At 39.5% G+C, this 63,163-nt stretch overlaps 5 protein-coding genes across 9 annotated transcripts; 1 reads left to right on the top strand and 4 right to left on the bottom strand.

Moving 5' to 3' along the window:
- The first annotated feature begins 2,129 nt into the window (after positions 1–2,129).
- Positions 2,130–11,525, top strand: cnih2 (cornichon family AMPA receptor auxiliary protein 2). The gene is made up of 7 exons (XM_078266759.1): positions 2,130–2,245; positions 3,285–3,381; positions 5,735–5,803; positions 8,972–9,019; positions 10,994–11,106; positions 11,184–11,327; positions 11,498–11,525. The coding sequence occupies exons 1-7, from the start codon at positions 2,130–2,132 to the stop codon at positions 11,523–11,525; spliced, it is 615 nt and encodes a 204-aa protein (XP_078122885.1).
- Positions 11,526–19,363: 7,838 nt separating this feature from the next.
- Positions 19,364–32,839, bottom strand: tm7sf2 (transmembrane 7 superfamily member 2). 3 transcript variants are annotated; one of them, XM_078266263.1, is made up of 12 exons: positions 32,749–32,816; positions 32,398–32,404; positions 31,569–31,647; positions 29,903–30,099; positions 28,546–28,600; positions 27,279–27,473; positions 25,636–25,739; positions 22,924–23,043; positions 22,567–22,735; positions 22,407–22,487; positions 22,113–22,235; positions 19,364–20,027 (listed from the first exon to the last, which is right to left on the bottom strand). In XM_078266263.1, the coding sequence occupies exons 1-12, from the start codon at positions 32,799–32,801 to the stop codon at positions 19,867–19,869; spliced, it is 1,344 nt and encodes a 447-aa protein (XP_078122389.1). In that variant the 5' UTR covers positions 32,802–32,816; the 3' UTR covers positions 19,364–19,866. The 3 variants fall into 3 exon arrangements, with proteins under 3 accessions (XP_078122389.1, XP_078122386.1, XP_078122387.1); XM_078266260.1 differs by lacking the exon at positions 32,398–32,404 and having other exon boundaries at positions 31,569–31,650; positions 32,749–32,839; XM_078266261.1 differs by lacking the exons at positions 32,398–32,404; positions 32,749–32,816 and adding an exon at positions 32,630–32,653 and having other exon boundaries at positions 31,569–31,650.
- An 843-nt stretch (positions 32,840–33,682) lies between these two features.
- Positions 33,683–43,057, bottom strand: vps51 (VPS51 subunit of GARP complex). Of its 2 annotated transcripts, none has more exons than XM_078266860.1 (12): positions 42,966–43,057; positions 39,004–39,205; positions 37,807–37,936; positions 37,564–37,710; positions 37,249–37,468; positions 35,913–36,828; positions 35,599–35,814; positions 35,256–35,339; positions 35,014–35,148; positions 34,782–34,903; positions 34,206–34,293; positions 33,683–34,127 (listed from the first exon to the last, which is right to left on the bottom strand). In XM_078266860.1, the coding sequence occupies exons 1-12, from the start codon at positions 42,998–43,000 to the stop codon at positions 33,867–33,869; spliced, it is 2,556 nt and encodes an 851-aa protein (XP_078122986.1). In that variant the 5' UTR covers positions 43,001–43,057; the 3' UTR covers positions 33,683–33,866. The 2 variants fall into 2 exon arrangements, with proteins under 2 accessions (XP_078122986.1, XP_078122987.1); XM_078266861.1 differs by lacking the exon at positions 42,966–43,057 and adding an exon at positions 39,513–39,527.
- Positions 43,058–43,692: 635 nt separating this feature from the next.
- frmd8 (FERM domain containing 8) lies at positions 43,693–52,852 on the bottom strand. 2 transcript variants are annotated; one of them, XM_078266863.1, is made up of 11 exons: positions 52,535–52,852; positions 51,262–51,354; positions 50,895–51,062; positions 49,923–50,024; positions 48,918–48,976; positions 47,879–48,045; positions 45,405–45,620; positions 45,167–45,290; positions 44,896–45,045; positions 43,950–44,178; positions 43,693–43,809 (listed from the first exon to the last, which is right to left on the bottom strand). In XM_078266863.1, the coding sequence occupies exons 2-11, from the start codon at positions 51,350–51,352 to the stop codon at positions 43,703–43,705; spliced, it is 1,413 nt and encodes a 470-aa protein (XP_078122989.1). In that variant the 5' UTR covers positions 51,353–51,354; positions 52,535–52,852; the 3' UTR covers positions 43,693–43,702. The 2 variants fall into 2 exon arrangements, with proteins under 2 accessions (XP_078122989.1, XP_078122988.1); XM_078266862.1 differs by having other exon boundaries at positions 51,262–51,359; positions 52,535–52,851.
- Positions 52,853–54,743: 1,891 nt separating this feature from the next.
- On the bottom strand, positions 54,744–58,085 carry rom1a (retinal outer segment membrane protein 1a). The gene is made up of 4 exons (XM_078266760.1): positions 57,936–58,085; positions 55,790–56,220; positions 55,413–55,659; positions 54,744–54,950 (listed from the first exon to the last, which is right to left on the bottom strand). The coding sequence occupies exons 1-4, from the start codon at positions 58,083–58,085 to the stop codon at positions 54,744–54,746; spliced, it is 1,035 nt and encodes a 344-aa protein (XP_078122886.1).
- Positions 58,086–63,163: the final 5,078 nt, after the last annotated feature.

Below are 63,163 nucleotides of genomic sequence, written 5' to 3' on the forward strand. Positions count from 1 at the left end.
AAGATTTTTCCTTGCCCTCAAGTAAAGTGAAACAATTTGGACTTGTCATGAAGTTTCTTATCTCCTCCATCTCGTCCTCATTGTGCTGTTGTTTCTTTGATGGCATAGTCTATGAGGTTTGTTGTGTTGGATACACTTGAATCCTAACTTGAGAATAGATGCGACTCGATTGGACAGATAGTCTAGCTAGCTGTCTCAATTTACCCTGCAGAGGGAAGTTTGATTTCACCATCAAATGTTTTTATAACGGTGTCATGAATAATTCCCTTCACCTTGAGTAAAGTGGAACCATTTGGACTTGTCATTAAGATAAAAGTCATAAAAGTTCTAAGACCAGTTTGATGACAATGAATGCAGAACCGAGGTGATTTAACATGAGTTGAACAATACAATAGCTTTAGGCTATTGTTAGTTATTGCTAAAGTGACCGCTAACTGTAGTTAGCTGCCGTTGGCTAGTTAGCTTGGTTAGCTGTACAGCTGTCCAATTAGCCGACTCAGCCCCGGGGTGCAAAGAGCCAAACCCGGAAAGAAAACCATCTCTGTAACGTATCCCTTGTCGTAAAATTGGCCTCCTCTGTAAGTCTTGGAAGATGTTTATTTTGTCAAAATCTAATCTGTGCATCCTTGAGTCAAAGTGGATGTTTGTGCCAAATTTGAATAAATTCCCTTCAGGGATTCCTGAGATATTGCATTCACAAGAATGGGACGTACAGACGGATGGACGGACAACACGAAAACATAATGCCTCCAGCCATGCTGTTGCCGGCCCTGAGGCAAAAAAAATGTGATAATATGTCATTGTTGTGTTCACAGCTTGTTTCTGCTGCCCCCAAGTAGCCACAAAGGAGACGAGAGGTTGTTGCTCTATAGGGGACGCTATGCTTATCAGTGATTGAAAACATGCAATAATTTGGCCAATCTGGGTTATGACAGCATGAATCCAAGTGTCTGCAGCTGGTTGGCTAACAAGCTAGTATTTTGTACTACTGAAGGAGGAGAAATTCCGGAGCTGATAGGATCTAATGATGGTCTGTTTGCTGTCTCCTACAAAGCTGATCAAATGCTTCTCCCTGTCTGGATCAAGCACACTTCCCACTTCTGCAGATTATAATCCATTCATAAGAAAATATTTTGAACATAATGGGTGGTCATCTCAGCTCAGCTGTGGGTGTGTCAGACAAAAAAAGGTTGAGAACTACTGCATTACATCATCACATCGCCCCTGTCCTGACCGTTACATTTAATTAACAGCAGAGAACAATGACTATAATAAGACAGTGATGAAGAACTTTCACAAATGCTGTGTGTTGTTTTTGTGATGTAGGTGATCCTTACCGACTTTGGCATTTGTCAAAGAAATAATGTACATGGTAAAATTGAGAAATTGAATAGATGTTGAGTGAATTGCTAATAGAGCGGAGAATTGAAAGAAATCACAGGTGATCGAGAGCAACACCCTCTAAGAAACAGACTTGCAGTGTATTACATGAAGTGACGGATGAGTGAAGGCTCTGGTGAAAGAGGGAGGAAGAGAAATGGAAAGAGAGAGAGCTGCAGACAAAAGAGAAAACATTTGCAGCCTGCCCTGCCCCCTCATAACTCCCTGGGGAACGAGGGATTATGGAAATGGTTAAATGCAAGAGAGAGGGAGACTGACAGACAGAGAGGAGGAGGAGGAGGAGAGGGAGAGAGAGAGAGAGAGAGAGAGAGAAAACAGAGAGCGCAACAAAGAGAGGGAGGAAGACAGAGCGATGCTATTGGTTGACCGTTATAACATCAAGTGTGATAGAAATATTTCTCTCGCAGTCTAAGAAATAGAGGTAGAGACAGAGACAGTAGACTCAGGAAACACATTCAGGTCAGTTTTCAAAAAGATCAGAAGAAAGAGGACTTTAGAAAGAAAGAAAGCCAAATGAGAAAGGGGGAGATAATAGAAAGGTGGACTAATTAACTTATGACTTCTGAGGGCTGTGGAGATTTTGGCTTAAGAAGAGAAGAGATTTCTAAGTCAGAGTAAATGCGACTCAACATGTAGATTCTGCAGGTTTCTGGTTAAATTCCCCCGAGAATTTATTACCCTGCACGTCAGCAAAGACAAATCTCAATGATTTTGGAGAAATCTGAGGGATGCGTCTGAGAGAAAGATGCAGAGCAGAGAATTGTGACATGGTGCCGACCCAAATTGACAGAGACGAGGACAGATTGGACTGTTCAGTGGCAGACACGTCTCCAACCAGACACAGGTATTCTCTCCTCAATATTAAGATCGGTCAAGATATTTATCCATGCTAACTCAAACTATCTTATTTATTGTACTCTGATCTTGTATTTGTAAGTCCTCTTGGATGTGTGATATTGGCATTGTAATGTTAAATAGCCGTTTCATTTGAAACCTGATTCCAATATTTGCTGCCTCATTGGTTTATACTTATTATTTTATACTATACTATTTTATTGCAAAATCACCTGTAATTTGCTTTGTCAGAATATAACTAACTGTCTAATGTGCAAAGCAATACCTTGTGTATTTAGCAAACGATCAGATTGATGTTGGGATTAATCATTTCCCCAAAATGTAGTAATAAACCAAGAGACTGTCTCTGTAAATTATAACACACAGATAATCTGCAAACTACACTTGTTTACAAGTGCGTTAAATGTGATTTAGATATATGCGTCATTAATGGTGTTCTTGATTTAGAGCAACAGATGAACAGAAAGCCATACGACAAACTACTGAACTATCATAAGCCATAACCATCTTAGTCCATAATCCTCAGTGTTTTTAAAACGTAGAGCTGCGCTTAGTATTGACAAGAATCCTGTGCTTCTGGTGTCAGCGTGTCAGTCAGACACTTTGAGGCTTGCGTTGCTGTAAGGAAAAAAAAAATGTGTAGGCTTGGTCTAAAAAGAAACTACATGGAGGAGGAGAAGGAGGAGACAGACATCTTGCCTGTCAGAGACTAAAAAAGAGCATCAGGCCAACGACAGACAACTGTGGTTGTGAACAGACAAATAAGTACTTCCTAAATCAAAGCAAAACAGTGGTCGTGCTGCTGTCACACAAAAAGAGACAAAGACATGAGTGGAAGATCGGGAAGCCAAGCTGGTTATTGATTGTTACTAAAACTGAGTGTTCTATCTACCCGGACAACACAGACACCTCCTCGCATCAGAGGGGGAAACAGATAACCTCCACTAAAAGGAGGGAGGGTAATCGCCAGATAGAGAAAGAGAGCAGGGGAGAAATCCCCTCTCTCTCTCGACCCATCTCGTCGTCAGGCTGGCGGGCTCTGCCGTGGCATTCACCTTTGCGGCCTTCTGCTACATGCTCACCTTGGTGCTGTGCGCTGCTCTCATCTTTTTTGTCATATGGCAGGTGAGTAGCACTGTGCACACTTGAAGCCACTGCACACACACTGACACTAAATGTAGGGCCTGTGAACGTCCACACTCCGTCCCACGCAGGCAGACAAACACATCCACCTACACACAGCTCTACAACACTGACAGGAACACGGCATATGCACACACCTCTCTCAGGTACTCTCGAGGTAATGGCATGCATAAATGTGTCAGCTGAATCTCAGTGTAATTGCAGGCTACCTAGATGCGACTGACGTTTTGAATTGTCTCTTAAAATCCCAAAAATGACGCTTTGTTCCCTTTAATTTCTAACACCTAGCTGCAAAAACATAATTAGTTGAAACCTATATGGTTGAAACAGACCACAGAGTTGCAAGAGATGCACGAGCCTGAAAAACACACAATGTTAACTTATTACTGTAATTTATTTGTTTGTTTTTTCATCTTATTTCCATATAGTGTCTAAGTGACTTGTTTACATGCTGGTTTATCACTAGAGTAACTCATTTGGCCTTGACACATATAGCAAAAAAGACAGATTCCAAGCAGCTCCATTCCTCCACAGTAAATCAACCTCTGATCCCAGAGAACTGACAATAAACAGTTCCTCAAACAAGGTGATTGGGCTTCAGCAAACTGCACGATATGAGTACAGGGAGGCGGCAAAACACAAGGATCATAAATCTCACTGCCAGGTTGTTGTGAATCTGTCTGCCTGCGGCATTTTGAGTGGAATTTGCACAGACGTCGCCGGACACCGGTGCACTCGGCTTGCTGGTTTATATAAGTGCAGACTCAACAAACACTAAAGCTTTGATCTCTCACCTTTAACATTCGATTCATGGAGGCAGGGAAAATACAATACACATCATTATGAACATAAGACTTGAAATGACTAACGTACCAATTGACTAAGTGGGTGAGACTACATATGAGTCAGTCAGTGTGTCTGTGTGTGTGTAAAAGAGACAGGGAGAAGTGTGTGTCTGGCTAAGCATTCCACCATGAGATGCAAAAGCGTATCAAACTATGATCATGTTCACCCCTTCCCCCAGTCTGCCTCTACCCACGGGTACAGCACCCCCATTCTCTGTGACTCTCAACCAATCACAACGTTTGTTCACTGCTATAGTAACCACAGAGCCCACTGAGGGGCTCACCATGTCGCCATGGAAACTGCATCTGTTTACAACAGAGCTAAGTGTGAAGGAAGACGAGGGAGAGCCGTATAGCCCTCGTATGGGGAAATTACCACCGGGACTGTTTCTATTTCAAACAGATCTGTTTTCATATTATTAGTCATTGTTGAGGATGCAAATCAGATGCTCACTTATCTACAAATAATGTCTGCTTTTTATTGCTTTTCAATGGACCGTCAAAGATAAGCTTCACTGTTAAAAAGATGAACTGATGATAAGCATAGAGCAGGTGGCCTTTACACTGAGAATTATTAGTATTTTTTATAGAGCTATTAATCAGGGGGCTGGTGAGAAAAATTATCTCCCATAACACTCACCTCCCAGGGAGCAGTTAGAGAGTGTACAGCATAGCTTAACCGAACAATGACATTATTTTCTCTACAGTGACCTCAGTCTGATATAGTTTGACGTTTTTTCTAAAAAAGGACAAAGAAACTAAATTGTGATTTTATACAGGCCTCCAGTAGACCATAATCCTCTTAAAACGTATGCTTTGTTGAGATATTTAAGTTTTGCATTTTAAATACAACCAGCTTTTGCCACACATAACTTTAAATGTGAAGTGATTGTTTTAATCCTGCCAGATTAGGAATAAATACATGTTAATTGTCATTACAAAAGGAGTTCCTTTGACAGCTGCCTATGTCTCAATTGATATTCTATAGTTTCTAATGTGAACTTTATTATCAGGATTAATTAAAAGAGGCTGGTGTATCATTTAAGAGGAGATGAAAAACAGGGAAAAAAACAGAGTCAGATCCAAACTAACACTGTGTGACAATACAGGGAGAATTTAAATCAGAATGTTAGCTCTTTAAATAAACTACATAATGACGCATGTCGGAGCTCATACAGTACACAGTGTAAAGAGAAAGAGCAAGGCTGTAAGTAATTATATACACATTCACCATTTGATCACCATGTGCAAAGTGAACAATGTGACTGCAGCTGTACAAGATGTAGAGGGTGTGCATAACAGTAATCCGTTCCATAGTTATAACAGTATTGTACAACAGGCTGAGACTTGAGACAACTTCAAAGAGTGTGGTGTTGAAAGGATAGCAACTATGTCTTGATTCCATAAACAGTTACAGTGTGCGCATTCATTAATGTTCTAAAGGTAACAAGGCTAATTGAAAACAATCTCACATGTCTGTTATTTTTCAGATCATTGCATTTGATGAGCTTCGCACAGACTTCAAAAACCCCATTGATCAGAGCAATCCCACCAGAGCGGTAAGAACCCTGCTGTTTCTCTTCTTTCAAGAATGCTCAAACCCTCGTGTAAAGCCCTTCTCTTCACTTCCAAAAGGGACCTTCAGTGATCTACACATAAATACTGAGAACAAATTGAGGGTTTCACTCCATAAATGTTGCATATGAGAGATATATCAGTCAATATAACAAATTTCAGTTCACTCCTCATAAACAAACTGAGTTTATAAAGAATAGCCTTTCATGAGAAACCCACAGCACACTGTCATGTAATAATATGGGAAAAGCAAGCCATCATTTCATGTAAATGAAGGTTTTTGTGCTTTTAGAATGAACATTTTCAAATGTTTTATTCAGCTGCATTCAGCCAACATCAAATATGTGTACTCCTTTTAAAACCGTTCATACTTATCCAAGCTCGCCAGGTGATTGCAACAGGAGCACCCAGGCAGTGTTTGCATTGAACACTCATTTGTATGCAGTTTGAAGCAATCAACTTTCCATAAATATGGCGGCTTGTTGGCCTAATTAATTAAAGAGATGATGCAAATGAAGCCGGCATTTATACAATGAGATACTGTGCTGTCGCCACAAAAAAAGGTTTACCCTCACTGTATAAGAACAAACTTCACTCAAAAGTCACATTTGAAAGTCTCTGTCTGAATCTTTTGCAAAAAAAAAACAAAAAAAAAAAACATCATCATGAGTCATTAATGACATTATTAATTTAGCAAGTTAACAGCAGCTGTGAATGTCTTTTTCACAAGTTAGCTAATGTTCCAGCAATCATGTGAACCTGCATCTGAACTGCAAAGTGAGAGTGATGAGGAGTGGGAGAGGAAACTGTGAAAGCAGACTGTGGGAGTGTGGAGGCCCGCCAGCTACAGGAGGGCTGGACACAATAACACAATTAAAATATAATGCACCCGAAAACAGTAGCTCTGAAATTATACTGATGTGAATAATCAGTTCAAAGTGGATGTATTATTTGCCCCCCTCAGGAGAGCTAACACATTACACATTACAAGCAGCAGGATCTGTATTAAGGCTGTAAGTAAGTATTGGATTGCATTTCATTGGACAGGTGTTTTTTTTTTTTATCTATAACTAACAACCTATACTTGTCAACATGCCAAATGTGTTCAGAAAGAACATGATCTGCTAGGCTGCGATGCTGCCAGTGTCTCTCAAAGTCAATAAACTGCACAAACTGAAGAACACATACATGGCAACAGCCTTGGAAAATAAACAGCGATTATCTCGGATGTTAGCTGAAAGCAAGGTGTATTCACTCATCTGCTGTTGTTGGCAAAAAAAAGGACAAAAGCTGTACATTTTTGTTAGTGAGAGAGAAATTACAAAAGAACATAATGGAAGAGACATATGTTTCCGAATCAGGTTTATCTGCACAGCCATAAAAACAAAACAAAAAAACACTGTGATTGGCTGGTTGATTAAAAGTGACTGAAATGTAGAATTATTTCCGCTTGAAATACCTTAAAAAGAGCAGCGCCATGTCAAATGGCCGCAGCTCTCTCACCTTGAAATAGCAAATCACAAAAGTGACATTTCCTTCATTCATGCCTTCTTTAACGTTAGTGGCTGCAGTAAAATGACAAGGCTGTTTGCCAGTGAAACCAACTCTTTTATACGTACCTGCTACTTGATAAGTAATCATTATACTACTTGATACTCACTGTTTGCTCTGCATTTCTTTTATTTGTTCTGTATATTGTGAAATGTCCCTACTGCATTTGATTAATGTCTTCAGTTGTGTTTCCCTTGTTGGAACAATTAAAAATTCATAGTGAAGTGGATGACCTGACACTAATTAGGGCATCTCAGGGAGGCTCCAGGCTGTAAAAATCTTAGCAGAGTTACTGCAGGACAACAATTTATGAGTGCAATTAAACCGTAAAATATATAGTAGTTTTAGCTGGCAGGGCAAGCACTAGGCTCGTCACATTTTTAAGCTCAGTGTCGTGGAAGGATGCAGTGCACAAAGCAAGCAAAAAAAAAAGGAAATGTCAAAGACCAAATTAACCAACAACTGCAAATAAACAGTGATGCTGTAGAGCCAGTGTCTGGCTTGGAGGCTGGATGTTGTAGATTCAGGGCAAAATCCACTTTCAGGTCGCCAGGGGAGTTTTGATTTATGTTTACAGATTCATAAAAGGTGCAGCTTGTGGCGCACGCTAAAGGGAACGGACATGACAGGGGCCTTTACAGCTGAGGCTTCATTAAATACAGAAGAAACAAACACCAGTATGGTTTACACATGCTAAACATATATAGCATATCCATGCTGCTTATCAACTCAATATATTTGTGTTTCAATAAATAAATGAAGCAAAATAAATGAACAATTTGTCTGTCTATTGGTACGTTTGTTTACCTGGTCTCTTATGCCTGGCCCTCCCCATGTTGAAAATGGAAGAGTCCCCACACACAACCATATGTAATGATACATTGAACAGTTTTGTTCTTTTAGTGTGTGGAGAGCATTAGCCTGGTGATGGACACATTAATCAAGGTGGATGAACAACAGCAACACATCTCATTTGCCTGGCTTGCTAATCAATGAGAGGCCATTGGCTGCTGGCTTGTAGAAGATGGATGGCTTTCATTTCTAAAAAAAAACTGATCATTAAGCCCTCTCTCATGGCTCACAGGAGACTCAACTCTAAAACCCAAACCTGCACCAAACAGCACTGTGCTTATTGCTTCAAATGTGGCTAATGTCTTTATGTACTGACCAACAGTTTGGTTGCATGTAAAATATATTATTTTAACTATATAATGGAAAACAACTTTAGAGTTTGAGATAGAAAATAAAGTTGGTTAGTCAGTCAATTATTATTCATTAAATGTAGTGATAAGACTATTTTTGTTTTTGTGGATCAGATGGAGTTGTATGGCCTTGTACAGATGCATATTTTACCTTAGCCAAAATATTTAAATTTAAGCTGTAACCTCTTTGTATTTCAAATCACTCACCATGTGCAGTTTTTGCATTTTATTGATGCAGCACTGAAATGTGTCAAAATTTGTCAGCTGCAAACAGAATTCTCTGAAGCTTGAAAGCATGTATTATCTCAGCCTTAAGATTTCTTTTCATAGGTAGACAAAATTGGTGAATAGGCTTCAGAAATACGCACACTGTTAATCAGACTTTCTTGTTATCCACAGAGGGAAAGGATTCTAAACATTGAAAGAATCTGCAACCTTCTTCGCAAAGTGAGTAATCGTTTGTTTTTAACCTACTGCTGGTGGGTGACTGAGGGGCTTCAGACAACCATGATTATTTGGCTTTCTATTGTGAGGACCGTGACGCACACAGATTCATTTCACATGTAGCCCATCCCCACAACCCACCATCACCGCTCTGCAAAAACACAGAGATGGAGAACAGTTATACCGTCAAGAGCAGTAGATGTTGTGATGTTTTTTTCACATTTCAAGGTTTTCAGAAAGAGAGCTGAATATCCCTAAACTAAACGTGACATGCTTTTAAGGCCATTTTGAACATGCATGTGTTGGAAAATGTTTAACAGCATTAGGTACATACAAAGATAGGACTTTAAATAAACTCAAGCTATTACATATATCAATAAATAAATATAATATAACATGAGCTTTAATGTATCAGGGAAGGTGCAAAGCACAATGTTATCTTACAAGGCTAGCTCTGGGATCAAAATGTGGATCATAATGTATTTTACATCTGTGAAAAGATTATTTTATTATCTAGGAGATTTTTATTATCTAGGAGATTTTCTAGGGGAAAATGGTTATAAGATGTTTCCTGTATTTAGCTACTGATTCACAGCTGTTTGCAAATTGACTGATTGATTTATTGATTCATTATGTTCCACAGTGATGCACTGAAGGAATAAAAGTGTTACTGATACATACTCATTCTACCACTAGTTGATAAAGACATAAGATGACACATATTTGTTTAATATCTTTTCTGTAGGGGAAATATAATTTCAAACACCTTTAACTGTTGCAGAGGGAGACAACATGCAGAGAAATTACATCTTCAACAGGAAATTTATTTAGCTAAAACCATGACAAGGCTCACCAGTGCGGCGCATGATGCAGTAAAAAAAAAACTGTTTCCTAATCAATTTACAAATCGAAAGGTGATCAATCTAGCCTGCTAATCAGACTAATTTACTATTTGGCCTTTTTGTTTTCACTTCATTATTCAGTCTGACATCATGTTTATGCCAGCCCAGCCCGGAGGGTTATTTTTGCCCCAACCAATAAGTGGTGACTTATCTGTCCCATCAACAATTTTGTCAGTCAAAGAGAAGCTGTTAACGGTTGATTGGAGCAGTTAAAGGTTGCAGAGTCAACAAAAAATGATGCTGATTTAAAAATAAAAATCTTTAAAGCAGCTATAACTAACAATGTATATGTTAAAGCACCAAACAGCAGAAAGACAAAGTTAGTAACTCTGGAACATAGTGGAGCATTTAGCCGCTGAACAGCCAGATGCTAGGATGGACGGTCAAAACCTGCCCTAATCTGATTGGCTAACCCTGATATTCTTACTCTAACCTTAACCAATCTTACTTTTTATGCCTAACCTAACCAACCCAACCAACGAAGGCAACAAGTAGCCAAACAGAGGCAGGTCATGCCTCTGCACCATCCATTCTAGCATCAACCATATTCCACTCAGGAGAAGGCTAGATGGAGACCAAAACCAGAGCTAAAAGAAGAGTGAATATCTGACTTACACCCATCAGGAGGCCAGATGGCTGACTAAAAATGAATGCTAATATTGCTCTGTATCAGCTGGATGTGCAAATAAGTGACTGTTTGCTACTTCAACTTAACAGGTGATGATATATCACTGTTGTGCTCACAGTTTGTTGATTCAGAGGTCTGGAAGCAAGCTGAGCAACCTGAACCATCTATGTCAAACTACATCAATTTCTACTAACATCTAAAAACCAGTCTACATGTGTATGAAACTATATTTGCACTCATAACAGCAGTGGATCATGAGTAACATTAACACCTTCTGTGTGAAAGTGTTTGCCTCACAGTGCGATTTGAGTTTCGTAGATTGTAGTTATAGCACAACATGCGACCCATGAGTGTTTCAGTGTTTTCCCAGCAGTTATTGAAGTGTGAATACAGATTTCTGTGATGATATGCAGACCTATTACCTAATTTCCTGTCTGTTCTGGTTAGTTGGTGGTACCGGAGTACTCCATCCACGGGCTCTTCTGCCTGATGTTCATGTGTGCTGGAGAGTGGGTCACACTTGGCCTAAATATACCGCTGCTCTTCTACCATCTGTGGAGGTACAGTCCCAAACCAAATGTCTGATAAGCTTGTGTTGATCCAGCGCGAGCGTGAGACAATCTCTCTGCACTTTCAGGTTTCTTCATCGGCCAGCTGACGGGTCAGAGGTCATGTATGATCCCGTCAGTGTGATGAACGCCGACATTCTCAATTACTGCCAGAAGGAGTCCTGGTGTAAGCTGGGCTTTTATCTGCTCTCTTTCTTCTATTATCTCTACAGGTCAGTACAGAACCATAATATTTTCAATACACTGTTGATTGGCTAGGTTTCAGTGATGCCTTTCAGATCTGTTGCAATGTTGTATGAACTTACTTAACTAAAAATAGCAGCACAATTCATATTTTCTGCCTATTTTTCCATCTGTTTCCACGGTCTATTTCCTGCCGAAGTATGGTCTATGCCTTGGTGAGCTTCTAACAGACAGGATGTCAGGAGGAATAAAAGGAAGAATTTGGAATAAATGGAGACATCAACGCTTCCTCTCCTTATGTATCCTTCCCATCACTGGCTTGGGTTTTCAACAACCTAACCCTGGTCAAAACAAGAAGACCAATCTGTGTGATAATGTGAATGTAAAGGCCTCCACTCGATTATATCGCTTCGACCTAGAGACTGCTGTCGGACAACTGGACACAGTTTTGTAGGATTGAAACGAAACAGAAAGAGGACGCAGCAGGTGTGTTGCCTTTGACCCATTACACAAATTAACAATATATTTCTGAAGGGCTGGAGCTTTCCCATGCTGCTCATACTGATCCAGTCGCTCAACTCACTGTGAAGCTCCAAACACTTAGGGGCTGGAATTCAACAAAATATGTCTGTATTCTTCGACTTTGAGGATTATTTTGGTATCATTCCATGTATTTAGGATGATAGACACCTCAAATATCAAACCACTGCTTTGATTGAGGTACAGGTACATACAACAGGAAGAAACAAATTGTACAGGAGGACTTTACACTGTAAGAAATTCAGAAGGCCTGGCAGGGGAATAACAGTTTGTTTTGTGCACTTTTAACCAGGATAGAGATAAAGCGTAGACCAATACAACATCTCCTTGAAGCCAGCCTCTGCCAAAAGTCAAATTCCACACTGTAACAAAAACAAGGAATTAATCATAAGTTTGACTGCAAGGGTCAGTGCTTGTAATGTGTGTTCAAAATAAGTATGTCCATAGCTGTAAGGGCGTATTTCCTGCTAGGTTCATGCTTTCCAAAGAGCATCATGCTCAGACATTTAATGCCAAAAGTTTATATCTGAAAAACATTGTGCCAAATTAAAAGTCAATTAGGACAAGTGAAAAGAAACGTGACGAGGCAGTATCTTCATGTACATGCAAAGGCACTGTCATGTCTTTATCTTCACTTACTGTAACACATTTCATTTTGGTACAATGCTTTTTTTCTTGATCAAAATAGAAAAAACTTAGTTCTGTTGATTTTTAGTGTGCAGGGAACGCCTTATTACTATTTCCAGTTTACTCTTACTCATCTGCATCTATACTATAGTCATTTTAGCACAGAACCTTTTCTCTGATCCAAGGTAGATTATAGAAATGTCATGTACAAAAAGCAATTAAAAACAGCAAACTATCAATGTCATATGATATTCAGTGTATGTATTAGTGAGTGGGACACAAGTGGCAGATGAGACAATAATGACTCTATGACAACGTTTCCGTTATTTCAGAAGTGTAAAAATATCGTTTATTTATTTAATAATAAATAAAAATATGAAAGTCATCTCAATACGTCTACTATCATACAGTTTCAGAAGGGACAGACGTAAGACGTTAATGTTGCTGATGACCAAGATCTGTAACAGCGAAGCCTGTCCTCAGCTGGTGCTGCCTTTGCTATCATGTGTTCATTAGTTTGATCTATTAGTAGATAAGTGATGGTTCAAATGTGTGATTCTAACATCAGTAGAAAAACAGAAAACTCTGGAGCCTGAGAACAAACTGTGATGTTTGTCATACACCGGCTTTACATGTTGTAAATGGTAGTGATGACACATCTGGTATATAAACTGTAGGACTCACTTAGGACATTAAGGTCTTATTGAAGCCTACTGAAGTAGTTTCTAATTATTTCAAAAGATTTACAACTAAAACACGAAGATTTAACACTAGTTGTGTCACTGATATTAAGGATTTCTTTTTCATTCTTAAACAGGCAAAATAACTTCTGGAAACTTAAATAGAGAACACAGAATACTTAAGATTATTGCTATTACTACACAAATAATTTAGCTGTACATTTTGTGTATGTTAGCATATTAATGACTAGCTTTAACTACATTTTAATTGGAAGCAACTATGGATACCAATATGAATCAAATAGTAACAGGCTGGCATTATTCTATTTTTAGTTAGTGTCAATAAATCCCATGAAATGACTAAAACCAACAATGTGTTAATATTTTGGACTTCCATATAGTCTGTGGCACTCAGCTCCAATCTGTTTCTACTAAAGCTTAAAAAACAGGTTACAAATATATTGTGTAATCTTAAAGGTTAAATAATTTCCTCAAACAGCTGGGCACTGTAGTTTTTCAGAAATGTCACTCAAAGAATAGAAGTATTTCTTGGGGACTATTTTCAGCCGTGGACTGATACATGTTTCCGCACTCCGAGTATTTACAGCAGCAGGACGGTAAACAAGGAAAATATAGACTATCACTAGTCTTACCTTTTAAATAAGAGTTTTATTTCCAATCAAGATAATGTTCAAAATTCATCTGTACTGACTGATTCATACAGTACATTACATATGTAAAAAAACTCTCTCACACACACACACACACACACACACACACACACACACACACACACACACACACACACACACACACACACACACACACACTTCTTGTGTCAATCACAGTCGAGTTCATGGCACTAACGATTGAAGGGAGCAACTCAAACCACTTGATTTGAATTTCAAACAAATTGCAACACTTACTTCTGTTAGTGTTCTTGAAGACACACAGTAGACAATACAATACATGATGTGCCAAATGATGTTCCCATAAAAGTAATCACAGGACACTGAGACCTCAGAACTCTGCCAACAATGCGAGTGTGATGAGTGTGGACAATCACTATTAAAGCACAGGAAGACGAGGAAAGGAGGAGAAATACAGCTTGGTTGAATGTCATTATGTAGTTGCTCTAAACAAAGCATTTTAGAAAATTGTATTTGAGTATATCTATTTGTATCTGTCTTTTATACATTTATCATCAATGTATGCTACAGTAAATTTGGTGGATTACTTTATATTTATTAGGTTACACAATGATGTACAGTTAATAAACAGCAATTCTCATGCCATATTCTAATAAAACAGTAATGCCAAAAAGATCATCTCCAAGTTTCTTACTTCCTGTATGTTGAGGGTCAGTATTTTAGCCACCTGTGAGTAGATTTGCAGACGTGATGCACTGCCAACACCAGAGATATACTGAGGAATTAGATAGAGATATACTAATAATTAATAAGTGAGGATACTGAGTAATGCATTAGAGGGAGTATAAGAGACGAACCACCACATCGAAAGCTGTGGTTTCAGAGACATTCACACAAGCTCCTAAAAAGCACCAAAATAACTGAATTCCCCGAAAATGCTTTGCTGATGTGAAAAGAGCTTCCACTGGAGAGGTGGCAAAGAGACGATGATAGCCTGCACCTCCAGAATTGTAGAGCACAGTGATGCCTCTTGGATTGAATAACAAAACAAAGGTGACACACGTACATCTCCACGGCAAGAGATTGCTGATGAAAATGTCACTGCAACAACTGTATTACATTAAACATTTTCTGACATTTTTAAGGCTCAGCAAAAAAAAAATGTTCTCCTGTTTTGAAAAAGAAAAAAGAGACACAGCAGAAAATGCTGAGCATAAAGCAGCCTCGGGGAGTCATTTGTAGGGTCTGTAAGGTTTGCAAGGTTATCACTTGTCTAAATAATGATTCAGACAGAAAACAGAGCAACAACGATGCTTCAAGCTGGCGTTTTCCCTCTGTTTGAAAAGAACACATCATGCCCTGTCCATCCGCTGTCACCATGGAAACTAAATTGTATTACAGATTCCTGTTGACTCACTGTGAGGCTCTCACTCAAAACAGAAAAAATCAAATTCAAGGTGGTACACATGCCTGGCAGCACTGCTTTTCTGCACAATGCATTTTTTTTTTTAAAGTCATATTCCATCCTGGTACACATAAAACAGGTGTATGTATGTAGTCATGACAACCCCAAGACTTCTATGCATGACACCTGCTTATCCCAGGATACACACAGCAACATGTACATACAGGAACGCTCGCTCCCTCACAACACATGCATCTGTTTCTCGTTCTGTCTCATCCCACGGTTCACACTGTTTAACTCTCATCTTTGCGGGCTCTTCCTTTTTCAGCACCCTCCACCACCATAATTGTCCCAACTCCGCTCCCCTCTCTCCTACGTCTGTGCTCTCAGAGCGATGTTACCATGGAAACTGGCTACAACTGATAGGCCTGAAACGCCACGATTGGCATACGCAATTGGCAAGTGCACGCACACGCAGAGGTGCATGCATTCAGACATGTTCACTCATTCATTATTATGCAAGACACTCTGGGATGTTGCATATTTTCATGGCTGTATAGAAATACATACATAGGAAGACCAGAGGGACATACTGTACTTAGGACAAAGACAGTAACAAGAAGACTAGAGAAACTGAAAAGTGAAAGCATAGCAACTCAAAAGTGGGTTATTTCATTAAAAGCAGAGATGTAATTTGTAAATTATATTCCGTTTATTTTCATTTCGTCGTTACAAAATTAAGATGTTGCGTTTGCTTTTTTTGTTCATCCTAAGAATGAAGAAGGAGCGGATGGGCTTTCATAACAGTAGCTGTTGGTGTCCAAGAATGTGTCAAACCTGTTCGCACTTTTGTTTTTATTTGGATTGTGAATCGTCTTGAGCGTGACTCACTCCGACTGTCAGTTGCTAGCTCATCTATAAAAATATCCATCGCTTTCATCTGTAACTAAACTCGATCAGTTTCAATTAATTGCCTTGTTTATAATAATCTATCAGCCAAGTATGTGCAAATTACTCTCTTAAACAAATGTGTTATTGCTAAAAATAAAAACCAAATCAGTGCTGTTTTTTTTTTATAAATGAATAAAACCCCATTTGTCTGTAGCCATGCTGGTGTTTTTGATCAGATACAGGTAGGACATGAAGGTTGTTGATACATGGTCAAATTCCTGAGGCACTTTAAGGCTAATTTAAGCACAGGTCTAATGGTCTTTTTAATCAGACAGGTCTGCTGACAACTAATTTTAAAATTTAACTTTAAGATCAAATCCCAGTATACTTTTTTTAATGAATGAGGCCCTGAGGCTTTTATTTCTCCTTTTGCTCTTAGTAATGATCATGCCAGTGTCTAATTTTACCCCTAATGACAGACTACTGTAATATTGATCGCAACACTTAAAAGATCTTTATAACTTTGGGCAACAGCAAGTAAAAAACTTCTCCACTCAGTCTCTCTGTCACACTGAGCTCAAGTACTTTGAGCTGAAAGAGACTCTTCATCACAACTGGGCCAGAGATTAACAGTCACAAACAGAAAAGCCTCATCACCTCACTGAGGGTAAAAGTTCCTTATGGCGCTTTTCCATTACATGGAACCTGCTCGACTCGCCTCGACTCTACTCTACTCGCCTTTTTTGGGCTTTTTTTTTTTTCCATTACGAAAAAAAGTACCTGGTACCTGCTAACAGGTACTTTTTTTAGTACCACCTCAGTCGAGCTTCCAAGCGAGCTGAGGCGAGCCGAAAAGGTGACGTGAAAGCGACAGACGGGGGTGTCCTGAACAAACCCGCTATTTTTAAATAGTTTAGCCAGCTGTGTTTTTTTTTGCTGCCTCCAGCTTCATTTGAAACTAAATATGTCTTCTGGCTGTGGCAACAACAACACACCTTCCACGTTCTGTGTGTCGCGTTAGGTCACGGCAGTTTACTGCGGCGCCGCTTGTTTTACAGTTCTGCAGAGGCTACAGGCAGAGCTTTGGCCATAGCCTACGTACACACACACATGGTCGGCTCGTATAAACATCAGGCCACTTACATAGTATACAGCGAAAGCTCTGCGTGGAGCCTCCACAGAACTGTAAAACAAGCTCAAGTGTCCCACTCACTAATACTGATTTATACTTGTGCGCTGGTGTTTGCGTCGAGCCGGCATATAACGACCAGCCACGGTGAGGCGGTACTAAAATCTGCAATGGAAAACGGACGCACAGTGTGTCGGGTCGAGTCGAGGCGAGTAGAGTCGAGGCGAGTCGAGCAGGTACCATGTAATGGAAAAACGCCATTAGTGTGCAGCATGCACCTGCTGGGTGTGTTTGATTTGGGACCCTTAGTGTGCTGGCCCGGTGGTGTGTAAAACTGGCGAATAAGGTCAAACTCTGTGTGTGTTGTAATCCAAGTTTCTCTGTTCTTTGTTTTGATAACCGGTCTGGCAGCGTGTGCATGTTAGCAAGTAAAAACTTAGGTATTTCACGTATTGGGGAACACTCTTTGAGAGCCGCGTGGAGACAATCCCACTTTGAGTACAGCACCTTTAAGCAACCTTATTTTTCTTTTCCTCTTTTTTACCTATACAATAATGCTAACCTTAACTCATTAAAACGTAATTATTTATAATAAAGCATTGTTGTACTGTTCACAAATGGCTAGCCCTGGACCAGGTGTGACTGCACCCCCCCACACCCTACACTCAGCCAGTGTCAGGACCTGTGCTCTCCTTCGGCCGTAGACGACCAGTTTTTTATTTTATTTTATTTATTTATTTTTAACTCTGTAACAGATGTGAAACATGCTGGACTCTTCAGAAGAGGTAATTATCTTCACTCGAGTTTCTGCGCGGGAAAGTTACCGGACGCCACAATCTTCTGAACATAGCCATACTGAGAAATACAGAGAGAGAGAGAGAGAGTTGTGTGGAGCTGATAGTCTTAATTAGCTTTGTAGCAACTCATTTGACAATGGCTTGAATGTAACGGACGTTCATTAATATCAAAAAGTTATGCACTAAAGATTTAAATTAAATGTATTTGATTACATTGCCAAGTACCACATACAGTATATAGATATATTAAATATAGAATAAAGTTCAGTTTAGTATAAAACTTTAGTTTGAACTAATTTAACATTCAAATAATCTCATATGAGAATAACAATTTTCTTAATACAATCATAAAGTGGTACAAGAGCAATAAAATGACCAGAATCAGGGGAAAATAAAAACAAATAGTACATATACACACATATATCCAAAAAACTAGGAATATTATGTATTATTCAGCATGAATCCAGCCACCATGTAGACAACCATGGCATTATACAGTACAAGCACATTTCTAATTAGCACTTAGCGTATGAAAAACAACACAGAATAGCTTGAGTGCTGTGTAGGCAAGGCCAGGGGCAGCTGTACTGTAAATAGGCATAAAAGGTAAAAAACAATTGAAGGTGTGAATCAGGAGAGAGCTCTGTCATCTGTATGTGCACACCTCACTGCAATGTGAGAGAAATATTATTTGCAGTGTAAATGCAAAGTGATTTATAAGTGGAAATGTAATTGTTTTTGTCATTGCCTGTTAATAGAATAGAGGCCTACATATGTTTAAAAAGGGCAATAAACAGGCAAACTCCATTTAAAATGCCACGTGAACCAAGTTGCATGGCCATAATAACAGATTATCATGGAAGATGTACTACTTAGTAAGCACCCATTCAAAAAAACTTTCTTCAAGGTAATGCACCAGTCCGTTAACCATACGACCACCTGCCACAGTGAATCAACATGCTCTGATTCAACGCTTCAAGAAAGAGCAATGGTTGAATGATGATTGTGGCTATTTTTCAGGTGCCCCTGAGTCAGACTGACATTTACTTGTACCAATGCAGCCCATGTACTTTTTGTCCCTACAAAGTAATTTGGAATAGAGCGTATTCAAGCTGAAGCCATGAGAGAACAGCCCAGAGACTCAGAGAACTTGTGCTATTGAGGCCTGAAAGCTGGAAAGAAAATCCATTTTAACAGGACAATGATAACAGGTTGGAAAAGGTTATTAAAACTGACACATCTATTAGCTGCCATCTTCACAGGCTTAAAAAGGCACAGATTTAAATTTTCATACAAACATTTGAGCTCCCCCATATCAACACAATATCATTGTGAGATTCACTGTCTGTCTATTTGTTGTGTTTTGTTTATTTTAAATGTATTTCACAGATACATACACTTTAAAAAAGCAGACATTGTAAAAATACAAGCATAATAAAAATACTCATTCTCATTTTTATGAGATAAAGAATCACAAGGCCAAGACTGTTTTCAGACGTACTACAGCTTTAGCCTTTTATGATGGAATGTTTTTAGCTGAACAAGAGACAAGTGTCTGAAGACTGAGTGTACCTATATTAGAATCCTGTGAGGTTTCAAAGTCAAAATTCAATGAATTAGAAATATTGATCCATTATACACCATTTTGTAAGTGAACCACAGCCTGACGAATCAAGGCTGATTACAATTGGGAGCTCCCAGTAGATTCCCAGTAACAGCACCGGATATTATTTGTGGTCTGTTTAACTGAAAATGGATTTCTTTTCAAGTTATTGCCAAGTTTGGACTTGAAGAGTCATACGGATATTGTGAGACAGTTTAGGTCCCATCCACCCATCTGCTTTCCTGTTCAGTAGATATAAGGAAAGATCCTGTAGGGGACACAGCGACAGTAGGTGTCCCACGCCAGTCCGTATTTGGCCCTACACTGTCTCTCGTCACGGGCCTCTCGGTGAATCAGCAAGACGGTGAAATATATGACATAGAAGTAAGGCAGAATATGTGAGAATCCTAAAGAAAAGACAAGCATACATAGATTGTAAGCAGGAGGAAACACAACATTGTGTCAAAGAAAACTAACATATTTATGCTGTCTCAGCCAGTTGTCCCAGGACCGTGTTCAACTGGTCCAGCACTCCGCTGCAAGGCTGATGACCAGGTCCAGCTCCTGTTTTATCCTTGTTACATTGGCTTCCGATCAAGTTCAGGATCCAATTTAAAGTTCTTGTTCTTACATATAAAGCATTGCATGGTCAGGCACCTGTTTATATCTCGGACCTGCTCCATCCGTACACTACTAACAGGTCTCTCAGGTCTTCTAACCAGGGACTACTGGTGGTCCCACGCACTCGTTTGAAAACTAAAGGTGACTGTTCCTTTGAAGTGGTAGCTCCGACTCTGTGGAACGCCCTTCCTATTAACTTCTCTAGACTAACTAGTCTCGGTTGACGCTTTTAACTCGCTTTTAGATCTTACTGTATTTTAAAAAATGTTTATTGTGTGAAGCACTTTGTGACTCTGTCTGTAAAAGGTGCTATATCAAATAAATTATTATTATTATTATTATTATTATTATTATTATTATAATTATGATCATCAAAGCAGAGAAAAACAGACACCTTCTTTTACTATTGATATCATTGTTCATGATGTGAATGACATCAAACAAGCTGTAATCAAGTGTTCATCCACCTCTGCAAATAGCTGTACATGTTTCCTTTTAAATCTGTACTTTACAAGAACCCTGAAGTGAATACCACTTTGATTATGCTTATAACGTTGTTAAGTGTTGATCCGCCTTAATGGTAATTTTTTGAGTGTGCGCTTTGGAGTGCTTTTCAGAAAACATCTCTTAGTCTTTCAGTCGGGGTCTGAATGTGACCACTGTTCCTCTTTGACAGTCTGGAATGTGTTGTCGTGATTTCTTTGTTTTAAGTGCATAATTTAAAAAAAAGTGGGTGACTTTTGCAGCAGCAATTAAGGCAATTACAGTGCATCTCGATTACTAAAGCAGCTACACAACTGAGTCACATAAAGTTTGAATACCAATGAGCAGAATGTGTCTAACAGCCACCATTTTAGGAAATGAGTTTCTAAAGGGAACATAAGGCAGCTGACAGAGGAACAAAGAGAACACATTGTTGCAGCCTTTATGGCTTCCGCATCAGTGGCAAACACGGTATAGCTATCTAATAAGGACAGGAATATAATACAATACTTTTTAGTAGCTACCGAAATGCCTAGATAGCACCGAGAATCAGAAACTGTCAGTTACTGAAAGTAAGCATTGAATGCCTAGTTAGATTTGTAATTTAGTTTGCCTTATTTTGGTCACGCAGTTCCTGATTTAAGGAGCTGTAAAATCAATATTGTATTGTATATGGAAGGGACAAATCTACAGATTGTTATGATCTTCAATTTCTGCTGCCCCCAAGTGGCTTATAAAATCAATTATTGCAGGTTAAAGGTTTTAGATAAGCTGCACAACATGTATCATTTGAGAACTTGAGCCCTTTTGTTTAATAAAACAGGGATTTGTACACAAAGTTTAAGTAGGCAATGTATCAGCAAAAGTATTGATTACTAAAGGCATTCAGCCCTAACAAGGTTCATTGGGAAAGCTGTATTAGTAAAGAAATTGACAAAAAGACAAAATCACTGCATATGTACTTAATGTAAAGCCTTTAAAATGATCATTTAGATGTATCAACACATCTGACAGTCTCAGCAAAAACTGAACATTTTCAGCTTCACCTAGCTTTACTGCAGGGCTACTGGATTGTATTCTAAGTTGTTTCTGTTATTTTGTCCACCCACTGTACAGATGCAGAGTTGTGACAGTAGGATCTACACAGAGCTACACTTTTTTTAAATTGTGTTTTCATGTGTTTTAGATCATGTCATTAAAAACACCAACACATCTTTTTTTGTTTCTAATGATAAATATGGCTGGATACAATTAAACGCTCCGCCGGACACTCTTGTCTATGAGTTCATCCACATGTTCTAACGAAGACTCCCACTCAAAGTGATTGTGTTACATCAGTGTGGCCTGTATGCGAAACAAGCCTCGCAGAGGCTTTTAAGCTGTCTTACCACACGGCAGGGACCACGCCAGGGCCATGAGGAGGTCACCGAAGTAATTGGGATGACGAACGAGACCCCACCAGCCAGACACAAGCAGCCGTTTCCCTGTTGCTGTGGCGATGGTCTCTAGTCCTGCAAGGGAAAAAACATAGATATTTCTGAGTGCAGAAAGTGCAAGCCACTTCAGAGATCAACCCCCACTTCATTGTGATATATACAGCAGGAGTTGAGATACATAATTAGATATAAGATGTCAAGGAGTATTTGTCTTGATTAAGAGAACACACACTAAAAATGACTGACTTGCAACACTTGGGTGTGTAGGGTCTCTTCTGAACTGGTTCTTCTGTGAGTTGGATTTTCTGAAAACATAATATCCGATACCTGATGGCAAAGAGAAAAATGTTAACATCGCCATCTTTACCCATGACTCACAACATATTAAGACCTTGCACATGATTACCATTCAGTGCTATTATAGTTGCTGCTCCGAGTGAACTTAGGGCCTGTGGGTGCACAACCAAGAAGGCAGCCTGCAGGCCGTATGTGAAGGGAACCCAGGCCAGGTCCCCAAAGACCAGCATGAAGCCAAAACCATCATGCACAATGTCCATGGTTGTCAGGACAGCCTCCTGTTATAACACAACAGTGCATGTGATTAAGTAGGGAAAAAAATAAAATAATAATATTTACAAAGATCTCTCGAAGTAGTCTTTTAGTGTGCCACTTTTTAAATGTTTGCAGGACTAAATTATGATGTAAACATTAGGCTCTACAGTCCTTAGCATACTCTTTATCTCTGACTCTGTTGAGCCCTCACCTCATTCCACAGAGCATCTGCCACATACAGCAGCTGGAAACTGTTGACCAGCATCATGGCGAGCGAGGGGGAACCTCGAAGCTCCACTTCCTTCATCAGCATGCCAAGGTTTATGACCACCTGAGGAAAAAAAAAAACATCACTAAGTTAGGCGACATTTTTCACCTGCTGCTCCCAAGTATTGGCTGACGAATTCTGTATGTGATTAATTGGATCAGAACTACAAAAAGTCACTGTCAGGTGAACTCAAACACCCAATAATCAATGAGACTTTCACAGAAACGGAAACCACCGCGGCCAAAACCACAGTGCTTGCATACATTCCACAGACAAAAAACAATCAGTGTTAGGTACATCTACAGTATATAATCTAATGCAATCCAATACAACAGCTCTACCATGAATTGTCTATATTTTATGATGCAATATGATGGAATCACTACTCAACTCACTACATGTCATGGATAGCTTTGACAAGTTGTTCTCTCTATGAGCTTTTGACCACCATACTGTATGAAGAATGTAATGACTAATCTTTCCATCCGTGCTACTGAAGGGGGTCTAATACAGTATTTCACATGCCTAGATAACAAATCTCAGTCCTTCCAGAAAAATGCGGAGTTTTTTTGTGATTGTTGCGGCAAAAATCCTTGATTATGCAGCACGTTTTCTGAAAAAATGCGATGGAAAATGCCGGATATTTATGCAATTTTATCCGATGAAATTGCGGGAACTTGCAAAAACTGCGGTTTCATCATGGCTTCATCGCGGGGTTTGCAGCTTTTCGATGATGTTCACGTTGCGTTATTACGTCACTTCATAACGTTCCCATGGCAACAGGGGAAAATGGCTGCTCGTGTGAAGTAAACGCAACATTTTTCAACTTTCTGCTAAGATATATGTGACTTTTTTGCAACGAAAATACGGGGATTATGAAATCATGCAAGCCCTGCATATTTTGCGCGGAAATCGGCAACCTATGCGGTGAAAGTGCGGCGTATTTGAAAAAATGCGGCCCCTGCATAAATATGCAGACTTTGGCTGATTATGCATTGAATTACGCGATCGCATAATTGTGTTTTTCTGGAGGGGCTGAAATCTAAATGTGGGGAGACTTAACATGTAATGCTCTATTTATAAAGAGGAATGGAACCTTAACTGGGCTCCTAAAGACTATGAACTTTATGTATATCCAAATAAACATTTAAGTATTAAGGAGACTGAGCCCTTTAAATGTCATTATCAGCAATTGCAAGATGTTAAAAGTTAAAAGTACGTAGTTTAAAGATTCAACTGGAAGCATTAATCACCCACACACTGTCTGTAGCCAGTCGGTGGGAGCTGTTTCTGTCCTCTCCTACACACCTGGCTTTTGAACACTGAGATGTGCAAAAGATTTTACGGTTTATACTGTAGGTACAGAGAAAAAAATGTAAATAAGGCACTCATTATATCGACATTTCCAGTATGACTCGCCTGTCTCTACTATCGTCTCTATGTTGTTTTTATGACTGGTGAAAACAAAGAGAACCTTGTTGTAATTTTGTGGAATCTTATTTAAAAATCTCACTGGAATTTCTATATGTTGTCTCATTTGGTCTGATGACTCAGACACAGATGACCATCAAATATCTCACTGTGTCAGGTCATCAGGGAGAAAAGGTTTCTGATTCTGAATGAGTCAAACTCTCAAACAGCAAATGGTTATGGAAGATCTGGGGAGAGCAACATCGCCATCTGTTGGTCTTTTGGGGCTCTCTAACAGAGATCACCATCAGTGTTAAATAATATTAAGTGGGTGCATCTTAAAGTGCTCATATTATGCTTTTTCCCTTTCCTTTGTGTTATATATCTTTTTTGTGCATGTTATAGGTTTACAAAGTGAAAAATCCCAAAGTCCACCCCAAAGGGACTTACCATCTCCAACAGAAAACACTGTTCACAAACTGCTCCAAACGGCTCTATTGTAGTCCAGCCTTTACTTCTGTGATGAACGTGCGTTCCTTTGTAACATACGTGATAATACTCGCCTAGCTGCTAGCGTGGCACGCCCTCATACTCTGCTTCTGACTGGCTAGTAGTCCTTACCTAGCTACTGCGCATGTGCGACTCTCAACAAAGATGGAACAGAAGTGAGATGTCTCACTCTGTAGCTAAAACAGAGAGCTCAACACACAGGGTGAAAAGAGGAGCTGCAGCAATGTGCAGTACAAAAAAATATGGTGTTTTTTCAAAATTAAACCATGTAAACCTATTCTGATATAACCTCTAAATATAATTATGAACCTGAAAATGAGCATAATATGAGCACTTTAAATTATTCAGACTTATAAATAAAGAGAAAGATCACAAATGTATTTTGTTTTAAGCAGTACGCTCCACATGTCACAACTTTTCCTTTAAATTAAATTATATTGTTTAACTGAATTACTTGCTCTTTGTATGACAAAATGACAGCTAGGGCTCAATACATGTCCTCAAAGTAAAATGTAAGTTGGAGTAAGATTCTATGAAGCACAATTTACTATAAAACAGCTCTTTGCACTTGGTCAGAGGCAGTTTCCCAATTATTTTACCACAAAATACAGTATATATGTATATATAACAGAACAGAAATGTAACAGACATTTTAATCAATGTCTGGATGTAGACATTTTAAAAATGGGTGGTTTTGAAAGTGAAATTATCGTTTACTCCTGCAGGTTAACTCACCCAGCCAATCAGACCCGGTCTGAGCTCACAGAAATATTTAAGGTCAAACTTTCCAATCCGGGGGTTTAGCTCCCGACCGATGAAGAAGTCATACAGGGGATTTCCTAGACAGGACAGAGGGATGAACGCATTAAAATAATCCACATTATTACAAAAAGTGTGCTTTCAGTGTCTGCAGGTACAGCTGCCCGTCTCGGCTTTCTTTCAGTTATGTCAGCAATTTTCTAAAATTTTCAGAATGCCTTTTAACACCCATAATAGAAGCATGAATGTGTTGCTTTTGTTCGCTTTGGGCTGGTTATAGATACTGTACATGTAGACAGAGGAACAGTAATGGTGGACTGAGAGCTTCAGGTCAACTGAAGCTACCGTGTTTCTATTTTGTTTCATTTGACAAAAACGAAAAAAGAAGAGTCTGCACGGCCATGCTAGCAGCTCTGTGAGGCTGCACTTAGGCACAGTGGGGCTTTGAGCTAAATGCTAACACCAGCATGTTAACGTGGTCACAGTGACAATACTAACATGTTTATGTTTTGCAGATATGTTTAATATGTTCACCACCGGTAGTATAGTGCATTATCATGCTATCTAATTTGGCTAATTGGCACTAACTGAGTACAGCTGAGGCAGTTGAGAATGTTGTTAGTTTTGCAGGAGTTTTTGCAGCTAGCATGGCTAAAAGAGATACATTGCATCTAGTTTTCCATCCATCTCTTTAGCCACTGGCTTACATTTTTGTTGTTGCTTTTTGTAACCTACATTCTGTGTAAATTTAGTCTATACTGACGACGTTTCATTTACAGGATAGTTCGGTGCCATCGGAAGCTGCCGGATGCCCACATTTTCGGCCAGATGTCCTTAACCTTCCGCTTTCTTTGTGTTGGCATTCTAAACTCGGGTGGATTTAACTGCTCCTCAGATCTCTGCAGGGTAAATCCAGACAGCTAGCTAGACTATCTGTCCAAACTGAGTTTTCTGTTGCATGACTAAAACAACCTTTGAACATACATGTTCCACTAAAACAATTTTCTTCCCGAGGCTATTTTGCAGAGGCACCGTTATTGCGTCCTGCGCTTAGCGCCGCCCAAGACGATTTGTGATTAGTTTGCCAACAAATCAGAGCACGTTTTTCTCCTATCCCAGAATGCTGTGTGGACTGGGCAGACCCTCCTCCGCGGCGCTGTGGAGAAAGGTCTGGAAATGCGAGACTATGTTAATCATACATGCGTGTGCCTATTTTACATGTTAACTACATTCATTTCATGTTAACTGAATCCCCAAGACGTTTGACATTATAGCATGGCACTGGAGACAACATGTTGTAGCCGTGCTCCTTTTGTCTTTTCTCAAACTGGGATCAACGTAACCATCGACGAGCAGAAGCTAAATCGCAATACTGGATGCTCTCAGGTGTCTGCCTGCAGATGCAGCTGAGCACATAGCGTAGCCAGTGTAGCAGGGTCAGCTTACTCGAAAGAGTGTTCACTTGATGCCTGCAGGCTCCTGAAGAGCTTGGCTGTTAGATAATTACCCACAGGAATACTAAAACCCCTCCATCAAACAATAAAAGTTGCCTACAAATGCACAGTACTTCACCAGTTACGGTTTTAAAATAGTATTTTGAACGTGATGATGAATCTCACCTGTGTTGCCCCCCAAAGCGAGAGCATGAGAAGGAACCCAAAAGGAGCGGATGTAGAGGTAGACGGAGAACAGGAAGGACACTGCTATTGCACACACTGCCAGAGGCACCAGCAGCTCAAACAGACACCCCAGAGGAGCCCCGAGCCCCAGTAACAACATCAGCAACACACCACTGATGCACAGGCTGTGAAAACCTGAGGGAGAGAAACAAACAAAGCTTTATGTTGTTGTTCCAGGGAAAGAGACAAGCAGACGGACACAGGTTGGAAGTTGGAAGAGATGGAACTTCAGATCGGGTAAATTAAGTAAACTTTAGCTGAAGGTCAGATCAGTCAGAAAGTGTGGAGGTTAAACCAAAAGATACATAAAGAAACATTACTTTTTTTTCCTTCTTAAAATAAATGTCACAGCAGGTGCATTTCACTGCAGTGAAGCATTACAGATGGGGAAAAAGCATTTGCACTCAAAACTTGTATAGAACTTTAGCATAACTTTGAAATATTACAGCTGTCATACTATCACTTTATAGTACTACAGTATTTAGACATTAATGTTATGGAGCACAATTATCCTCTATTACTCAAAGTACAAACAAAGCTAGTCGTTGGTCAACAACATTGAAGAAAATCACACTTAAAATATGACTAAGAGATTAAAACTGAGCCTTTAAAGTGCTCATATTATGCTCATTTTCAGGGTCATAATTGTATTTAGAGGTTGTACCAGAATAGGTTTATGTGGTTTAATTTTCAGAAAACACCATATATTTGTCGTACTACACATTGCTGCAGCTCCTCTTTTCACCCTGTGTGTTGAGCTCTCTGTTTTAGCTACAGAGTGAGACATCTCACTTCTGTTCCATCTTTGTTTCCAACATGTGCAGTAAGTGCTGCTAGCTAGTCAGTAGCAGAGTATGAGGGAGTGCCATGCTAGCAGCTAGGCGAGCATTACAACGTGTGTTACAAAGTGACGCACGTTCATCACAGAAGTAAAGGCTGGACTACAACAGAGCTGTTTGGAGCAGTTTGTGAACAGTGTTTTCTGTTGGAGATGCTAAGTCCCTTTGGGGTGGACTTTGGGCTTTTTCACTTTGTAAACCTATAACGTGCACAAAAAAGATATAGAACACAATAAAGGGAAAAAGCCAAAAAGCATAATATGAGCACTTTAATATATGCATATTAAATCCTCAATAAATAAATAATCATAAAAACAAAACATATGTGTTGCAACTCTCATGTTTTTAATGATCAGTAATATAAATACCATTTATGGGATACTTGAGACGTGTTCCATCCCTCAGCACTAATCCTTCAGACACCTGCAGGTAAATACACACATTTTGAATCTGAACACATGAAACACATTCTGTAACAACAGACTAACATAAGCTCAGTCAAAGCATATAAAATGTTTCCCTATGGGGATCAACAAAGTCTTATCTTATAACTCTGCTAGCAGCGCATATGTGGGTCGAAAGTCAACTAATCAAAATATAGTATATAATAGTGTCATGCTAAGGTTAGGTAGGTAGGTTAAGTTACTACCTTAGTAAGAATATTTTCCCATATCAGTATATATCATGGTTGTGGTAAATATATGCAAAACAAATAACATTATCAATTAATGTGTGTATTTTAGTGTGTGAATTTTCATAGTATGTGTATTTCCTTTTAAAAACTTTGTAAAGTGTCTTTGAGTGTTTAAAAAAGTGCTAAATAAATCATATGCATCATCATAATCATCATCATCAATTGTCTCCCACTTGTAAGCGTTACATAAAAAAAACTTATCATGTGTAAAGACGAAGGAGAAGAAATAACATATCCCTCAATTATATGAAAAGGTAAATGTGTTAACAATTGGATGCACCCTTGCTTAATTCATTTTTGCAGCTATAGTCTCTCTTGGTCTGGTATAGCCTAAAAAATGTAAATCCATGTGGTCTAACTAACATTGCTAAGAAGTTTGTTGACTTTATGAAACGTGTTCTCTTTTTTTAGCTTGTACTCCTGTAACAACACATTTTAGCAGGCCACAGCTAAACATGAGTGTGTCTTTAAAAGAATTGTTCGACATTTTGGGAAATAGGCTTATTTGCTTACTTGCAGTCATGAAGATCAATATCACTCCCACATGGTTTTTAAATATGAAGCTCCAGCCAGCAGCCAGATAGCTTAGTTTAGCATAAATAATAGAAACAGGGGACACAGCTATCCTGGCTTTGTTCAAAGGTAACAAAATCCACCTACAAGCCCCTCAAGTTCACTAATTATCATGTTAATCTGTACAAAAACCTAAGTGTTAAAACAACAATTCGCTGTTTTACATGGGAGTTGTATGCCGGACTATTAATTTGCTGTTCATTTGCTTGGAATCATTCATTTATTGTTCGTTAGTTATCACCAAACCATACCCCATGCATTTATAAATCCATGTTTATCTCTGATTACACATGGGTTACTTTAACACACAAAATGTGCTTCTATGGTTGGTTGTATAATCAAAGTCACCATATGCCCTAAAACATTTTTTCAGACGCATCTTATTGGTGTTCATCATCACCACAGCGGGTTTTAATGTAAGTTTATCCTTATGCCAGGCTGAAATGAACGTGTCATACCTTTCCTAATGGCATCACATAGAGGAGGGCATGCAGAGCGATCCAGCCCAGCAGAAGCACGAGGGCCAGAGGGTCCCACAGCTGCTCAGTAGAGGGGAGGGGAGGGGGAAACTGGAGCACACTGGCCTCAGGGGATCGACTCACACAGATCAGGAACAGCACCGTCAGCGGAAGAAAGATGGGTATGCATAAGGCACCTGAGAGATATTACAGATAAAAGTGAGATGATGACTTGGCTGACGTTACAGAGCCGTAGTCAAAAGCAATGAAGATACAAAAAAGTCAAGCAGCATCACAGGGAAAACTTAATAATGGAGCACAGTGAAACTATCTAATGTACTAGATTATACAGCAAATGTGTTATAACTGTGAATAATTAAACATGATGAAAAACTGCGTAGTAGCAAAAACAATTAGATTAGCTAGACAGTGTGGGTGTAGTCTCGCTTTGCCAGACCATCCACATGCTGCGGAGCAGTGGAGGGTCTGGCTACTCCCCACAGCATTCCGGGTTGGGAGGAAAAACGTGCTCTGGTTTATTGGCATTTCTTTAAACCAATCACCAATCACAATCGTAAGCTCCGTACGGAGCCGCTGTAAAATAGTTGTGCGAGAGAAAACTCAGACTGGACAGTAAGTCTAGCTAGCTGTCTGGATTTACCCTGCAGAGATCTGAGGAGCAGTTAACCATAGTCCTCAGAAATCCACCGGAGTTTAAAATTTCAACACAAAGAAGGTAATGGACATCAGCACCGGAGCAATCCGGGAAGTGGAACGTCATGGATATAGACTAGTGTGGGTGCAACTAAAAATGCGGTTCACCCAGTATTGTCTTCTGTCTACATCTGTAGTCTGCAGAGAGCTCAACTGCCATGGTCAAAACAGGATTTCACTTCAAAAACCACTGAAGACAAATTGGATGTGATGCGCAAATGGAGGAATGCAGCAGGAGATGAAGCGCGCGCGCACACACAGTGATACATATTGATATATGATATGGTATATATAATATATGATACAAATACGAGATTTGTCAACTGAGGTTGTAATGATTCTTAATCAGAGCTGTAATGAACAGTCCTGATGATGGAGTTCTTGCTCTGATCTTAGAGATCTTTAATGCAGCGCGTTTTGTCATCTTATTGTCAGCTATTGTGGCAGCAGTTTTTTGATTTTATGAAACAACAAATATCATGACAGTGTCTCTATATCACAAATAGTAAATTAGTATTAATGTTCTTTTGTATGCCGGCTGTCAACTTCACTGACGTTTATTTCTTCCTTTAATAAAATCTGTTTTTCTTCACTAGGAAATACATGCAGCTCTTTAACGTGTTTCACTTGAGGTTCACCTTCGATGTAGGCTACAAAAGTTTGTTTTTCAGAAAAGCAGCTTTTACCTGTGAGCAGCACAGGGTTATGTAATGAAAATGTAATTCAGCATTCACAATTTGCAAACAGAATAAGTGTGAACAAGTGACGAGTGCATGAATAGAATGAAGAAAATGTTGTTTTTTTTTTCTTTAGCTGCAACAAATGTAATAGCAAAATGTCTATACAGTGTGGAGTTCATTGGTTATATAAAGGTAAGAATGTCTTAAACAAAATATAGGTGCTTGTATCACGATGGCGCCTGGGTAAGGCGGTCGGGCCTGCTGTGACTCACCCAGGGTTCCTCCAAATTCTCTCTCGGTGTCATGTGAGGATCTGTTTTTGAGCGCTTGACTGTTTGGCTTCATTATGGTCTCCTGTGAAAATATACATTTCAGTCAAAAAGACAAAGACATTTGAGGAACAAATAAATAGTAATCAGATGGTAATGGAAATTAGTAAAATGAGTAACAGAGCCTTCTGATGATGGTGAACTTGTATTTGTACCATAAGCTAAACATCCTTGATAATAGCAGTGGTAACTGAGCACATCTACTCAAGTTCTGTACTTAAGTACAACCTGGAGGTATTTGTACTCAGGTATTTCCAATGTATGATACTTTGTACTTTTTAACTCCACTGCGTTTATCTAACAGCTACAGTTACCAGTGACTTTGATTTAACATACAAAACATATGATAAACTGCACACAGTATAATATGATGCATTTTTACAGATTAAAGGCCATGCGTATTCACACAGGTGTTTTAATCACTCTGGCTAATTAGACTTGCTCAGTGTGGAGTGCAAAACTATGCTGGAATTTACATGAAGTTACAAAACTGTACGAACAAGAAAGTGTTACAGGTTATAAAATAATTCAAAGTAGTTAGCTACATCCAAATGCTGCCTACCGTTTAATGCATTAATAATTACACGCTTATGGGGCCATTCTGCCTCTTTCAGTTGTTTTTTTAAGTAGGCTACATTTGCTGCAATTGCTGGTCATACTTCTTTGAAATTTTGAATAGAGAACTTTAACTTTTGGCATAGTATGTTTATGTACTTTTACTTACTAAAAGTCTAAGTACATCTTCACAATTATTCCCTCAGACTTCTCGCACAGGGCGCCTTTGAGCAGACACTTGCTGCCTTCAAGGGAATTCTAAATCCAGTTGATCACAAATGGACAAATTAAGCAGTTTTTCCCATTCTGGAACATAGCCTACTTTAAATTAGATGTTATTACTATATTATTGCGACTGCTGTCATAACCACCGAGGCAAAGTTCAGGTTAGTACCGGTGTTCATGCAGCTAACGTGAGACAAAAGGGCGTTGAGTTGCTGTCCCATTACCTGCCGATGCTAAAGTGATCTGAGCGCGAGAGAAACAACGGCTTTGCAGAAAGAAAATGACGCGTATGTAAAGATCAACAGGCTGTTTCTCTTATAACACAGTAAACGCAGTGTCTTACCGGTGTAAAGCATGGAGGTGTAGCTGGGACTGTAATGATATTCTAATATGCATCCATCCAGCAGTCGCAGATGGAAACACCCCTGAAACACGTTGAAAAGCACGAAAGTGTCTCTCAGCCAATCAGATCGCTCCACTGTCATCAGAAGAGGGTGGAGAGAAAAGGGCTTAGCCAATGAAATGAGCTCGTAAGGTGGCGACAGTGCATACCAACAGTGAGGATTGGAACGGCTGAAGTCGTTGTGAAATACACCTGAATTACATTATTATCTTGTTACATTGTTGTGTTACACCACTTCTAAAATCTGTCCGTCAACACTGAGGCTGCAACTGCAAATATTAGTGTGACTACACACATTATATATATATCTTTTTTAATGTGCCTGTTTCTGGTTTTGTAAAGGAAAAACACAATTTGAATCTTACATTAATGCACTTTTATTAGTATACTGACACAACCATTCCTAGACATAGTGTTTATCTGTGGAAGATATACACCGAAAACAGAATCAACTAACCTTCAAGATACACAGTTAATCTGCTGTAGTTACTTTAGTGTTAGACACAGGTTACATAATCAGATAACAGTCAGATTGCAAATTATTAAGCAAAAGAGCCCTAAAAGAATGTATTAATACATGCGGGACACAACTTTTACTCTTTCGTCATTCATATTTTGTATTCACATGAAACACATTACCTTCAAGGGGAACATGTGCTAAAAGGTTTTTCTTGTATCATGGATAATTTAATTTTTTCTATCTTTGCCGATAGTGGACATGAAAGGGGTTGTCTCTACTCATATTCTATGGTTTGTAAATGGCTATTGTAATATTAAACCCAAGTACTAGAGGCTCATGTGCACTTTGTGCATGGAATGTAATGTAGATCTGTCCCAAATTCACTGTCAGTCAATCTTCTCAACAACATAACAGAGTGTTGAAAGATTTATTAATATTCTTACAGTATTAAAAGTGCTATGCCTATGCCATTTTTTTCGTGTAATGTAACTCTGGAGCATTAAATCTAACATTAACAGTAATTATGTAAAAGAGAGGATTACATTTAGATGCACAATTCAATGTTTGAAGACTAGCTGGCTGTGCTGCACTTTGAGCTTCAACCCCGTTCACAGATGACTTCGATCACACTCTGCTCCATCGGGGCGGGATCCAGGCAGCGGTGAGCGGAGCTCCCCACTATCTCATCCAGCAGGAAGTGTACAAGGTTCTCATCGGAGACGAACCGCCACAGGTACATCTGCAGGTAGTGGCAGTCAACTTGGATCTGCTGCAGCCCGTAACGGCCAAAGGTGCGCAGACGGACACACTCCAGGAAAGTCTTTAAACTGATTTTGATAATTCCTGTTATCACGGAGACCTGGGACAGTGGATGAGGTGTGTGAGAGATGTTTTTCACTAAAGACAACACTACAGCTGAACGAAGACCTGCACCCACCTTGTTGAACTCCACTGAGCTGAAGATGTCAATCCTCTCAGAAAACAGCTTGTGTATGTTGCTCAGTAGATTAGTATCCATGGGCGCACTGCAGGCAGACACAAGACAAACCACTCAAGTAAATCCACAATTAGAACAATGAAGTCATTCTGATGATTAAAGGCAACTCAGTAACAAGGGAAAGAGAAGGAGGTAATACAGATTAGCTGCCTGTGTCTGTTTGTATGTCTGCCACACACAGTATCTTACCAAGCCACTCATTAAAAAGGACAGAACAATGCACAATAATTAATTAGTAGAGATGTATAATTGGTTACAAAGGTGAGTCGTGATGGATCTTGGCTTTAGATTTAGGCAAGAGCTTTCATGATATGGCTTAGATTTATTTATTTTCTAAATTATACTTGCATATCAGACAATACATGAAGTGCAAGACTTCATTCGTTCATCCTCTCCCTGACAGAGTGTGATATGTTGTGAATATATGAGAATGCTGCCAAAGGGAAGAAAAAAAAAAACCTCTAGAGGACTGAACTTTGTTCCATCACGTCACCAGTCTATGTGCAGCTTGTTTACCTTGGAGTGTAGCTGGCAGCATAGCGGGCTTGCTGCCTCGAGCTGCTGTAGACGGAGAAAGTCCTTTTGCTGGAGTCACTGCTGTGTGCTTTCCTCACACCTTCTTCATACAAAAGACCAACCTGTGGTAGAGCAGAGACGGTTCATGAGACAATCTGCTCATACATGGGGATGAAAGCATAATGAGAGAACTTGAGGACATAATGCGGATGTTCATATTGTAGACTGTGACCTGCACGTCAATCGAGGTGGTGTCCTCTACTACTCTCTTCATCACAGCGCGGACGTTTCTTGGCTCGATGGTGTTAACCCAGTCTCGTGTTTCGACGCTCTTTCGCAACATTTGGGAGATAATCAGGCCCTGGACCTGCAAAAACAAAACGAAATACACAAATTTGTGAGAAAAGATTGTATTATTATTTTCCTGCAGTGAGGACATTCTTCACTCGGAGAATGCTGTAGGTGAAAACCTACCTTTACATAATGGTTCAGCAGTTTCTGTGCTGCCTCTCTGGCTTCTGTACATAAAGTTGTGACGGGTGTTACGGGACTGTGGTGCTGAGAACGTACAAAAAGAAGAAGACCTGTATTTAGATGGCAGTGAAACAGGTTAGCTTTTGGGAGTGAAATATGTAAATTTTAAGGAGTTTAAAAAAAAAAAAATGCATTCAAAAACATTACATATTAGTCATATTTATCAGGACTGATGCACTAAAATGCAACATTCAAGCATCTATCTGAAGTTAAATACTGTCATTTTACAGTGTAATATGGTCTTTTTGCATGCCGCTGCATTTATAAGGTGACAAGCCTTTACCTGCACAAGAAACTGTTCATCTGTGAGAGTGAGTATGTAAGAGATAGTAGAGGTTTCATAGTCCAAGCAGAGGCGAGACAGCAGCAACAGAAGGGCCGGAGGAGTCGAACCTCCCTTGTCGCCTGCACTTTCACAAAACTGGCGAGAAGACTGGCACACAAACTTTATAAAGCTCACCACCAGGCTCTCACGTACACCCTGGCTGCAGAATTCACCCTACGAGGAGAAGACAGACAGAAACAGCTGTCACTCTCACTAGAGACTGATTTTCTGGGGCAAGTGTTAACTGGCAAATAAACAGAAAAGCTATATACCTTGAAGTACGGCTTGTTGGAGAATGCAATGTCTTTAGCTGTGAAGAGATGCACTGATGCCAACACTGACTTGATCTGATTGAGAATAGAGGCTGACAGCGAGGAGAGCAGCTCTGGCAGGCTGTTCGGAGGATCTCTGCTGGAGGCCGAACCCCCTAGAAGAGCTCCGCCTCCAGCCCCTGAAGCACTGACCACAGAGAGCCGAGGTGTCGCCAGGGCCTGCCTCACGTCTGTCAAGCTGTCCACGTAGAAGCTCTGCAGGGCAGAGAGGTACTGCTTGACTCGCTCTGTAGCTGCCCGTATCACAATCTCAGTCCCCTGGTTTGGCACAGGAGAGCCTGGCAGCAGTTTGGCCACAGCCTGGAGTCTGCGGTGGAAGCGGTCGAGCGCGCGGACCAGGAGGGAGTTATCTCCGACCCCTTTCTCCTCTTGTATCCTCCGCTCAACCAGCGAGAAATACCGAGCAGCCAGATCACCCACAAAGGCCTGCAACTTACCGTTTGCCATCTGAGGAATATTTTTGGATGCAAGCTCACCTGTCTGAGCATGGTTGATAAATAGTTCTTGATAGGATGCAATTACTAAACACAAGCTGCTGACAAATTCATTGCAGCCTCGGTCAATGAATTCCAGGATGTCAGTGTTTGAGGTGGGAGAAGGTATAGTGCTCATTTTAAGGGAGTTATCAGTGGGAGAGCCAGCGGCTGCAGTGGATGACAACCTGGGTGCAGAAGCATCTTTCACGGCCGAGGCAGATGGGTACGGTCTTATCTCTGCTTCCAGACCCTGGAGGTCCGACTCAAGTCGAGACTGTGCATGGCTCAGGAATTTATCACAGAGCTCCTCCGCTGGCTCATCCAACTGAAGCAGCAGCTCCACACACTCTGATAAATCTTTAGCGCTTGACCCGCCATCCCTTTAAGACAACAACAAAACAGATATAAATAGTTGATGGACAGGAAATGTAAAAATTAGACCCAAATAAATCTATTTTTAAACATTTTAAAAATTCAAACTGAAACACAAATAGATTTTGTACAGGCAAGAAGAACATTCAATAATGACAAAACATCTGTATTATGTATTCTTAAATTGATTTGAGCATGGACATCTGCAATATACAATGTAGAAAAATGTGCAATATTACTTGAAATCAGGGTAAAATAATGGCAAAAGTCTGAAAGAACAAAATGAGGATTTGTAATTTATTTCTTTGGTTCATAAAATCTGGGGCACTTGTCAGTCACATTTCTTGTTAGCAGTAAACGTGACTCTCAAGTGTTATGTTCCCTCACAGTGGCATCTCTAATCTGAATGTAGGTTGATAGATTCCCACCTGAACTTCTGTCGAAGCTCCTGTGCCAGCTTGTCCATGATGGCATGACAGTCGTCCTGAATTCCCTTGAAGGAGGGCAGGTGGCTGTACTGCTGCAGCACACAGCGGGCACGGCGATGGGATCTCACTGCCTGAGCATAGGCCTGCAGCTCCAGACACTTATTTAATCGAGCAGGCAGTTCAAAGAGAAACTGCAGCTTCCTTAACAGAGTGTGAACCCCTGGCGTGGAACACAACAAGACAAAAATATGAAAATAACCAACATGAAGTCCCCACAACTGATTCAACAAAACAAACTGCCAGTTTGGGTCTCACCTGAGAGTTTTGTAATCTGTGCATGCTGGTCTTGAAGAGTACCACTGATACGAGCACTGAACTCAGTGATTGCAGACATGTTAGCAGACAGGCAATCCATTTCATCCTCCATCTTTTTGAAGTCATTCTTCATCTTCCTTATGGTGTCTGGAAAAACATGGAAAGAAGACCACATAAGCACAATTCAACCAAATTTGACTACATTTCAACAGTAACTCAACAGTGAGCGAGACATTCTCTCACCTGTAGCAGATATGAACTTGTTGTAGTTTTCATACACCAGCGTCTGCATGTCACTGTCCAAAGAGCGGATCTGCTTGACCATGCATGTCTCCTGGTCCATCAACTCTGCAAGAGAGCACTCCCTTCTGAGCTGCATTTGGACACAAAAACACACAACAGTCACAGTAACACTTAAAAACAGTATTCCAGACAGCATTATTCACACAGCAGCCTTATTCACAACTGCTTTAACCAAAGCAGTATTACATTATTGATCCACTAAATACATTGAATCAACAGCATTTCCCCACATCAAAATGCAATATATGTATAGAATGGTGCCGTAGTAAGTCACTGTATGTGTACTGGTGATTTGTTGTATAATGATTTGCTGTATAATGTGGTTATATTCTCTTATTTAACACCTGCATATAAAAGTTACTAGGCCTAACGTATAAAGTACATTAGCAGCTTCAAGCGATTTTAGACCCTTTTTAGGGGGGGCCAAGCCAGTTAGAGTTTGCGAACTTGTCTGTTAGTGACAGAGGACAAACAATTACAGGTTCAAAGGGCTTGAAACAGGTTTAATATCCTGTGTTGCTGTAGCCAATGCTATGCACCTGTAACCCTGTCAAGAACAGGGTTAACAGAAACGTGGTGTTGGCCAATCGGAGGTGGTTGTGCTAGACTCCTGCCTTTGGCTGAGTCTCTATCTAATCTGTCAGAGGGAGAGCAGGAGATGGTTGTAAATCTAACGTTGGTAGTCCCCAGAGAAGAAGTTGGTAATTTCATGCCGCAGATTAGAACCCAAATTGAAACGTAAACAACTAAAATTGCTGAATGTTAGAACATTGTTCCAAATTGGTCATTATTACTGTGACCTATAAAGTGTCAGGTTTAGTTCCATCATAGTGTTAATAGTGTCAAAAAACGTTAGCTGACGTTGTTGTTCAGTAGCTAGCTCAGAGATGATCGGCTAATGTAATTCCTGATTTACCAGAGGGGGGGGGGGGGTGTAACACTTTTGCAAGGCACTGTATCCGTGTCACATTCTTATTAGGGGCTGAACCCCCCTAAAGGTCTGATCCTAGAATCGCCCCTGGCTTCAAGTAACACTGATATTGACACAGCGTTAATAGCATACTGTGCAGAGGGCAAGCCATAATGTGAATTGCGTCACAGTGTAAACTAAGTTCACATGACAGCAGTGGTCCTCACCTTGTTTAGGAAAAGCTCGGGGTCAAAATGCGCCCCGTTGATGTCGCAGGGATCCAGGGATTCCGCCTGCTCCGCGGCCTTTCCTTCCTTGTTTATCCCATAGTAGAGCTTCAGCATGCCGTGCACCCTCCGCGGCCTGCCGGAGTCCTCCGACACCTGCACCAAGCCGTCCGCCTCACCGTCCATACTGTAAACCGGCCAGCTGAGAAATGTAGAAATAAAATGACGATAAACAAAGATGACGGGCGTCCAGCTGGCAGCAGAAACCTGACAACCACTGCCCGAAAACGTTAACCTCTTGCTCCAAAGTGACTGATATTCGTGTAAGCTTAGCTGTCTGCTCTTAATAAGAGTTTGCTTCAACAAATATATATATATTTCTCCAGATAACACACAGCTAACGTTAGCTTGAAAACTTGAAAACGTCAGCGTTTCCGGGTTTGTAGTTTGTAGCCTATCCGGTGTTACGTCGTCAAAGAGTAGTTTAGTCAAGAGGACTGACTACTCACCTTGTGTTAAAGCATGTACTTCGGTCTGACTGTCCGGAAGTGCACTACTGCGCATGCCATGCCAAAACCTTAATTTCTCGTGTGTGCATGATGTGCCACGAAGTAAAAATAATAAAATCTTATTTCATTTGCATGAATATTTAAAAAGTTAAAAATGAAGCAAAATCCTGCCACATTAATTACATATTTATGTCTTAAAAGAAAAAAACAGCTGATGGGCTTCATCTTCAAAAAAAACATTTAATTTCATTTAATTGGTCAAAGATTCAAAATCTGACAAAACGACTATTAGATACATTGCATCATGGACAATACTTAAACAATTGAATCATATCCTGTGAATTGCTCCAGGAATTTTTCAAATTAGTTATTTATAATACAAGTTTTTAGGAGCATATAAAATCATTTGCACAGGAGTGATCATAAAGCAACTTTAACAGTGTTATATCACTCTACATCTCTGCATATTATATTATCAATATCAAAATTTAACACTTGAATGCTTTTTCACCCCTCATTAAAAGTCGATATGTTACAAGAGGTCAAAGCAGTGAGTTGTTGCTTTCATTGTTAAAAATAATCTACATCTACAGTTGTGAGTATCACATGGCAAAACAAAGGGTTGCAGGAGAACCATTCACTGACTGGCTCAATATTATAGTCTTGTCTTGATACATAGGTTGGTGAGTTAACACAAAGTGCGTGTATCCAACACGGAACTAATCGATCCAAATCACAATTTAAACTCTCAAATCCTATGGAAAGCATCAACGAGTGGGGGGAATCCCGGTTTTTTTTCCTATTGAGAGGCAAAATCATTTTTATAAGCAGGTAAACTGCTTATTTATTTATCCATCTTTTTTATTTAAACAAGACTATTCAAGTATTTTTTTTTTTGGCAGAATCCGAGCAACCTTCACATACTTAAGGTTAATGATGGAAAACACTTTGCAACAGAATCTGGTTTTAAAGCGAGGTCGATCTTTCTTCAGTGGCTCAAACGTAACGAGAGCGTGACTTTGATGGAATTACATCAACAGCAGTTTACAGCAGTTACTGCAGAACAGGTCAACATGTATAGATCTAAAACATTGTGCCCTAATAAAAATGACAAGGTAACAGTTGATGAAAAGAAGTATGGCTTCATTTAGGCTGTAGGTAGGTGAAGTACAACACTTTTTAACAGATATTTTCAGAGAAATGAGCCCACTTTGCATCGGCTTATTTAAAAAAAAAAAAAGAAGCATACCAGACATATTTTAATGAAGGCAGACTGACCACTCCATTTAGAGGAACCACAATACACTGTTCAACAGCAGCCCAGTGCAGTTATCCAGTATATCAATATACTCACATCAACTAGAAAAGATAAATGCATGGTCTAGCTGAAAATGTGGAAAATATATTACAAAACACAATTAGTCTTTTTTTAAAGCATAGCAATAACAAGAAGTGTCCATTCCTGGTTTCCAAGCACATTCAGTCATTCAGATGCAAACTCCGTACAAACAAAAAGGCACTTAATGCTTCTGCAAAGTGATTGCTTGAGAAGATAATGCTTTAAATGACCTATTTGTTAATTTCATTCTTAGGTACAAACACTGACAAGTATATGAAAATGAAATACAAATATTCTCTCATAAAAGTTAACAAACAATACAAAAACAGTGTATTAGTATTAATAGTGCAGACGTGATGTGTAGTCTGATGTGGAATGCCTATTCTACAATGTGACATGCATAGTGTAAGATAGCAACAATATATTGGACTGCTGCAGCCAGGTTACAGACGGTAGCTGACATTTTACAAATCAAAGCATAGAAAAGTAAAAACAGTCTGCCGTTTGCTCAGGAGAATAAGGAAGAATACATGATGCCGCCACATCTCAAAACAGGAACATACGTTCAAGTTAAAAGGCAGTTTAAGCATTAGTGTGAGGTTCAAAGAGACACCTGGAGGACTCTGCCATGTGGTGGAGACTGAAGTCTGTCCCTGGAGCGTTAAGGTAGCATACTGTGTTGCAGCACGTTAAGATAGGCTTGCTTTGGTGTACAGACTGAGATTTCAACAGCACAGTCACAAGTTCTTGGTCAGTTAGTCTGTGCCATATGCACAGAGCACATAGTCTTCTCCAGTGAAAACATACCTCAGTTTGGTGATATTACATTTTTCAGATAAACTGAAGCAGTTATGTTCCTTAACGGCTTGAGAAAACCGTCCTACTTTTAAACTAAATAGCCCATAAAAAAATGCTGAAAACAGGCGTCAACAACATTTTTATACAAAGATGGTGTTCCCCGTTCCTCTTTTAAACAATGTCAACAATGATTGTTGCAATGTTTGCAAGGACAAAATCATTTCAAATGACTAACCTCAACTTGGACATGTAGGTTGCAGTTTGAATTTCAGAGTCCAATATGTAAAACTAGTGCTGATAACAGCTAAACAGGAAGCTTTCTTCTTCTTTTTTTGCAGAAGTACAGTATTTCATCAGTTTTGCTAATCCGGTCTGACCGAGCAAGTTATAGTCAAGTCAAGACTTGTGCATGGATGTCGCTTGTACTGATGGCGCCGATTAGAAGTTAGACCTTGAATGTGACATGCTAACCTTTCAGTGACAGGAATAAGAGTGAGGTGTGTTTCTTTAATTGCTCAACGAGAGCTTTTGTTAGGTTATGTTTTTTTCTTCTTTTTACAAACTTAAAAAAAAAGGTACACTGTGTAGTAAAGTAGCAAAAGATAGCCGGTGCAACACAGATGTCTTCTTACTTGATGGTTTTATTACTTAAGGTGCAAAACAGTGACTAACGTTTCGATGTAGAGTTACATCTTCATCAGAGTCCTGATGGACCAAGGACTCTGATGAAGATGTATTGCACCTTAAGTAATAAAACCATCAAGTAAGAAGACATCTGTGTTGCACCGGCTATCTTTTGTTACTTTATACCGTTTTTGTCCCGCCTTGGTTGCACCGGATTGTTGTGGTCTGCAGAAGCGCAGAGAACTTTCTCTTTCTTATCTGTACACTGTGTAGTGTTTTAAGTATTTTATTAGCTAAAATCAATGTCTTCATTCATAAATATGTCCTCATTGGTGTAAAATGACCTCTGCCAATGATCTGACTTTTCCTCGTAAGCGAAGAATTTCTTATCTGTATTTATATTGGATGGGCAAGTCCAATGTAAATACGTTTGATTCTTTTATTGGTGCAAATCAAGTCATGCTCCCCAATACTGTGAATGCCATTTTGGCTTCTACAACTGGATGCTGTAAAATCCTGTCTGTTTTATCCTGTTGTTTTGCATGTTTAGACTACATTCACGCTATCCCACTTTTACAAATGAAAATCGGCAAAATTGTTATTTTAAAAGCAGGACGTCCCACCTGGGCTTTCTTTCCACCATTATCCAAATACCAGCAAATATTAATTATCTCTTAAAAGCGTGTACTTACAAGAAACCTCCAAAACACGGACAATGTGCTCCCATACGGACTCCTTATGATCAGTTAACGCCAACCGCTAAATGCTTCTACCAGTACTTTTCTAAAGTGTGTTCCCCCTTTGATGAGAACAAGGCACTGGCAGTTTGAAAAAGCAGAATAGTGGGAACACGCCCTCAGATCGTCCCCTGAAAGGGTTTGTCATGCTGACTGTAAAGAGTTGTTTGTGGTAACTCTTACAAAATGTTTAATGTCATATGGGGATGTATTCTTCTTGATGTTCAACCCGCCAATAAGGGTAAAAAGAGGTAATGCAGGGGTTCTACTCTAATGAGGTTTAACATTTACCAGTAAACAGCTCCTGAGCGCTGCAGAAAGGTCAGAACGGTCATCATACAGTCATCAATTGGAGTGGTTGTCTGAGGATTTCTCTAAGGCTCGTTTCATGAACGATGTCCATCAGGTAGTGCTCAGAGAATACTATTTTTTTTTTTTTTTTAACGTAAGGCTATCTAATGAATAGTTCAGTGAAACCTTGGAAACATAGCGGTTAATAGATCATTTTGTTTTTCACATTACTGTACTGTCTTAATATACACAACTTCAAAAGATAAATATTGTCACTCACACTTAGATCCCTTGCTTGGTCCTTTGCAAGTTCATATATTATCAGTTGAATGTCTCAAGCTTGTTTCAAGTCTTTTCTTTAAATGTTCAGGTTTGGTCTTTAAGAGGCATGATCAGTGGATTTAACTCTGCTCCAGACTCTCCGTCACTTGCACAGCAGAGTACGTAGACGCCTGACGAGTGAAGAAGGACGCGGCTCTTTTCGGCTTCAAGCGTTTGATTTCTTTTCCTGAAAGACACCAAACGGAGAACTATTGAAAAATGACTCCGATTGAAGTTACTACAGGGAGATCGTCTTGGAAGTTACTCACTCTAGAAAGATTATACTGTTAGTAGGCTTGGACTACTAAACGTAACCATTAGACTCACCATTGTCCACGTAGCTGATAGTGTTAAGTGAATGGACCCGACTGCACAGAACACTGCTTTGCCTGTGCAGCACCCCGCGCCGTCCTCCGCGTCCGTTCTTGCTGCTGCCGTCTTGCCCAGCAGGCTGCTGAGACAGACTCACCTCACCGTCCATTTCGGCAGCAGCCCCTCCCTCAGACGCAGACTTCAGCTCCACACAGAACTCAATGAAGCCGCTCATTAGCTCTGCCTGGTTGACAAAAGGAAAAAAGAAAACAAATGATTAAGTCTGAGCTTTAAACGTATGCGTGATATACAGTACAACTGTACTTTACTTTTCGATGGTCCATTAGTGAACCACAGGCACATAAAAGGGTCACATTGCCAGCCTTGGATTAGCGCCTGGTGCGATTATGTATTACTGCCTCGACCATTATGTAACTCTCTCTCAAAATCTCTTCATCGTCTGTTGGCTGAGACAGTATTTGTCAACCCAACAATCATTAAACAAGGATGACACGTGTCACGTGTCTACAAACAAATATTTGAAATCTCTTAGGTTTCAACAGGAGTATTTAGAGCATCGACTGCTGTGCTCCTCTACAAACGAATGGGCAAAACAGCTGCACCCAATCCTGAAGCCCTCATAAACACTAGGTGCTGTGCGCTCCCTAGAGATGGCTGTATACCCTCTCTTCTTGTTGAAAACATTTGAAGTGTGACACACATAAAATGACTACATCTGTCACAGCAGCAATGACGCTCTTAAATTGATGTTCAAACTACAGCAGAGATGGCAGAGTTGTCAACCACGACAGGTGCGACCCAAAAAGCCAATCAACCCAACATGCTCAACAGTTCACAGTTACACATGCTGGTTGGTGACGCTGTAGGTACAGGTGTCGAATATAATCTCGTCAGAGGATTAGTGAATATAAAATCTAATTTCAAGATCTTATTTCCCTACCTGTTTTGAGTAGATCTTTAGCAACTTGTTAACAGGGGTGCCGTCTTCATCTCCATCAAACTCGAGCCACAGAATATGCGAGTCCCCCTGCTCCTCAGGGTAGCTGTGGTCCCAGGAAAGCTCATTGAATTGCAGGCCAAGCAGCACATGCTGCAAGAAAATGTGTTCAACCAGAGAAATCAGGTTAGTTTTCCTGAAGAGAAATGAAAAACCACCCACATGCACACACACAATTTCCCAAACTGTCAACCAAAGACAATGCAGTGCTCACCTTCTCTTTGACATCCATCACATAAACTCCCTCCAGGCAGATCCCAACATTGACAGCTTTGCGTTTGGCCCTTTGGAGAATCCCTTGCGATGGTTTGTCAATCTCCCCAACGAAGAAGGCGCACCTGTTAATGTAGTTAATGTTAATTTAAACCTAATAAGTATGAAGTGATTTGAGGTATGTGAATTATTTGAGGTAAAACTAACATTTGTGGAAAGAAAAAAAAAGACATTCTTACCCATAATAAGGCAGAGTGTGACATGTGTTGAGGTACTGGTGTAGGAGCTGTGTGGGCTCGGGAGAGTTTCCAGCAGATATGCTGATCTTTCTGTATTCCTCCAAGAGGTTCTGCTCCAGCCCTGTCTGACGGCTCGACTTCCCTCTCAGAGTGGAGAACAAACCTCCACTCCCCATGGCAACATGTACAGGCAGAAACGAAGACAGCTTCTTCTCTCTGTGGAAAGCAGATGAGAGACGTTTGTATTATGCATTGAGTGCATCTTATCTGTGCAAATCCAGGCTGGAGATTATATTAAATTCACAATTCATTTATCAGCATTTACGATATAATCTCATGTTGTCCCTTCCTTCGGTTGCTCTGTCTTTATGATTAACAGGATGCTGCGACAACCAATTGCATCAGTACTTTCATGTGCTAATGTGCTGTGCCGTTATACATTTCTCCTTAAATGATCGGTTTTCTTCACTCCTTCAGGTGTTCAATGTTACAGATTCTTTTTCCTCAAATCACTCGATTTTTTCTTTGCATGCTCATCCCATTTAAATGTCCTTTGTAATATGTTTCATGATGGCACAATGAAGTTCTTTACAGTACTTTACAGTGTAGACAGATGCTGGAGTTTTGACCTCCTCTTCTCAATCACTACCACTCACGTCCTGACATAAAAAAAATCTCCTTAAGTGGGTCAGCTCCTGTTCTTCAGCGTCATAAAAGACGTCAACTGATGACTACCTTGAGATCCTCTGAAAAGACCCTGGTATCTATCTATCTATCTATCATTCATTCATATATATATCATATATATATATATATATATATATATATATATATATATATATATATATATATATATATATATATATATATATATATATAATCTGCAACCAGTAATTATAATACAAAGCTTTGCTGATTCCATCAGCACATATCAAGATTGTCAAGCTTACAGTTGTGTTTCTCTCCTCCACAATAGTCCAATCACATCATAGTTTGAGGTTTTAATTCAACTGTATTGTTAAAAATCATGTAATTTAGGTGTAAGAGACAAACTCAGTGTCTTCTCTCTTTTCTTCTATTGTTGGGAAAGCTTGGAACATCTTGCAAAGTTTAATGGTCAGAGAAAAATATAGAAAGTGACTTTTAGACTTTTGGATGAAGTCCTTATGGTTGTTTTGATACAGCGCATTGTATTGTCTGTTTCGGTGCAATAATTATTACACCCCAAATAAAAAAAGATTTCTTTACAGAATGAAGCTGTAAAACAGTTACATGGGACACAACAGACACAAACCACAGGGATACACAAACTTAAGGCATTAATACAATATAATGAGACTTCCTCAGAAGTATCTATCCAGAAGTATGTTTATACTAACTGTAGGCAGAGTGTAAAGTGTGAGTACCTAAAATAACAACGGTGACTACTTCCCCTTACTTTGCATGCATGTGTATCATACCTGCAGTGATATACAGGCCCTGTCAAGTACTTCTAATTCTCAGCTCTTTAATCACAATCACGTCTCTAAAGGCTTTACAAGGACTCCACTCCAATCAAAAATGTAATTTTGTGCATTCTTGTACTTGGCACTTAAAAACCAACAAGTAACTAGAAAACACTGCTGTGGCACAGTATGAGTGTTTGTGTGTGTTAACAACATATTAAAAATCAAGGCCCACTCAAACAAAAAAAGCACTGTTGACCTTTTCTCACAATGCCTGTGGATTTTCAAATTGCAACATATTGTCGCTGATTGTACTGAAGTACTTGAAACTGCACAATCTACCAGCTGCTCTTTAGAATATGTGGGTTGGTTTTTGGTTTGGTGCTGATCTCTTTTAGTACATTAAGCTGAAGTGGAAATAAACAGCTGGGCATACTTCTTCATTTTCTAAAGAGGCGAACTATAACCAACTGTGAACTTCACAAAATGTCCATTTAAGCAAGTGCTGGAGCCAAGGAACAGAAAGTCAAGTAGGCTCATGTGTTAAAAGGAATGCTGTGTGTGTTGATTACCTTACCAGAAAATGTTAACATCAATGTACGTGCATATGGTTACACCTCAGTTATACAGTTAAATAAATTCCTGTTCTTCAAAATAAGTTTCAATTTCAATAATATATTTCAATGCCAACATTAGATATAATCCGTAATTTACTTCAAATAGGCTAAACTGTTAAAAGGATATTTTGGGAAATACGCCTGTTAACTTTCTTAGATGAGAAGATACTACTCTCATGTCTGTCGGTTATATAGGAAGCCACAGCCAGGAGATGACTGGTTTAGCTTAGCATAAAGACTGAAAGCAGGGGGAAACAGCTAGCCTGGCTCGGACCAAAGGTTAAAAAAAAAACATTAAGTGGTATCGATCTGTCATCTAAGTGAAAAATGTCCAACAATGAAAATATTCCTTTCAGAGAAACTAAAGGGTCAACAACGCGATCATCTATAGAAATCAAAAAATAGAACATACCTCACAGTAGTAGTAAATTGTTGCCCGTCCAGACCAGTTCCCTCATCAAGAGCAAGAGACAAGGCTCCGAGAGCCGTCCAGTGCTCGGGGTCGCAGGGGTATCGACCAGTGAGAACTCTGTCCCTGGCCTCCTCATATAGAAGCCTCAGCACTCCCTCATCATATATCTGCTCAGGAATAACACCATGACAATTAACCAACAGTTAGCAGGACAACTAGCTCAGTTAGTCTGAGGACAACATCTTTGAGTAGAAAAGAAACTGAACTTTAGAAATCTACCAGTAAATCATTAAAGCTCACTCAGCTTTTTTTTTTTAATTTTTTTTTAGTCAGATGAACTAAACATTAGTCTTACATTGCCAGACCTTACTCCACAGCGCTGCAGAGTAAGGTCTGGCTCCTCCACACATACACTCCTGTATAGGAGAAAAAAAACAACACTTCTGGGTTGTTTGCATTTCTTGAAACAAATCAAAATCGTCTTGGGCGCTAAGCTCCGGACGCAGTGACTGTGGCTCTGCAAAACATTTGCACCCCCGCAAAAGAAAACGCCACATGAAATATTGAAGGAAGTTAACTGTTCACACAACACAGTAACGTGAGCTATTTAAATTAGCTGGATACATGGTTAAACGTCATTTGCTCTTACCAGTGTATCACCGTGTGTATTTTGTCCATAGCAATCCCCGCCAATCAGTCCCAAAACGCCCCCATTTGATAGTAAATGCGGTGAATGCCGTTCTTTGTACATCTTTACAATCATTTCCCGAAAGAACCAAGTAGGCTTGCCTTGTTGCACCATCCAAATTTTCCTCAAAACTTGCCATTTTCAGCGTGTAGCTTGCTAGCTCGAAGTTTGTTGTGGTTTCCCAAAACGCACAGAGTTTTGCGGATGTTCCGGCGATTATTCAGTAAATGAACTGTCGTCGATCTAGATTAACTAAACATGGACTGGACAGGGATGGATAATAATGTCTTATTAATGTAGTCATCGCTAAGATTATTAAATGTTCTTGCAGAGAATTAGGGTTAATGGTACCTGCAGCTCTTTCGCTTTAGGATAAAACACGTTCCGACGGTACTGGAGACATGGTTCATCTGAGGAAAAAGCAGAGGACAGTGATGCGTTAGGGTTCAGGCGACCATTCTGTTCGTCCGATTGTCACTGGGTGAGATTCATCAACACCGCCCAGAGTGGAGGAGTGAGGATATTGAAACAAACACTATGGTGCATGTGGAATAGAGGATGGATACCCGACGGGCCAGGCCGGGTTCGGACTGATATTTAAAAATAATGTTCGGGTCGGGCTCTGTCACATCAGCGCGATAAGGCATTGAACATTTTAAATTTTAAAAAGCTTATTATGTAGGTGCGTGCCTGTGTTAACGTGCACTTGTTGCCCCGTGAGCGCTGATGCGCTCATCTGTTGACATTTCCGAATGCCTTCCTACAGTTGCTTAATAAAAGTGGGCTTTCCACACAAACAAACGTATGTGTCATTAGTATGAGAAAAAAAACGAGATTTTAACTGTGTTGGGCTCGGGTCGGGCTCGGACAGAAATATCTTAATGCCTGTCGGGCTCGGGCCGGGTTCGGTTACTGCTCTGTCTACATGCTCCAGTCTTTATTTTTGCTTGTTCAGACACAGGTGTTTATTGCTTATCATGCCAACTCCCTCTCTTTCCTTTTATTTATTCATTCCAAACAAACCTGACAGCACTTTTACCCTAAGTGAGCCTTTAAGCACCAACAATTTGTAAGTAAGATACAAATCCACAGGGAACAGCTGCAGAAAAAGAAACTGGCTGTGTCTTGCAAGAGCTCTTGCAAGAACTCCGTCAGAAACCAGGTTACGTGCATACATACCACACAAAAAAACACGTTTCTCCAGCAAAAATCTGACTTCGCAAACAAAGTCCTCTAATCCTTACCGTACTCAGTTTCTTGTTCAGACGACTTCCAAAATAAAATTAGCTCATTGCAGAAAGCTGACAATAATGCAGTTACATAATGCATGTAAACACAGCGACATAAAGACCTCACCTTGTGAGATGTCTTCCTCCGAGGCCTCAGTGAAGCGATAGAGCAAGTCCTGCCACTGTCGACACAGTTTGTATGGTTGATGCCTTAGCTTTAACTGCAATTCTGAGGAGTAAGGAGGAGGCAAATGTAACACAGTGAGATGCGTCTGTTTTCCTGCTCCGATTCTTGTGCCGTTTGCTTTTGTAAAACTGGAGAAAGTCAAAGTAAGGTACAATCATTTAAAGAGTAAATGACCATCGGCAAAGCCACAAAGTAAACACAATTCATTTTTGACATAAAAATTGACTGACATAATTTTTAAACTAAATAATTACTTTAACAGTTACAGTTGTTAAAAGCTATAACACTTAAAGCTTTAGTGCATAACTTTTTTTATATTAATAAACGTCTGTTACATTCAAGCCATTGCCAAATGAGTTGCTACAAAGCTAATTAAGACTATCAGCTCCACACAACTCTCTCTGTATTTCTCAGTATGACTATGTTCAGAAGATTGTAGCGTCCAGCCACTTTCGGGCGCAGAAGCTCGAGTGAAGATAATGACCTCTTCTGAAGAGTCCATCATGTTTTTTTTAATACTCTGTGTCCTCCTTGGCTACTAGCAACTGCATGGAGGATGTTGGGGGCGCGATCACGGAAGGCTTGTATCATGTGGACGCGCCAACAGTTTTGTTGTCATTACTTAGAATTCCTCATGGGGGCGACAGAAACTACACACTATAGCTTTAAATACGTAAATTATACATACTGTATTAAACCTGCTTATACCATTTAATTCCTCATTCAAGGAGTGTACTGTTTAATGGCTATATCATTTAGGCTTGTTCAGGACGATATAAATATAATAGTCTTTAATATTTTACGAGTAATATTTTTGATTCTTTTAAAGAAAGAAGCACACATATACACATACTGCCAGATGAAGAGTCGCAGCATTTATGAGTTTGAAAAGTGTGGGGAAAAAGTTCTTACCGAGTAATGGAGAAGAAAGCCAGAAGGCAAAAGCATCCTGTGCAGACTCAGGAATATGGAGAGCCTCACGAACACTGCGGCCCAACTCCTGCACAGAGACACTGCCAAGCCCTTCTACTGATAAGTGCACTGCACTGTCACCACAGAGGTATATAAGCACATCTTGAGCTGTGTGAACAAACACAAATAACCAAAAGTAATTAAATAAATTGCAAAGACAAGTAAGCCAAAGAGAAACAACACCATATCCAATTTTTTATCTTTCTTTAAAGTTAATTTGCTACAAATAAAAATAATACATGCTAGAAAAGCCACCAAGGACTGATTTCATCCTCCATTAGCTACATTAATATTTGCTGCACCGTACCACGGGAAAGTGTTGCGGAAGAAGCAACGCTTCCTCTTTGCGAGTGATCATCCAATGAATCTGGAGGAAAATTGCAGTCCTCTCCTTCCATCTCTACTCTGAAACACAATGACCAAACACAAACTCATGTGCATTACAACATATATTACAGAAACAACCTAAAAAAGTCTGTAAACCTAAACTGGAAAAGTAGTCCATAGGAGATGAGTGAAAAAAAATTAACGCTGATGTATATATTCACTGGAAACTCCACATTTGTGGTAGTTTTCAGATGTGTGGATGTAACACCAAGTATCTCAAAGTATGAGATGCACAAATGCCAACATGGGCAGCACGTCTGCAGCTCCCTCCTATTTAGCTATGCAGAATGCATTACCCATGCTTCCCAAGCTTAGCTGTCTGATGTGGGACATAAGACCAGGAGGGATTCCTTTGATCTAAATGTGGGATGGGATGGGACGCAAAAGTGTGTCAACACAGAACTTCACAAGATTTCCTAAAATCTAAGTTATCTATGTACAGCTGGCTAACCAGAGTAGCTAACTATTAAAGGAGTAACATTAGTCTCATATCTTAAAATAAAGACCTAGTAACTGCTTCATCAATGACTTGACAGACAGTAGCAATATTAGGGGGGGGTCCTCACCCACTAACCCTTTAGTCATGTTTCATAAATAAAATGCACATCAACAATAAACAATAAGTAATCATGCTAATGTATCATGCACAGCGCCACCATGTGGTATTATTAGACTGAAAAAGACCCTGTATCGTCAGAACATCCCATTCGACTACTGTTGACCTCACCCTGTTGAACTAGACTTGTTGTTTGGCCTTAACATGTCAGTTATTCAGCACCGTTTATATGGTCTTCAACAGGACATCGAGCATTTATATAACGTTAACCATTAATAGCCTAACATTAAATACAGAGAGGCTAACTTAACGTTATGTCCTAACGTTAAATGCATAAACAAACCCAAACAATAGATGAAATATCCCAGGGAACTAACGTTATTCAACGCCACTAACTGTAAACTCATTTCGTTAGGGCGAGGGAAGCTAGCTATTGTGTAACGTTAACGTTATTGACATTGTCGCTAGCTAAACATTAACGTTACTGCGATACTTTTGATACCATCAGTTGATGGCGATTTTGTCACTTTAGAGCTAACGTTAGCTCCACTTTGTTGTTTTGCACAACATTCTGACATAACGTTACGTTACTGTTAATAGCGAGTGAAGGAACAAAATGTCTCTGTTGTCCACCTACCTGCCAGTCTTGGTGAATTCCCCTCCACTTGCTGCTTACGCACTGGATGGGAAAGCTAATTTTGTAAATAACGTTTCAGTAGCTAGCTAGCTAATCTACGATTCGCTGTTATTCTCTGCCCTGACTGGGCAGCGGCTAGTCAGTTGTCTAAAACTAGCTTTCCGGGCAGCTGCAACAGTTAGGTGGTGTGACTGTAATAGATTCGCTTATTCTGAACCGCTCTTTACTGGCTGTGACAGTCACTCTGCAAGAATTGAAACACCACTTTAACTAAGATATACATGCATGAAGTATTCATTAAAATAGCTAAGATAAAGTGTTCCAAAGTGTTCATCGGGAGATAACTTGAAAAAAATATGACTGACAGACTGTGTGTATAACGAACGCTTTTACACGAGCGAGAATGATTCAAAACGGCGTGATCTCGAGAATGACTCTAATGTCAGAGCGCGCATATAAGCGCGCATCGTTGCTCCTCCACGTAATCCAAACGTCATCGCGTCTGTAACTACGCAGGCAGATTCTTTTTATGCATCTGTTGCCTGGGTAATTGCTAACAATAGTTTGCAGCCAGTTATACCATGAATTTGAATATCAAATTTTCAATAAACAGACTCTGCCTCACGGTGGAGGAATAAATGTCCTTTACTAATACTGTAACTTCAGTCCATTGACTCATGCTTTTATGATAATGTTTGAAGCCAGTGGACAGTTGTATCATATTCTTTTGATTGGTTTGTCCTCCAGGTGGACAGAAAGGCCATACAACTCTAATGCAATAGATTACAACATTATGCAAAAGTTATTGTTGTTGTTGTAAGTTACAGCCTCAAAAATGACAACGACAAGGACAATGCACAAATAACAGCAATTCTAGTTAAAAACCAGAGAATCAAGATACTATAAAGATGTACAAATTGAAGATTTTGCTATAAGAATAAATGGGCTCTGACATCTGTATTGCGGATTCTAGACCTATGGTGTACTATTTGTTTGAAATCAGAAGAGGTCTGCCTATCCCCAGAAAATCATTCAAGACAGTCATGTTTTTAAAATTACCTTTAATAAAGCTATTCACATGGGTGGATATTACAAATATATTCCAGAGATTAACCAATATTTTGTTTTTGGTAACAAAGAGATTGTAGAATATTTCTCCTGCATAATTAATGAAATGCTCAGGGACATTGGTAAAGAACACAAACTCTTCATCCAAGTTTGAAGTTATATCACTAATATTACATATTTCTTCCATTAGCAGAAAAAAGCCTTGGCATAGTTCACTCTGCATCTTACATTCACCTGACGCAGGTGTCTAAATGCAAGGGCAGCAGGTTGAGTATTAACAAATGGGATTAAAAGCTTTAACAAAGGTGTCAGAACAGAGGACACACTTGATGGCTTTCACTGCATTACTGACTTTGATTATATCAATCTTCATAATCCTATTCCTTTCACTGACAGGACGAAGAGAGGCAGGGAGAAATTAGCAACTTGGAGCACTTGTTATGGAGTATGACATCTGACATGTGAAGTGTTATAATGTCTGCATGTCATTAGAAAAAAAAGACCACTCCATAAGGCAATTAGTAACCTCAAACTTTAATAATTCATCTGTTATACTATGTAATAGTCCTGTTGCACAGCAGAGCATTGTGCCTCGTGTCTCTCTACAATCAGCTTTACATCCTTGTTTTATAAGATCAAAAATTATTTTTGTACACTGCCTCGTGAATTACTGTTTTCCAAATGACTGATTGGTGATTGTTGTTACTGCTTTTGACACAGACTCTTGAGAATTAATTAGCAATTCATGTCATGTTCCAAAGCAGTGAAGTGATTTTGTGAACGTGTGTAACTGTTAACAAATATAACAATAAAGAAAAAAAGAAAAAAAAGAAATGAGAAATAATTAAAAAATTGAGGGGTATTCACAAAAACGGTCGAAATCATCTTTTCTTATGTTATTCAGTATGTGGTTTACAGAAGGGGTATAACAGCGTATCGAATTTGAATGGGAAAGTACAGTATTATAATAAACATTTACTTTACCTGTGATGGTCATCTGACAATGAAAAATACTATCCCTAAATCTGTGAAATTCATAGAAATGTGTGATTAATACTTTCAATTTTAAATAATTAATTATCATTCATTAGTTGCCTTCTCTGTGTAAAAAGTATTTACATGAGTGTACATTATTTGTGGTTTAAGTTGAAGCTGGGGCTGCAGGAGTGCCCTCTTCCACCTGGTTTGTAAGCAGGAAGAACTTCATCACAGGTTCGATATATTCCATGATGGTCTCTTTCAATGGTTTCTCCAGCAAGTACCCTTCTGTCTCAATCTCTGTGTTTTCATTCCCTGCCACTGCCTCCATGGAGGTCTGCAGGAACCGCAAGCTCACCAGCACAGAGGCCTGGGAGGGAGGAAGGTGGAGAGATGTGGGAGCAGGTTAGATTTAGAGCAGAAGAGCATCATCAAAGATCCACAAACACTACTAAATGGAAGTGGCGATTGATGGAAATTGCATAAATTGTGCACATATCAGACCCAATGAATGAATGAGGAATTAATTGAAGTTCACTCTCAATCAAGTCCGGATTCTCATAAATAAAATCTTTGAGTTATAAAATTGCATCTAGTCTTGCGTATACTGTACATGCAGAATGGTGGGTTGTTGCAGCACATTCTTTCCCTTGCTTGTAAAGACATGACACAATGTTAAATAGTGTGGTTTTATAACACCATGGCAGCATTACAAATCCCTAAAAAGCTAATGCTATTCCTCAACTATCCTCCAACATAAAAGCTCCCTTTAGCACCAGCAACTCTGCTTAAAAACCCAGTGAGTTTAACTGTAATTCTTTTTATAACATACCTGTAAGAGGAAGACTGACAGTACTCCAGTCCCAATGGCGTTCATCAGGCCCATGTAGTAGTGGACCAGGGCCTCTCTGCAGCCTCGGAGGTAGATGTTGAGCTCCTCGGTTTGGTAGTCATAGTTATAATGAGCTGAGTTGTTGGTGAGCTGAAATTGGATGCATGGCCGTGGAGAGCTGGGGTTGCAGCAACTGAATGGGACTCCATCTAACAAGTAACGGCCATCCACGTTGCTCTTGATGCGGCTAATGAAACAAGGGAAAGATATGTTTCAGATTATATACAGATACAGTATAATAACCAAATGTTTTTCCACAAATATCCAGAGATGGGAAACTCGCCCCACTACACTCTATAATATTGTGCACAACTTACTCTTTGACTTCCTTAGAGCTGAAATCAAGGTAGCGGTTGCTGATCCACTGGACCTCAAACCAGTCCCTGAAGTCATTGTTTCCACAACAATGGAAGTCCATCTGCAGGCGATCGATGTTCTGTTTGTGGAAGCAGCGGCCCGGGGTGTCTGTGTCCTTGTAGAAGCGGATGCCGTTCCTCAGGCCAACCTTCAGAGAGGCCTCCAGACTGCCCTTCATCGCAAAGCTCATGATGACAGCGAGCAGCATGAGCACAGTGAAGAAGCAAGAGACAGCGAAATAGGGCTTTAACATGTTCTTCCAGCGAGGAAATCGCCCGGCATCCAAAGCATCCTGACAGATCATTGAAGCAAAGTAGTTGATACCCAAGGAGGCCAGACCAACAATCATGAGGGTATTGGGCACAACATGTATGTCCGAGTTATCCATTACCTGTAAGTAAGTCACACAGTAATGTAATCAATAAAGATTATATTTGTTTGCTGTAAGGATGCAAGGGAATTAACATACCTTGTTAATATTATGCATAATTTTTCAACAAACGTGTAAAAATATGCTGTTTTACAAATGTTAGTACTTGACAGAAGTAATGTGGCCAGAAAATTCACCTGGAAATTTATGTTGGGCATCAATTTTCAAACACTCACAAATAATTCAAGTTCTAGCAGTTATTACAGAAAATCGTTCCTACTGAAGCTGTATGTTGCAGGTAATGAATCAAATATCCAGCCCTGGCTGCAATTATAAATGTATAGGTGTAAATTATAGCTGTGTTGTGCCTCATTTTATTATATCCAACTAATTCAGCATGACTTTGTTTAAGTTATGTGGGTTTCAACAATGTTTGACCACACAACATGTGTTGATGAACTCTCAAAGTTTTAAAAGGGTTAAGAGTTCAGCCTTTTTTAAAGGGGAGATCTCCTAAATGCATGCATAATATATTTCATCAGCAGCATTACAGTCAGTCACAAATATTCATCTCAGTTGAATTAGAGTTTAATGAGCACTGAGCAGCTCACTTCAAGCACAGCTGTGTGGCTCAAGGGCACCTGCACAGTGAGGTTATAATATACAGTATATGAGACTCTGAATTGTGTGCAAAAGTCTTTGTTAAACTACGTTCCAATGGTTTTTTGGAGAGGATCTTTGCACAAGTCCATAAATCCTCGTACAAAGTGACTAAAGTGGTTGATTTTAGTCAAATGTAATTTTGAAGAAGACAATAGTTGAATAAGCTCGCATTGTTAAAAAGCCCTTCTTGGTGTAGAGATTGTCCTTATAGTAGGCTATGTGTCTTTTATTTTATTTTTTCATTCGTATGTCCATTTACACTTTTTTTTTATAGCCATGCAAAAGAACCCCAGCTGTCAAGGGATGAAACAATCAAAACAGATCAAAAAGGGCCATTTTTGTACTAATACCTGATATAGTGTTAATAACACAGTGAAAGCTGTAATGCCATAATTATGTTTTTGTGGCTACAGATAATTGAATTGTGCAAACTATTTAAATGTGGGAATAAAATACATACAAATAAGCTCAAAACTGTGCAGGTTTGTTATTAATGCATAGTTGTAATGACGGCCATCAGGAGCAGGGATTAGGGTGATTAAGACTGACATTGCCTGGTTTATTAAATGATGAGTAAGGATCCAAAGTGGGTCGCAGGTTTTACCTCTGGTTGGTCTCCAACAAGGACATTTATTTGACAGTATCAGATTTAATTTTCATCCAAAAAGATTGTGCCAACAGTTTTAAAGTAAGTCAGGCACATCTAAATCAGTAAATTAGTGTGTAATCAACTGTATCACCGGTACAACATCCAAATATGCCGCCCCTTAATGTAGATCTTTACTGGTACTTAGAGTTAAGTAGTGTGTTATCTGTTCTCTCTTTCATGACTATAATCAGACCAAAGGCAACTAGGCGTATTGATTTTCTTCCCAGTATGAACACAGTTCCACTCACTCTATGTAGTTACACTGAAACATCATCACATGTCACTCACTTTTGCAATTAAATTATAAGTAATTACATTATTGATGTTGTAATTTGTTGATAACTTATACATAAAAAATAATCAAAAACAACAAAGCTTTGGAATTATGAACTAAGTTTTAAAGTCTTATGCAAAACTTGAGTACCTCTGCCCTCCTGCGGAGCTCCATCTTGAGGATGCAGCCCAGGCTGAAGGTGATAGCCCCGGAAACTGTGGCACACCAGGAGAGGAGCCACAGTCCCTGGGCTAACTTCACCCTTTTCTGAAAGGGGAACTTCATCTTCATCACCACCATGGTTGCAACGAGGGAATCCGAGTCTTAGCGGGGGGAATAGGGGAAGGAGAGTGATGAGGAACAGGGGGCGATGCTGTGCTTTGTCTGCGAGGAAGAAGGACAGGTCAGAGGCAGGACTCTGAAGGCTCAGAGATAAAGATGAAAAAAACTGAAATTCAACATTGAATTGAAATGGAAAAAGAACAGAGCAGGTACAATTAACACCACACTGATAATAGCTTTCTGAGAGCAAACTTTTATCCAAAAATGAAAAAAGTCAAGAGAGGTAAGTGCAATCATCCTGGGGAAAGGAGGTTTTACAGCTTCACAAGTGGTGCATCTCCAGTTAAACAGATATTAGTGTATTCAAGTTCACCTTATTTGTCTCGCCAAAAAGTGCTGAAAAATGTCCAGTTATCTCCACCGACCGCTACGTACCATCCAGTGTGCCACACAGTGGATTTGGCACACTGGATTTGGTAAACCTGGATGCAGGGAACGTCTTACCACTAATGCCTTACCTATCCTATTAAACTGGTCTGTGAATCCAGGCCATTGTCTGCTGAGCACCCATCACTCATACAGAGGGACAAGAATGACAAATTGAACCTGACAGAGATATGGATAACTGTGTAACACTTGTCCTCACAACACAACTTGGAATCCACACATAAATTAAAATAAATTTGAGATTAAGAATCAAGACAGCAGGAAGAGGGTCTTTTTGCCACCCTGGTACCTTGCCTTTTTATACAAGCCACAACCAGGTCCAGATCCATAATTCCATATTAATCCTGCTCATCCAGGTCAGGGTCACAACAGGGCAACTTACTTTAGCCCCCAAAGCACTCTGAGGCCAGTTGGGAGAGAAATAGTCCATGTCCTGTATCTGACCCAGAGTCACTGGAACTCGCACAGTGTAGGAGCACTGCGAGAAGAGGTGGAAACCATGCTGATTCAAATCACTTCTTTCATTTCAAGTCCCATTCATAGTCACTGACTATGTGGTTATTTCACTGTTTTTTCCCTAAACTAAGAAGTTGCATCATTATTCAAATGGTGGTCATCCCTATGTTCCCAGGGCCCTATACTCTTGATATAAACTAACATTGTAGGAGATTGGTAAGTGCAAATTGGAAAAGAACAAAGTGACATGGACATTCCAAATGCAGTTTGAATGGTAAAAATATGTTTGTGCCACTGAGGAAATATCATTGTCTAAAGTAAAAAAAAAAACTGTCTTGCTCGAAAAAATTAGGAGTTTAGTATAACATCAGTAGGCTTTTAGCTGTAGGAGGGGGATTTCAACAAATTGACCCAGTAAAACATACATTGAACATTTGACCTACAGGGAAAAAAAACACTGCTGAGAACATAAAACAGTTTGAAATGTTGCCTTAATGAAGATATTGAGCCGGGGAACGTAGGACCCTGGGAACATGGACGCTCCCATGACAATGCTACAGCGACATGCTGATGTTAAGCAGGTTAAATACTTACCATGTTTACAATCCTAATTTAAAGTGTTATCATACCAGTAAACACAAAGTACAGCTGAGTCTGATGGGAATACCATTAGTTTTGGAGGTGTTTGGTCCTAAACAACAAACCAATATTTGACCTAATGATGGTGCTACTGTAGATGAGAAGTTAGGGGATCACCAAAGTTAATACAATTCCTCCTGAGAGTAACATGCAGTGGTGGAATGTAACTAAGTACATTTACTCAAGTACTGTACTTACAGTACAAATTTGAGGTACTTTACTTGAGTCTTTTCTTTGCATGCCACTTTCTACTCCTACTCCAGAGAGACATACAGTATTGTAATTTTTACTCCACTACATTAATCTGACAGATTTAGTTACTAGTTACTTAATAAATTAAGATTTTTGCACACAAAACACATGTTGTTTATAAAATACAATGTTTTATTATAAATTTAACTACCCAACAATATAACAGCCTACAAGTCCAGCTGAAATGATTAGCTGATTAAACACTTCATTGTTGACTGTTTGGATCGTTTCCAGTTTCTAAAATGTGAGGATTTTTCTGCATTGAGTACTTTTACTTTTACTACTTTAAGTACATTTTCCTGATGATACTTACATACTTTTACTTAGGTAACATTTTCAATGCAGGACTTTACTTGTAACAGAGTATTTTCTACACCGTGGTATTAGTACTTTTACTTAAGTAAAGGATCTCAATACTTCTTCCACCACTGGTAACATGAATAGGTACCACATTTCATGGCAATCCATCACCAATACTTGTTGAGATATTTTAATCTGGATCAAAGTGGTGTCCCAAACTGACTGACCGACTGTCAGACTGATGACGCCATCCATAGAGCAACAGTGCTAATGTAGCTAACAATGTACTTTCAGTTCTGCATGCTGAACACTAGTGTCTAGTCAACTCAACTATTTTTATATAACCTTGTCATAAAAAATAAATGTCTCACAGAACAAGTTTGAGTTTAGTTTATTTATGGAAGGGGACAGCGCAAATTAATAAAACACATGATTTCCCATGGGTTAAAAAAGCCAGAATTAGCCAAAAGGCTATTTTTCATCTGTAGTCCCCTGCCTTCAATGTTAAAAAAGGCTTTTTAAAATACAAAAAAAAACAACACAAGCCAAACAAAACTTAGCATAAAGCGTCACAGAGACAGAAAACAACAAGACAAAGTACAACACATAACTTAGCATAAAACAAGACACAACAGAAAAACAGAAGAATATACAACAAGGCAATACAACACGGTATAAAATGAAAAACATATAAATTAGAACAGACACAGCCATTAAGAACAATAAAAGCAGTATTAAACTAGGGGGAAACAATAAGTAAAATTCATATATGTTGACTCAAACTCACAGAATAATAAATAGTGTTAGTGCTGACATGTATATGTATTGACGTGTGTTTTAGCTGCTTAGTATATGTGTTTAACTGTCTGATGTGGTTTGGGATTGAGTTCCACTCTCTTGACCCTCTGATGGACCAGGCTGACTGACTAAAAGAACTTTTCCGCAGCGGAATAACACAGTCTCCTCTTGAGGATCCCCTTGTGACTCGAGCAGTATCTGATCTTCTATTGATATAGGCAACAAGTGGCGGTGGAGCTAGGTTGTGAGTGACTTTATATACCAGACATACGTTTACATATTTCATTAGGTCTTCCCAGCTTAAAAGCTGGTACTTCTTCAAAATTAAGCAGTGATGGAAACGCTTAGTTTTTTTATCTAAAGTTTTTATGGCTTGTTTGTATAGTGATTCAAGTGGTTTCAGTGTGCTATTGTTGGCCTGAGACCAGCTTGTCAAACAATAATTCAGATGGGTGAAAATCATAGAACGTAAAAACATTTTGGCAGCCTCTGTAGACATGTGATTTCTGATGGGATGAAAATTAGCAACATTTAACCTGATTGTTTTACAGATGTTTTTCACATGTGACTTAAAGGAGAGGTTTGAGTCCATTAGCACCCCAAGATATTTAAATCCCTTCACAACCTGTAATTTTGCACCCTCAACCATTATGTGATAATCACTTGTGGATCTATTGGTTTTAGAAAAGAACATGCTAACTGTTTTAGAGACATTTAGTTGCAGGCAGCACTCTTGTAACCATGTTGTAACATTAGCCATGGAGCTTGTGAGCGTATCTGCAACATCTGCAATGTACAAATAAAACAGTATCATCTGCGTACATTATGGTTTCAACCTCAGGACAAACAGATGGAAGGTCGTTAATGTATATGCTGAACAAGAGCGGACCAAGAATGGATCCTTGCGTGACACCAGTACGTAGATGCATCGACTTCGATCTGTGATTATCAATGGAAACTGACTGAGACCTGTTTGTTAAATAAGATTCTACCCATGTCATTGCACCATCACAAAAATTAAATGTGGATAACTTGGCAAGCAGAACTTATGACTAACAGTATCAAAAGCTTTCCTAAGATCCAGAAATACTGCACCTACCACACCACCCAAATCCAGAGATGATTTTATTTTCTCTAAAAGTTTAGCTCAGCAAAGTATCTCCTCTTCTTTCTAATAAAATCCCTGGTCAATCCATTTGTCAGTAACTTTCCAGAACTTTTCCTATGTGACTAAATTTATAGCAAATCATCCCTATATCGATCTACATCTAAATCTATTCCTTTTCAAGGAAAGTTGATCAGCAATAAAACAAATGAACACAGTTGAAATTAGGGTTTCTTTTGGTTTATTAGACGTAACATGGACAGAGTTACATGGATGATGTTTCCACAAGCTTGTGAAACTAGTTCAATTGCACGCTTTTCGCTTGGCAGGGTAATTATAGCAACCAGAGGAAATAAATGTTTTGCACAATCACAGGATAGTTATTTTGGCTTATACACACATTTAAAGGTATTTCATAAATGTATATCAGCTACATTATATTATATAATAAATGCCTAGTAAGGCTATGTTTTTAGTTTATTTAACGTAGTATATAGCATTCAACAATGCATAATTGGCTACCTACACAAGAAGTACATTTTATATGAATACATAATGTTTCATGCAATAAAGAAAACTGATAACACTAGCCTAGCCTACGTTTTGTATTATTAAGCATTGCGTTAGTTCATGCAGGACACGGAAGTCATAGGCCCACTAATTGAATTATCATTCCAGTCAGTCACAACCAATCACAGCCATTTTCACATCAGGCGGTCCATTTAAATGTCTCCCTATTTCTCTCTGCTTCCTGCTACTCCAATGCTGCCTCACACTGCTGCTGCTGGCAAAGCTTGCCTCCACCACCCCAGCCCCCACCTTCCCGGTTTTGGGTGTCATCATAACCACGTATGTCTTGGATTGGGCCTACTCTTGTGTACAGGGGGGTCTCAGCATCGTGCTCCCTGTGTCATCTTAGCATGCAGCTTGGCTGATCCAGGGAGAATCATCAGAACAGAGCCTTCATCGCCAAGTATAACTGTATTTCCATTTGTTGCAATACATGGTTAAATCTATGACAAGAGTGTTCCTGACTGAACCACAGAGATGAAAGAACAGGAAAAGAAATGCCTGTAATTGCATTTATACAATTTTTCCA

This window comes from Sander vitreus, chromosome 13, assembly GCF_031162955.1.
Source record: "Sander vitreus isolate 19-12246 chromosome 13, sanVit1, whole genome shotgun sequence".
NCBI lineage: Eukaryota > Metazoa > Chordata > Actinopteri > Perciformes > Percidae > Sander > Sander vitreus.

Bases quoted from the DNA above. Each gene is read 5' to 3' on its own strand.
- vps51 (XM_078266860.1), bottom strand. From the start codon at position 43,000: ATGGGAGCACATTGTCCGTGTTTTGGAGGTTTCTT. The intron at 36,829-37,248 runs GTGGGAATCTAT...GTTGTCTTAAAG, and splicing joins GAGCTTCGACAGAAGTTCAG to GGATGGCGGGTCAAGCGCTA. The intron at 35,149-35,255 runs GTAGGTTTTCAC...TTGTTTTTGCAG, and splicing joins TGCTGAACCATTATGTAAAG to GTCCAGGGCCTGATTATCTC.
- cnih2 (XM_078266759.1), top strand. From the start codon at position 2,130: ATGCGTCTGAGAGAAAGATGCAGAGCAGAGAATTGTGACATGGTGCCG. The intron at 5,804-8,971 runs GTAAGAACCCTG...TGTTATCCACAG, and splicing joins AGAGCAATCCCACCAGAGCG to AGGGAAAGGATTCTAAACAT. The intron at 11,107-11,183 runs GTACAGTCCCAA...CTGCACTTTCAG, and splicing joins CTCTTCTACCATCTGTGGAG to GTTTCTTCATCGGCCAGCTG.
- frmd8 (XM_078266863.1), bottom strand. From the start codon at position 51,352: ATGGAAGGAGAGGACTGCAATTTTCCTCCAGATTCATTGGATGATCAC. The intron at 45,046-45,166 runs GTGAGCACTGCA...ATTTTCTTGCAG, and splicing joins TGATGGATGTCAAAGAGAAG to CATGTGCTGCTTGGCCTGCA. The intron at 44,179-44,895 runs GTAGGGAAATAA...TTTGTCAACCAG, and splicing joins TAAAGATCTACTCAAAACAG to GCAGAGCTAATGAGCGGCTT.
- rom1a (XM_078266760.1), bottom strand. From the start codon at position 58,085: ATGGTGGTGATGAAGATGAAGTTCCCCTTTCAGAAAAGGGTGAAGTTA. The intron at 56,221-57,935 runs GTACTCAAGTTT...ACTTACTTACAG, and splicing joins AGCTCCGCAGGAGGGCAGAG to GTAATGGATAACTCGGACAT. The intron at 55,660-55,789 runs GTAAGTTGTGCA...TTGTTTCATTAG, and splicing joins AGCTCTAAGGAAGTCAAAGA to CCGCATCAAGAGCAACGTGG.
- tm7sf2 (XM_078266263.1), bottom strand. From the start codon at position 32,801: ATGCATATTAGAATATCATTACAGTCCCAGCTACACCTCCATGCTTTA. The intron at 27,474-28,545 runs GTATTTATATTA...TCTCTCCCTCAG, and splicing joins TCTCAAGTATCCCATAAATG to GTTTTCACAGCCTGTGCATC. The intron at 22,736-22,923 runs GTGAGGGCTCAA...GTGTTATAACAG, and splicing joins CAGATGCTCTGTGGAATGAG to GAGGCTGTCCTGACAACCAT.